Source organism: Nannobrachium achirus (assembly GCF_963921795.1).
Source record: "Nannobrachium achirus genome assembly, chromosome: 17".
NCBI classification, from domain to species: domain Eukaryota; kingdom Metazoa; phylum Chordata; class Actinopteri; order Myctophiformes; family Myctophidae; genus Nannobrachium; species Nannobrachium achirus.
In genome coordinates this window covers 56,730,876-56,792,726 of record NC_137824.1, presented here as the reverse complement: position 1 = coordinate 56,792,726, position 61,851 = coordinate 56,730,876, and the positions used below count along the sequence as shown (strand labels likewise).

At 41.2% G+C, this 61,851-nt stretch overlaps 3 protein-coding genes across 3 annotated transcripts; 1 reads left to right on the top strand and 2 right to left on the bottom strand.

Annotated features, from left to right (window-relative positions):
• Positions 1–22,575: 22,575 nt before the first annotated feature.
• eef1g (eukaryotic translation elongation factor 1 gamma) lies at positions 22,576–38,750 on the bottom strand. The gene is made up of 10 exons (XM_080745863.1): positions 38,728–38,750; positions 37,068–37,226; positions 34,980–35,043; positions 34,565–34,707; positions 32,461–32,604; positions 31,005–31,134; positions 29,930–30,140; positions 28,003–28,175; positions 25,652–25,776; positions 22,576–22,943 (listed from the first exon to the last, which is right to left on the bottom strand). The coding sequence occupies exons 1-10, from the start codon at positions 38,737–38,739 to the stop codon at positions 22,785–22,787; spliced, it is 1,320 nt and encodes a 439-aa protein (XP_080601989.1). The 5' UTR covers positions 38,740–38,750; the 3' UTR covers positions 22,576–22,784.
• Positions 38,751–40,278: 1,528 nt separating this feature from the next.
• On the bottom strand, positions 40,279–46,192 carry polr2g (RNA polymerase II subunit G). Its single transcript, XM_080745591.1, has 8 exons — positions 46,054–46,192; positions 44,542–44,651; positions 43,279–43,438; positions 43,105–43,155; positions 42,930–42,995; positions 41,377–41,448; positions 41,214–41,247; positions 40,279–40,546 (listed from the first exon to the last, which is right to left on the bottom strand). The coding sequence occupies exons 1-8, from the start codon at positions 46,063–46,065 to the stop codon at positions 40,533–40,535; spliced, it is 519 nt and encodes a 172-aa protein (XP_080601717.1). The 5' UTR covers positions 46,066–46,192; the 3' UTR covers positions 40,279–40,532.
• Positions 46,193–46,937: 745 nt separating this feature from the next.
• LOC308302226 (uncharacterized protein) lies at positions 46,938–52,633 on the top strand. Its single transcript, XM_080746485.1, has 5 exons — positions 46,938–47,009; positions 47,925–48,095; positions 49,045–49,144; positions 50,159–50,289; positions 51,183–52,633. The coding sequence occupies exons 1-5, from the start codon at positions 46,956–46,958 to the stop codon at positions 51,471–51,473; spliced, it is 747 nt and encodes a 248-aa protein (XP_080602611.1). The 5' UTR covers positions 46,938–46,955; the 3' UTR covers positions 51,474–52,633.
• The last annotated feature ends 9,218 nt before the right edge of the window (positions 52,634–61,851 follow it).

The window sequence follows — 61,851 nt, the reverse complement described above, 5'->3', positions numbered from 1 at the left end:
GTATGGACATTGGTGAATGTACATAAATATGGCGGGTATGGATGTCTGAACGACCCAACACATGACTCCGGCCACTGATGCCGGCCAGCGAAAGCATAAAAAGCAATCCCAACCATCGGAGAGATAAGTGGGAATCCTAAATGCACAAGTGGTTACTGTGCTTTAACCTCTCGTTTACAAAAAGTTAAAGCACAGTAGCTACTACGGGAAAATAATGTCATGGGTGTATACAATATACCAAACTTTATGCACATGTACAGCTGAGGATGCTTTTTACGTTCTCTTTGCTCTTTTGCCTTTTGCAATCTCTTTCTTTCCCAAGTCATTATTACTTATTGCGACCGAAGGTCGCATATACTCTGAAGAACCGTGTCGCTTGAGTGTCCTTCCGTACCCCTGTGATGTCAGTGTGATGTCAGCGAGTTGTGACATCACTTCCTGTACAGGGCGGCTACACGAAATGTGGATAACACTATATATGGAGATAGTCCAGTCCATCATGTCATATGGGACTACCGTCATAGACAGTAGCCAAAAGAGAAGGATACACAAGACTAAGAAAGACAAAAAAAGGAGGAGGAGGATAAAGATACCAAAAGGAGAGAGAAGAAAGGGTGGATGAGGTACAATGTGTCTCAGAAAAGAAAAGGAGGTGGCAACGGGGGCGGCTAGATAAAGTTATTAGGCCTGGATCCGACTTTAAGTCGACGCACAGGATTCCAGAAGTGTAGCGCTTATTCGCTCTTGTATCAAACTGGTACTCGAAACGTTCTTAGAATTTAATATATATTTTCTAAAGTAAATATGGGGGCGGCTGTGAAAAAAAGAGAAGAATAAAAAAGAAAAAAAGGAGGAGGAGGATAAAGATACCAAAAGGAGAGAGAAGAAATGGTTGATGAGGTACAATATGCGGTATCCTCCTTGTCAAGCTCGACGTTGGTCATTTGGACCTATACATGGAGAAATGGAGCGAACCTGTTTGGCCTAAACATGGAGATGTGGTACAGAATGACTCATATATGGGCATAAAAAGTATGTCATGTGACATCACTTCCTGTACAGACAGTCAGACAGACAGCCATTGACTCCGGCCTAACAATGGCTACTGTCTATGACGGTAGTCCCATATGACATGATGGACTGGACTATCTCCATATATAGTGTTCTCCACATCTCCATGTTTAGGCCCACACCCTAGGTGGGGTTGGCGATAGGGCCTTTCTGTGTGGAGCTTGCATGTTCTCCCCGCGTCTCCTAGGGTTGATACCCTCACAAAAACATGAACAAACTCCCCCCAGAATGATAACAACTAGAATCGTCAGAGAAACGCTGTGGTTGGCCAGATGGCGCATGTCACCCTGAGGTCGCATTCCACCCTCAGGTGTCTTACTAGTTATTTTATCTTTAGATGTGTTGTTTTTTGTTGTTCTGCTGTTATTTTATATATACCACTGCATTGTCTGAAAGGAAGCCGACAAAAATAGGTTTTGCTCTTATGTACCTGTACAAAAGACGTAACAATAAAGTACAACCTTGAACCTTGAAATGCATTACACCATAGAAACACATCTACAACGTCAACGATGATAAAGAATAACAGAATGGTTCTCAAACTGACACATTTCCATTTCAATTCCTAAGTAACCTTCAGTTCACACGATGCCTAGTATCTGATCAGTCCTGATCTGTGTTCACCCCTCTGCCTCACACAGGTGTTTTGCTACCATACCTGTTTACTGCCTTGCAGGCGTATTTGACATTTTGCCAGTTAGGTGTGGCTGTTTTTACCTTTAACCCATTCAGAACGGGTACACCTTATTATGTATCATTAGTTTATGCTTTAACTATTGAAAAATAGCAGATATACAAGCTCACAGCGCGGCACCGAGTGCCGCGCTGCGAGCTTGTAGATCTACTATTTTTGAAAAATCGTGAAAATTAGAATTTTGACCATATTCTATAAGTGTCTTTTGAATCCTTCTAAGACTTTTTGAAAAACCTATGTTTCTATGTTAGCAATCTGGCCAGCCATCGTCAAAGAAAAGGTCATTTTCACTTTAACTGGAGCTCAGTTAGCCTGTTCTTGAGAGACTACTATGTCAGTGGTTCTCAAACCTTTTCATGTGAAGGACCCCCAAAATGATATGTATTTGGCCACGGACCCCCATCTCAAAATATCTAGTTCCGGGGACCACCCAGAAGCAAAATTTGAGTTACAAACGTTCGCTTTGAAAATACATATATTCAAAGATTTGCACACATTTTCACAATCTACAAGCTTGCAGCGCAGCACTCGGTGCTGCGCTGTGAGCTTGTATATCTGCTATTTTTTAATATTTAAAGCATAAAATATTGCGTAATAATGTGTTCAGGCCTAAATGGGTTAAAGATAAGTGCCTTTTTCATTCCCTTATAGATAACCTGAGCATACACTATGATGCTACTGTAAATGCAGCTGTTATCACATGATGTGGACTGGTGTATACACTATGCATACACAACAAAGCTACTACTATACATGCAAATCTTAAGAGATGTGTGGCCCATAGTGTGCATAGCGTCCATACACTGTGAGGTGCTACTATACATGCAACTGTTATGACACCTGGGAATACTCTAGGTACGCCAGGTGCTGGCATGGACCTGGCATGGTTTTAGTCATGTGAAATATGTGTTGTTTATGCAGGAACCGGTCTTTGAAAGAGCACCTTAACACTCTACCTGCTGCGACCTTTTTGTTGTTGTTGTTTTGCACACACTACTACAGTATATGTATGATATTAGCATCATATGTAGGTGTGTTCGAAACACATCATGTACCTACTGTACCTGCTATCATGTACGTTATCTGTATACACGACACGTATACATCTTTATTTGTTTTATTTAGCGGTTTAGTTTAATTTAATCTCTTTAATCCCTTCTGCTCTCACTCTACCTCTACCTTTTCTCACAGAATAATAGGGTGCACGGGGGGGGGGGGGGGGGGGGGGGGGGGGGGGGCTTTCATTTCACTCACTTGCACCTTTAAACCTGTGATGTGACAAATAAAATGTATTCTGATGAAGTTACTAGCCATGCAACTGTTATGCATGTCATATTGGACCATATTGTGCATATACTGTACATTGTGAATCAATTATACATTCAACTGACATGTGGACCTGTGCACAGGGGCGTCACAAGGGGTAGGAAAGTGGGACTGAGTTACTAGGGCCCAAGGTGGTGGAGGGGCCTTAATTATTTTATACTTTAGCTATTGAAAAATAGCAGATATACAAGCTCACAGTGCCGCGCTGCGAGCTTGTAGATCTGCTATTTTTGAAAAGTCGTGAAAATGTGTGCAAATCTTTGAATATATGTATTTTTTAAGCGAACATTTGTAACTCAAATTTTGCTTCTGGGGGATCCCTGGAACTCAATATTTTGAGATGGGGGTCCGTGGCCAAATGCATATCATTTTGGGGGTCCCTCACATGAAAAGGTTTTGAGCTCCACTGACATAGAAACATAGGTTTTTCAAAAAACCCCAAAGGATTTGAAATATTCAAAGATTTTCATGATTTTTCAAAAAATAGCAGATCTACAAGCTCGCAGCGCGGCACTCGGTGCCGCGATGTGAGCTTGTATATCTGCTATTTTTCAATAGTTAAAGCACAGGGGCCCCACAGTGAATCCTTGTACCCAGGGCCCAGAATTTGGTGTGACGCCCATGCCTGTGCATACAGTATGAAGCCACCTAAAACAGTTATGACTGGACCTGTGCATACTCTGATGCTACTATACATACAACTGTTTACAGTAAGATGTGGACACTACGATGCTACCGTACATGCAACTGTTATGACATGTGGACCTGTGCATTGACTATGGTGCCATTCCATTCAATATGTTGTTACATGTCATCACTGTCTGGCCAAAACCTCCATTTTAGAGGTTTTAGATTTGGCATAAATCAGGGCTATTGAACACCCTTTACATCTGAGTGTTGATTAAAATAATATTGAACCAATGGAAAGTAGTAAAAAGTGCTTGGGACCAAAACCTCCTAACTCCACACTTTCTGCCAAACCAGCTAACTCCACCTGATTGGCCCTCTCTTTTTTTTCATACATATGTGCTATTGAACACCCTTTATGTCTGTGTGTTGGTTAAAATAATATTGAACCAATGCAAAGTAGTAAAAAGCCCTCGGTCAAAAAAAACCTCCTAACTCCACTTGAGCTAATTTTCCCGAAAATGAACATTTTGGAGTTGGGAGGTTTCGGCCCGACAGCAGAGATATATAATGTAACAATGCAGAATGTAATTTGCCTCAGTTGAATCATCCCACCTACAGTAGCTCATGAACAAGTAACACAGCACAACTCTGCCTATTGCCTTCACAAATTGTACGTATATATCTCATATTATGCCTTTTGCAACTACAGTATGTGGAAAGTCACTGTTGTTGAAAAACGAGGATATGTGGGAATGGGCGTGTTTCCTGCTCTGTGTTCTAGGTGTGTCGTTACAGTGCGAACCAGAGCAAATAGCTTGGCTTTAATTTCACAGTGAGTCACAGTCCATGACTACAATACAAACAGTGCGTCTCGGACTGCAGAAGAGAGGAAAATTGGAGGATTAGAAGAAGGGCCTGGACCGTTGTATATGCCTGGTGGGTGTGTGCTTGTGTTTGTGTGTGTGTGTGTGTGTGTGTGTGTGTGTGTGTGTGTGTGTGTGTGTGTGTGTGTGTGTGTGATTAATCACTCCCACATGATAAGGGAAGTTGCACAGCACTGGTCAGAATGATACCGCACTGTAGATTGTGGTCATATTATAAGAATACTGACACCACACACACACCTGGATTCATTCGGTCATTTAAATATTATCATCTACATGGAACATTGCTTTGGCTCTGCCCAAAGGCACGAGTGCCAGATGGGAGGGAGTCACATTTTTTTTAGGAGCCTTCTATTGTGCAACACAAGTTTAATAAAACACAGAATAAGAGCTGGACAGATTTCTATGGCATTTCTAACCTAGGCCATAATTCACAAGATTATATAAAGCTGATGGTCAGAATTTGATTATTGCAGAAACGTTTCTCTATTTAACTTGAAAAATGCTACGTTTTGCAACATTCTTTCCGCCATTCTAACAATGCCAGCAGTGTTGTTGGCAAATGTCCGGATTGTGTGAGTCATCGACATCATTTACTAACTAGATCATGAGATGTAACGAAACTTAAGGGTTTCAAAAGTCCCTTCATCCGTTCATGCTTGGTTTAAAAAAAACAAAAAAACAAAACAAAGAACATTAACATTAACTAAAATATACATTTCTAAGTACTAGTAAGACGCCAAAGGGCAAAAAGCGAGGTCGCTTTTCTAACCTATAGACTATACATGTCAGTCTTACCAGTGTGGCTGGTTCTACAGACAGGGATCTCCATATTTGGGCATAAAAGGGATTGTATGTGGCCGATGTGGCCTCCATATATGGGCATTCCCATATGAGGTCCTGTTAGGGGAACCACACTAACAGAATCCCTTTTATGCCCATATATGGAGATCCCTTTCTGTAGAACCAGCCACACTGGTAGTCTATAATATAGGTTAGTACTAGTAGACTGACATGTATTTATATTAGTATTCACAAATATGGGCTTAATATTGATACATCAGGGATCTCCATATATGGGCATAAAAGGGATTCTGTTTGTGTGGTTCCCCTGACATTACAGTGATGACATCAGGGATCTCCATATTTGGGCGGGTCAGCCATAGGCATGGAGGTCAGCTATAGACATTGAGGTGTTACAGAATCACGGACGTACTGACAGGATGTTCCGGTTCGCCGCAATTCACCCTTTGTTAGCCTTCTGGTTGGTCCCTGAATGACCAACCAGCATGCTCTATCTGCCTTGTCCCGCCCTGGTTCCGCCTTTTTTATGTTGAATTTGCTAAAACATAATTTTTGGAGAAATAAAAACATTTAAAAACATGCTGAGTCACTATGCTGCCACTGAGCAGCTCCATTTTACTGAAACCAAGTTTGAAATTAGAATTGAACACACAATAACAATATGAAGCAACTGAATTAAAATGGTAGTGGATGGAGTGTCCCACCGAGTGTCCCACAAAGACACAGCAACCAATGGGTGTGAAGAGGGGCGGGAAAACAGGCGGGACTTGACAAAGGGTGAATTACATTTAAGAGTGGTAGTACGGTATGTTCAACCATATTAAATGTTGTGTTTTGCTTCAATACAAGCAATTATTCTGTCACATTTTGGCCCTCGGCAAATACCTGCTCCTTTAGGAATGAACCTCACATCGGTGATTTAGTTTTCCCCTCTAAAAAAAGCAATACTACTTTCAGCATTCAGCCTCAGAAGAATTTCACAGGGTACTAAGAAAAAGCACAATTCTGAAATACTCGTACGCAGGGGCGTCACAAGGGGGGGTGGGGGGAGTGGGACTGAGATACTAGGGCCCAAGGTGGAGGGGCCTGGAATTATTTTATACTTTAGCTATTGAAAACTAGCAGATATACAAGCTTGTAGTCAGATCTGCTATTTTTGAAAAGTCGTGAAAATGTGTGCAAATATTTGAATTTGTATTTTTTTTTAAGCGAACATCAACAACATCAAAAACTCAAATTTTGCTTATGGGGGTCCCTGGAACTAAATATATGGGGGTCCGAGGCCAAATATATATCATTTTGGGGGTCCTTCACATGAAAAAGTTTGAGCCCCACTGACATAGAAACATAGGTTTTTCAACAACAAAAAAAACGTTAGAAGGATTTGAAATATTCAAAGGCTATTTTCATACAAGCTCACAGCGCGGCACTCGGTGCCGCGCTGTGAGCTTGTATATCTGCTATTTTACCAGTACCCAGGGCCCAGAACTTGGTGTGACACCCCTGCTCGTACGGCCACAGGGCTTTTCACAAACATCTTGCCTTCAATGCAACTGATCTGACTTGCTGGTTTTGTGGTTGTCTGCAAAGAAATGTTTTTCTTTGAGTCCGGCCCCTTGTCTGGAGTAAGCCATTTTAGATATTGTTACTTTACTACAGGCTTTAGCGCAAATCATAGCTTGCATATCAATTTAGTTGATAGATCGTTTAACAGGTAACAATAGCAAATCCTGCCAGGATTGTATCCAGGTTTTCATCACCCTATGCGTAAGACGTTTCAGATATTCCATTACGGCTTACTACGCCCACTGCCTCGCCATATAATTATGGCCACCTTTGTTGAGGATGAGTCAAGAGTGCCATGAACAGTTAAGCTATTCGATGTTCAAAATGTAATCGTACTGGTTTATTTCTGGTTACGTTGTGCATAAACATGCTCTCACAATAATTATGGAGATGCCGCTTCAAAGCTTTACTTCCAAACAAATCTCCAAATAACATCCTTCAGAATTCTTCTGATTGTGCTATTCTTTATCTGGGTGTGAGACTGATCAACCCAATGACTCTCCATAGCTAATCTCCCTATTTAAACCTATAGCCTATGCTGTGTTTTCAAAGCTGATATAATTTAAAATCAGCATCAGTGTGGTAGTTTAAAACACAAGTCAGTCTTGTTTGTGTATAAAAAAAATAGCCTACATTTAGCAATAGTTAAACTACTGTGAATCACATACCCACTAGAATTAACTTAAGTGTCAAATTAACCTAATAAGCTTTAGATCAAAAGGTCGGTCGATCAATTTTATAAAGTAGGATGGGTTGGAATTATCCGTATCATTTCATAATAAAAATGATAATATTTAGGCACCATCATTGCAGCCCAAACATAGAAATGTTATGGTCAATGAATGTTCTGGACAAGCAATGTACAGTATGTCCGTACTGTTCTGGAGAAGCAATGACAAATAGAGGGAGTTAGGGAGTTTACATAAAAGCTCTGTCATTTATATAATTCAAACAACTGTTGCGTGTCATGGGACATGTCTGGTCCCCTTTGACAATGCTAGCGGTAATCAAAAGCAGTGGTTCCCAACCTTTTCTGGATCAGGGGCAGGGCCCCTTTGAAAATCTCAAAAGCATTCGCAGCCCAACCCATCTAAGAAGGGAATATTGTCAGAAATAGTGTCATATCCTGGAATAAATTCCTTACCAAATGTATTTGGTAATATTCTTCACCAATGTGTTTGTAAAGGTGTCTAGTAACACATCCCACAAAGACTGAAATTCAGTTTCCCTAGGAGAATCAGTTACAGCTGATGGAAGTTGGAGTCCCATTAAACTAACTATACAGGATAAAACACACCAAAATAAATATGCTTTAAGTAGCATGTGAGGGGTCAAAATAGTTTTTTTTTTTCTGAATCCATTGCAAGCATTTGTTTTGCACGGAAAACATTCCTTGGGGTCAAGGCGTCTCCCACAAAACTTTGAAAAGTGATGACTCATCACTAAACAATAATTGTATGGGGGCTGTTTCTAAGGTATTGTAATTATATTATCCACTTTTATTCTCCCCATCTTGAAAAAAAATGGTATATTCCCAGGTTCTGCAGGTCAGCTGCACAGGTGCAATGCATTATTGTTAATTGTGGCACGTTTACTGACATGCCAATTTTAGCTGCACTCCAGCCCAAGAAACCATAGAAACCTGTGTAAGAAACTGACAAAACTCGTTTTTTTTTTCAGACATTATGAAAATAGACGATCTACATGATCTACACGACGCCTCGCAGCTCGAGGCGTCGTGAGCATGTAGATCGGCTATTTTCCCAATAGAACCTTGTTATACAAAATCTAATGCCTCTTTTCCATGAGGACTCCCATCTTTGCCATACCCTAGCTTTTGCTGAACTGACGCCACTGCCCACAGGTAGAGAATCACTGATCTAAATGTGAGCTGTGTCAGTGTGCCAGTAGCCTGGGCTGGCTTCCAATTTCGGGCTTTTGATCCGGTCGGGAGCGGAAGAGCTCCTACGTTTTTCTGTAGTCCAAAACGGACTACACTTTGGTCGGAAACAACGACCGGAAACAGTTTTAACCCGGTTTTAACCCGTACTTGCGCATGCGCTAACTACTTGCGCATGCGCTAACTGGGTTGAAACTGTTTCCGGTCGTTGTTTCCGGCCAAAGTGTAGTCCGTTTTGGACTACAGAAAAACGTAGGAGCTCTTCCGCTCCCGACCGGATCAAACGGCCCATTTAGTAAACGAAGACCAGGCTTTCCCCCAGCGGAAAGCCTGGTGATGCGAGGTTAGTGTGCCAGTAGTAACAGGCCTTTCACAGCAACACGGGCATACAGAAACAACAATGAATCCTTGGTATGAGACAGTATAAACTAAGTCATCACAGTCATGGACAACACACAGTGTTCAGGATAATAGTATCTTAAGACACAAAAGTTATCGGGCCGAAATATGCTATCACTATGGCAACGCATCATTTGTTAATCTTGTCGGAATTCCCCCACAACACGTGCGCGCGCACACACACACACACACACACACACACACACACACACACACACACACACACACACACTTACACAAGCTATGTGTAAGTGAATCATATCGTGATTCAGAAGGGCAGGCAGTGCCTCTGGTAGAGCAAAGAAAGAATTCAAGGGAAAAAAGGGGAATGAGAGACAGATTGAATTGTGGTTTCCAGTGCGAGTTGTGAGTCACGAAACACGAGGGAGGGACAGAGCTGAGAGAGAGAGAAAAAAAACTATTCTGGGATGGCCGCCATAGCAACATAATAAGCAAGGGGGGCAGGTTATTGCAAAGGGATGTTTCCATAGCGATGCCCTGTATGTGTATGGATAAATATCACGTGTCACAAAGCAAGTTTGTAAAGTAGCAACAAAGCAAATAAAATAGCTTTCATGGATGTCTTAACACTTCGTTTAAAAGCCTGTAAAAAGTTTATTTTCTTCTTTTTTAGATGATGAACAAAGGCGTTCAAAATCCAAAGTCATTTGGATACACGTAACACATTTGACATGTTTGGTCTTGTCGATCATCACGCCCGCCACTTCTACGCAGTCGACACTGGAATTTAACTGAGTGAACTCATATTGCAATAGAGATGCCCCACCTAGAATTTCAATATCCCAACGTTGTTTGTTTAACATTTCCTTTGTGGGCCGCTTGGACAAGCATCTGTGTGCTGCTGCTCACGTTTGGATATGTGGTAACTATAGCCGTCTATCGCAGTGGTCCTCAACCTTTTCAGGCCGCGCGAACCCCAAAATAATCATATTTGAACAGGGGACCCCCACCCTGCACAAGCACTTGGAATTGTAGGAGTTGGCCTTACATTAGTTTGACTCAATCTATTCCATTGTGAAAATAGCCGATCTACATGCTTGCGAGGCGTTGTGAGCATGTAGATCTGCTATTATCACAATTTCTGCCTCTAGTATTTGACAATTTTACCAATGTTTGGCCAGGTACTAAAAAGGTCTTTAAAGTCCTTAAATTGTCACTTTAGAAATGTGCAGATACCCTGTATACACTTAGACTTTATGTAGGTTTGTTTACTGTTGAGTGAGAAAACAATGTTGCACATTAAGTTAATCAACTGGGGACCCCCCAAAAATAATTTGGGGACCACCTTGGGGGTCCCAACCCACAGGTTGAGAACCACCGGTCTATCGCACACTCATCCCTGACTGATCAATGTCATCAATACCTTAACGATGAATTGGCAGTGGGGCGCAGCACATCCCCCGAGCGAGCACAGATCACCGAAGAGAGATAAGGAATTTTGCAACAATGCCTCCTCCCTCTTCTTCCCCACCTCTCATCTGTTCTGTTTCAACGCCGAGCGGCTACCTTCCTGAACTTCACATTCCAATCATACTGTTAATGTTCCAACAGTCAAACCCTTTCTCCTAGCTGGCGGAATGGAAACCACTAGCAAGTCAATACATGAAACAGCAGCCAGCAATCAATTATTTTTTCAAATTTGTGGCTGCGGTCGGTCATTTCCTGTCGAGAAAGCTCAACCAGGTTAAACTGCCTTGGGGTTACGATGAGTGAGCACATTTTCTGTGTTGGACTGATGCCACCCAGAGTTTAAACAACCTGGTTAAACTCGTAATTGTGGACCTCGGCTAAAGTCACTGCACCAGAGACTCTGCGGGAAGTAATTGGTAACAACCTGGGGCCAGCTGGCAAACAGTGATGCTCATTATACCCATCCAGAAAATAAAATAATAATTGCAACATAATTGTGGGTGTGTAATGTGTATATATATATATATATATATATATATATATATATATATATATATATATATATATATATATATATATATATATATATCGTCACTGTCGGGCAGAAATCTTGTATCTCCAAGTTTCAAATTTGTAAATCCAATACACATTGGTGTATTGGTAGTCATAGTATTGTGTGTAAATCTTTTCGCAAAGCAAAGCCCTGCTTCATCATACAAGGCCGTCGCACAAGAGTAGTGAAAACAGCAGATCTACAAGCAAACAACGCCTCTCACCCGCGAGGCGTTGTGTGCTTGTAGATTGGCTGTTTTCACTAGTTTCAATCATTTTTAAAATGATAAATGCAAAACGAACGGTGTTGGACATAGAAGGTTTCCACCGGACAACGACGATATGCATAAGACACACACACACACACACACACACACACACACACACACACACACACACACACACACACACACATACAGTATACATATATGTGTGTGTGTTTGTATTATTTGGGATTTCCCTTCACAGTGATCAAAGTTTTCCTGACCTTGGTAGTCATAGTATTGTGCGTATTGGTAGTCATAGTATTGTGCGTATTGGTAGTCATAGTATTGTGTGTATTGGTAGTCATAGTATTGTGTGTATTGGTAGTCATAGTATTGTGCGTATTGGTAGTCATAGTATTGTGCGTATTGGTAGTCATAGTATTGTGCGTATTGGTAGTCATAGTATTGTGTGTATTGGTAGTCATAGTATTGTGCGTATTGGTAGTCATAGTATTGTGTGTATTGGTAGTCATAGTATTGTGCGTATTGGTAGTCATAGTATTGTGCGTATTGGTAGTCATAGTATTGTGCGTATTGGTAGTCATAGTATTGTGTGTATTGGTAGTCATAGTATTGTGCGTATTGGTAGTCATAGTATTGTGTGTATTGGTAGTCATAGTATTGTGCGTATTGGTAGTCATAGTATTGTGTGTATTGGTAGTCATAGTATTGTGCGTATTGGTAGTCATAGTATTGTGCGTATTGGTAGTCATAGTATTGTGCGTATTGGTAGTCATAGTATTGTGTGTATTGGTAGTCATAGTATTGTGCGTATTGGTAGTCATAGTATTGTGCGTATTGGTAGTCATAGTATTGTGTGTATTGGTAGTCATAGTATTGTGCGTATTGGTAGTCATAGTATTGTGTGTATTGGTAGTCATAGTATTGTGTGTATTGGTAGTCATAGTATTGTGTGTATTGGTAGTCATAGTATTGTGCGTATTGGTAGTCATAGTATTGTGCGTATTGGTAGTCATAGTATTGTGTGTATTGGTAGTCATAGTATTGTGCGTATTGGTAGTCATAGTATTGTGTGTATTGGTAGTCATAGTATTGTGCGTATTGGTAGTCATAGTATTGTGTGTATTGGTAGTCATAGTATTGTGTGTATTGGTAGTCATAGTATTGTGTGTATTGGTAGTCATAGTATTGTGTGTATTGGTAGTCATAGTATTGTGTGTATTGGTAGTCATAGTATTGTGCGTATTGTCATAGTATTGTGTGTATTGGTAGTCATAGTATTGTGTGTATTGGTAGTCATAGTATTGTGTGTATTGGTAGTCATAGTATTGTGCGTATTGGTAGTCATAGTATTGTGCATATTGGTAGTCATAGTATTGTGTGTATTGGTAGTCATAGTATTGTGTGTATTGGTAGTCATAGTATTGTGTGTATTGGTAGTCATAGTATTGTGTGTATTGGTAGTCATAGTATTGTGCATATTGGTAGTCATAGTATTGTGCATATTGGTAGTCATAGTATTGTGTGTATTGGTAGTCATAGTATTGTGTGTATTGGTAGTCATAGTATTGTGTGTATTGGCAGTCATAGTATTGTGTGTATTGGTAGTCATAGTATTGTGCGTATTGGTAGTCATAGTATTGTGCGTATTGTACTTTTGCTATTTGACAACACCAGCTCCAAGGCCCCACCTCCAAACTCTGGTAACATGAGACAAGAGCAACTATGGGGTCTCATGTCCAAAAGTGCAGGGGCTGTCTGTTTTCCCTCTCACGTACCTCTCCTCTCCTCTCCCTACAACACACTTCTCTCTTCTCTCTCCCTTTGCAATGTCCGTTGCAAGGCAACACAAACTAAGCAAGCAATAACTAATAAATAAGCACGGAACTAAACAACAAGGACCCTCTCCGCTAAAAGGAAGGTTATTTGCGGCCATTGTTACGTGGTGGCTGTCTGCCTGGTGACTGGTCCATATCATCTTGTCTTCTTCCCCTGCCCTCTTCAGCTATTTCCCTTCAGCAAGCTCACCTCTGACCTCCCTCATTCCATTCTAGTGCTGAATTACTACGCTTCGTTTTTAGTGCGATGGCAAAATGCACAGTACACACCCTTTTAAGAGCACGGAGAGGGGGTGAAACGCCACACACCCAGGAAAAGATAGCAAGAGTTACGACCCAAAGGTTGCATTCCTGACTAATGGACTCAGATGTACTTGGACTCGAGATATATATATATTATGCATTCCCTACGGTTGTAAAGAACAGATCCTTTTGTAAGGGTTCGCACTTGATGCTTTTAATAGCATTACTTTCTTTACCCCCAGTTCTTAGTTGTTTTTGCTGCTCTCTTGAGTGAGAATGAGTCGGGGGATAAAACGCCCCCATGAAACTATGGTTTAGTGATGAGTCATCACTTTTCACAGTTTTGTGGGAGCCGCCTTTACCCCCAGGGAATGTTTTTCGTGCAAAACAAATGCTCGCAATGGATTCAGAATCATGAAAAAAACCCTAGTTTGACCCCTCACATGCTAGTTAAAGCATATTTATTTTGGTGTGTTTTATCCTGTATAGTTAATTTAATGGGAACCCAACTTTCAGCAGCTGTCACGAAATTCTCCTAGGGAAACTGAATTTCAGTCTTTGTGAGATACTAGACACCTTTACAAACACATTGGTGAAGACATTTTTTGGTAAGGAATTTATTCCAGGATAATATGACACTATTTCTGAAGATATCCCCCGATTATCAACTATCACAGGCTATTGTTATAAGACAAATGGGGACGTTTTTGAGGTTGAGCTTGAAGTTGCCTTCAAGTGCTGACTAAGGATCAGCATCTCCGCCTCCATTCCTAACCCTCAAAATGAGTGTGTGTACAGTATCTGTGTGTGTGTGTTTATAGTGGAATTATCCCCAGGCCAGCATCTAAGGGGGATTCCACATAGCTCCAAGAGGTCCGTGTCTGTGTCTTTGTGGTGACACCAGTGACGTTGTCTGTCAGAAACATCCCTCTAAGTAATTAACAACATTGACACAGTCTTGTGCTGGCCATTAAATTTGAGGCCTCCTGAGTCATAAACATGTCAAGCAAAAGGAAAATTGGCTATTTAAGGACTTAGCAGCCACACCGCCGTCCTAAAGCAACCTACTGTGTAACTAATTTGTTGTATTGATATATGTCTTAGGGCATTCACCAAATATTCGAATATCAAAGTCACTATTCAATGTTGTTCACCGAAGTCGAATATTCACTTTTTAATGTTTTCTCTTTAAGAAATATATAGTTTATAAAGCTTGGCTAGATAGGAAGTCATAAGAATGAGTTGTCAATGCCCCTGGTGGATGAATTTGTTAATGCTCTATGCCAGGGCCTCTCAAACCTTTTTAGGCCGTGACCCCCAAAATAAACATACGGTATTTGAACTGGGGACCCCCACCCTGACAAGCACTTGGAATTGTAGGTATTACATTTAATGTGACTCGGTTCCGCAGATAAATATTGTGAAAATAGCAGATCTAACTGTGAGCATAGATCGTCTATTTTCACAATGTTCACCTCTTGCTTACTTAATATTTGACAGTTTGGCCAGTCCTGTCGAATATTCGACTATTCGAATACTTTGCGGTCGAATAATTCGAATACTAGAAATCACTATTCGTGAATGCCCTACTGTGTAACTAATTTGTTGTATTGATATTATGTCCAAAAACAAAATGGAGGAACACATTTTTCGATGGATCGATATGATCGGGGGCTTGAAAGGCCCCTGTACTCCCGAGTGTTAGATCATCTCCCCATTCCAAACACTCCACCGTCTCACTCTTTTCCAGATGTGTGGCTTGCTTGTAGGCTCCCAGATGCTCTACACATGCGTACCATGCTTAAAAAGCTTCCACGGGGGGTTGACAGTCAGTCACACAGGGACATTATAGTTTAGTCAAACAATACAGCCTGTCTCTGTGTGGCTCCCCTCGCCTCGCCAGCATTGAGCACTGCTGCTTTTGAGTAAAATTCCCCCATTGCACATGAACAACAAAAAAGAAAAGAAAAAAGGGAGCGACAGAGAGAGAGCAAGAGGAAGGAAAGGGAAGTGTGTTTGTGTGTGGGTGTGTGTTGTGTGTGTGTGTGTGTGTGTGTGTGTGTGTGTGTGTTTGCAGGGGCGTCACAAGGGGGGGGGAGTGGGACTGAGTTACTAGGGCCCAAGGTGGAGGGGCCCTAGTAACTTTAGCTATTGAAAAATAGCAGATATACAAGCTCACAGCGCGGCACCGAGTGCCGCGCTGCGAGCTTGTAGATCTGCTATTTTATGAAAAGTCGTGAAAATGTGTGCAAATCTTTGAATATATGTATTTTTTTAAGCTGACATTTGTAACTCCAATTTGGGGGGGGGGGGGGTCCCTGGAACGAAATATTTTGAGATGGGCATCCGTGGCCAAATACATATCATTTTGGGGGTCCTTGACATGAAAAAGTTTGAGCACCACTGACATGGAAACATAGGTTTCTTGCACACATTTTCACATTTAAAAAAAAAATAGCAGATCTACAAGGTCAAGCTCGCAGCGCGGCACTCGGTGCCGCGCTGTGAGCTTGCATATCTGCTATTTTTCAAAAGTTAACATTCATGGGGGGCCCGCAGTGAATCCTTGTACCCAGGGCCCAGAGAATTTGGTGTGACGCCCCTATGTGTGTGTGTGTGTGTGTGTGTGTGTGTGTGTGTGTGTGTGTGTGTGTGTGTGTGTGTTTGGCCAAGAACGAAATAAAGAGCAGGGGAGGACTGGGAGAGAGAGTGTTGCTGTTGGCATGGGGCTGTGTATTGTTCTTGTGGCTAGCATTGGTTTGAGCTTTTTAACTCTCAAGTTACTTAAACTTCAGAACATAGTTATGCATTTGCTATGGATGTTTGAAAAATATGTGGTAAGGGTCTCCAGCCAAATAAGTGCATGTGTATGCGAGTCTGCGTGCGTGCGAATGTGCGTGTGTTCTAGGACATTAACGACTTGTGATCTTTGCAAGTCGACTCGACTCAGTAAAAAGTTGAGTTGAGGTCGACTTTATCGTTTGATGACGTCATCACATCACTCACAGTCACAACCCCCCAATTATTTTGGGGGGTCTCCAGATGATTAACTTAATGTGCAACATTGTTTTCTCACTCAACTGTAAACAAACCAACATAAAGTTTAAGTATATAGAGGGTATCTTCACATTTCTAAAGTGCCAATTTAAGGACTTTTTAATACCTCTAAAATGACAAATTAAACATTGTCCAAATTGTCAAATATATAGAGGCAGAAATTGTGAAAATAGCCAATCTACATGCTCAAGGCGTTGTGAGCATGAAGATCTGCTATTTTCACAATAGAACCATGTTATACCAAATGTAATGTAGCACTCTAATATTGGATCATTCCGTCCTTGACAATAAGCCATCCTACTGTTTGAATACTGTACAGACGCACACATGGAGCAAAAATGATAGAAAAAAATACAAAGGATTTTTTTTTTTCAACTTCGACTTTCTCTGGTGGAGTCGACTTGTCGACTTTTTCGTTAATGCCCTAGTGTGTTCTATAGTGGCTATTATCCTCACAGTAATTTCACCTAACCCGGCTGACAGCAACGTGAAGATAATGTATATAACACCACCCCTGCAATTGAAGGGTTTAGTCATCGGCACTGTTAGAACTGCTGCGATGATGTGGGCCAGGGACGTGCTGGCCATTGGGAAAAGCGGGACAACTCCCGAACGGCCGGTTCATTCCCGGCCGGTCCAGGACGGCCATTAGGAAAAAAATAAAAATAAAATGTCGGCCATCGTTCCATTTTGGGGGCTGGGCGGCCAACAAAGTAAATTGTCAATGTCGGACAGAAACCTCGTATCTCCAAGTTTCACATTTTTAAATTTTTTCGCAAAGCAAAGCCCTGCTTCATCATACAAGGCCGTCGCACAAAAGTAGTGAAAACAGCAGATCTACAAGCACACAACGCCTCGCGGTGCGAGGCGTTGTGTGCTTGTAGATCGGCTGTTTTCACTAGTTTAAATCATTTTTAAAATGATAATTACAAAACAAACGGTTTTGGACATACAAAGTTTCCACCCGACAACGACGAAATATAACTCACTTGTCATGATCTGAAATGGCAAATCTTTGAGTAGCAGCAGCGCTATAGAGAGATCTCTCTCTATAGCGTGCAATGAGGGCCTCTCCAACTCTATTTCCCGGGCTGAATCAGGGGCCCAGCACGTCCCTGATGTGGGCAAAGTCACTTTGGTCCAGTTTACAGAGCTCTCTTCCACCATGGTCCACACACACAGGATGGGTGAGTCATGTATTCAAGGACTTGGGCACTGCACTGACTGTTGTGGGAACATTTCCATTTTCTGATTTCCATGAGACCACAGAACAAACTAAAATGGCCGCTTTGTTTCAACAAGACTATATGTCCGAATCATGAATCACGTGCAGTCAGTCTACTGTCGCTGGAAACATCTGATGATGAGCTCTCGGATCGAATTCCTCGCGTACTTTGTGCAATTTCTCTCCCTTTTTCTCAGCATGTGTCCAAGCTCTTAAAGACCCCCCCCCCCCCCCCCCCCGCGCGCGCGCGCGCGAACGACCTTTGAACTTTAATCCCTGACTACACTCAGAGTTCAAATAAACATGAACAATCATCATCCCATCTTCAATCATCTGATCTTTTCATTAACTGCTTAGTATTAAAAAAAAATATTGAATTAATCTGCAATAATAGCGTGGTCAATGTGCAATGTTTGCAAAGCAGTCACACACGCACGCACGCACGCACGCACGCACACACACACACACACACACACACACACACACACACACACACACACACACGTTTGCAATTACTACTTTGTGGGGACATTACACATACTATATTTGTGGGGACATTCCATTCATTTTTAACCCTAACCCTAACCCTTAACCTAACCCCTAAACACCTTGTGGGACACTAAAATTTGTCCCCACAAGGTTTTTTTCTCCGATTGTACTATCTTTGTGGGGACATGAGGTCCCCACAAAGTAGTAATTCCCTGTCCCCACACACACACACACACACACACACACACACACACACACACACACACACACACACACACACACACACACACACACGAGAGACAAAGAAACTCTGGGTATATGGCAGAGCAGGACATCCCTGGCTGGCATAACTGGCCTTGAGGTGTGTGAGAAAGTTGACAGTGAACCGTGATACCATCTTTGATTAATGGGTGTGTTCATTTTGAAATCTTGTCGTCTGACTTTAAATGTTTTCATATAGACTATAGTCATAATGGCGTTTCGGGCAGTATTTTGATGGAATCGTGCACTTTATGAAAGAAGCATGAAATTTGGCACACAGTTAGAACATGCCATATGGAACATTTTTGGCTATAGGGGCATCGCAGATTTGTCTTGGGAGACTTGTGGGAGCCATTCAAAGTTGGGCTCTCATAGACTTTAATAATACAAAAAATAAATATGCTTTAAGTAGCATGCAAGGGGTCAAACTAGGTGTTCTTTGGGATTCTGAATCCAATGCATGCATTCGTTTTGCACGAAAAACATTCCTTGGGGTAAAAATGGCACCCATAAAGCCATGGTTTAGTGATGAGTCATCACTTTTCACAGTTTGTTGGGGGGCCGTTTCTCGGAAAGGAATGTTTTTCGTGCAAAACAAATGCTTGCATTGGATTCAGAATCCCGAAAAACACCTAGTTTGACCCCTCACATGCTACTTAAAGCATATTTATTTTTTGTATTATTTTCCTGTATAGTAAAGTCTATGAGAGCCCAACTTTGAATGGCTCCCACAAGTTTCCCAAGACAAATCTGCGATGCCCCTATAGCCAAAAATGTTCCATATGGCATGTTCTAACTGTGTGCCAAATGTCATGCTTCTTTCATAAAGTGCACGATGTTTGCCTGAAACGCTCTGACTATAAAGCCTCAGTATAATCTCTCCCCCACTTGGCCCTTCCAAACTAAACACGGAAATCATCAAGACTGCGGGGCTTCTCCCATGACATCCACGTTTAAAGGGACATTTCACTCCCCATGCACACCCATAGTAACTTCAAACTCCATTTTAACAATGATAGATTAGTTAAAAACACACATTATTTTTTCAGGTGACTCATACAACTACCCTCCTAATACGTGAGCATGCCATGTTTTTTCAATAACCCATTTCATTTATTTTTTATATTTTCTTATTGTATTTTATTTTTTATCCATTTTCTCAAAGAATTATTACAAATAAATGAAAAAGTTATCAAAAAAGCACAGCCTGCTCACGTATTAGGAGGGAGTGACCAGAAAAAAATAACGTGTTTTTTTGATTAATCTATCATGGTTAAAATGAAGTTTGAAGTGTGTATGGGGAGGCGTCCTGCAGGAGGAGGGCCTACATCAGTCAATCAAATTAAAAACTGTTCAGGGTGTTCATAAAAGCCTGATTAGATGATAAAATGACCTAATTTATACTTAATACGACGTGCTGCTGAATTAGGCAATGGATTAGACACAGTAGACCCCACTATCCAAACTATAAACGGTCTATGTAGTTGAGATCTAACCTTAGTTGCCTTATAGACCATGAAAACGCAGATAAACTACTGGGTTTGTGAGTTTGTACTGGGCGTGCTCCAACCACATAAAAGATTTGATCTGTCCAAGGGCCTGTTGGATCACGATGCAAACATTTATCCTCTAATCTTTTGTCGGCTGAAAGGCATTCACGTCCCTTTGTTCACTTTAAAACATTCAGTTGCACGCAAAACTTTTGAATGTGAAAGCAAAAGCATGTCTGTTTGTCTACGTCAGATAAAATGCATCTGATATCATCAGATATGTATTAGCATCGTCGCAAATGTAACATTTGAGAAATATAAACTATAAAATGCAGGGACGTGCTGGCTATTGGGAAAAGCGGGACAACTCCCGAACGGCCGGCCATTAGGAAAAAATAAAATGTCGGCCTTCGTTCCATTTTGGGGGCTAGGCGGCCAATAAAGTAAATCATCACTGTCGGGCAGAAACCTTGTATCTCCATTCTCCAAGTTTCAAATCTGTAAATCTTTTCGCAAAGCAAAGCCCTGCTTCATCATACAAGGCCGTAGCACAAAAGTAGTGAAAACAGCCGATCTACAAGCACACAACGCCTCGCGTTGCGAGGCGTTGTGTACTTGTAGATGGGCTGTTTTCACTAGTTTAAATCATTTTTTAAATGATAAATACAAAACAAACGGTTTGGGACATACAAGGTTTCCAACCGACAACGACGAAATATAACTCATGTAATTGGCCCACTGGCTTGTCACTTGTCATGATCTGAAAATGGCAAATCTTTGAGTAGCAGCAGCGCTATAGAGAGCCTCTCCAACTCTTTTTCCTGGGCTGAATCATGTCCCTGATAAAATGTATTCCAATTCCAGTGGGTACATAAGTCAAAACCAGATTGGCCTGTTCCAACTTTCACTGCAAGTCACATGGAACACAGATCCGGGATTAAAGATTTAAGCAAAACTAAAGCAAGCCCTTGCAGCAGTTTGGGCAAATGTACCACCCTTTAAGAGCATATGCCTACCTTTTAAATCATTTAAAAGTATTAGTAAAGCTACACACTTAAGCTGAACCAACATGTGGAACGCCCTTCCGCAAGCCTTAAAGGAGAGCAAATCCCTAGCCTCCTTCAAAATTGGTATGAAGTCACCTTCAGGCGGCTGCTATTCGTGACTTGTAAATAGACAGCTTCCATGCTCCCACCCCTTCTTCCTGTCTTTGTATTTGATGTTATGCTTTTTCTGCTTTTGAAATCGATGTTATCCTAGATAAAGTACTATGTTCTATCCGTCTGTCTTTCAATGTTATATGAAATACATAGGGCTCTATTATGATCCAGGTCTTATGCCTTAACTTCTTTGCCTTTTTTTACTATATAGACATATTTTTTTAAAATATTTCAAATAGCTGATCTGCAAGCTCACAACGTGCAGACGTAGATCAGCATTTGAAGTATTTAAAAATGTTTTTCAAAATAGTAAAAAAAAAGGCAAAGAAGTTAAGGCATAAGACCTGGATCATAATAGAGCCCTTAGTCATGTGGTAATAAGCCGTAGTGCTTTCTAGGATCTCCTTTTAGTTGACCTTGTACCAGTGATATGTACCGTCATGAAACTGTACTTTTTTCTATTGCAAACTTCCAACAACATTTTCAATGGATTCTTCAACAGTGGTTTTACTGCTCTGTACCCTGAGCTCAAACTGTATGATTTCACTAGTGTTAGTGCGCCCTCTAGTGGTTCCAATGTTTGAACCCACCCATCTTCTATAATATAAACACTGTAGCTGCCATCTTGTTGACTGAATAAGCAAACGATTTCCAGACAGAACACAATCCTTTATTTCAACGGTGGGGCCACGATGTCCCAATTTAATAAGTAGGACGTGTTGCATTATACAAAAGAAAATATTGTCGTTGTCGGGTGGAAACTTTGTATGTCCAAAACAGTTTGTTTTGTACTGTATTTATCATTTTAAAAATGATTTAAACTAGTGAAAACAGACGATCTACAAGCACAACGCCTTGTGCTTGTAGATCTGCTGTTTTCACTACTTTTGTTCAACGGCCTTGTATGGCGAAGAAGGGCTTTACTTTGCGAGAAAAAAAGAAACGTACAAAAGTGAAACTTGGGAGATACGAGTTTCTGCCCGACAGTGACCATATGGTAAAAGGCCCCGAGTTCCAACGGTTTCTTCCAAAATAAAGGTTGAGTCACAAGCTTTGAGTTTATCATTTATTGTTCACTGCATTAGGCCATTATATACTCAACCATTTATGAAATGTCAGTTGTGTCCCCCTTTTTTTGGGTTGAAATCCATGGTTGTGTAAGAATCATGGACTTTTTATATTTTGGGTATGGAGATTAAGGTATAACTCAAGGCAAAAACTCAAGGCACAAAAGCCAAATCTAGATACGTAGAACACATATGGAACTTAGGAATACTGCATTCATAGACCCTTATATTCCTACACCAAACAAAACCAATCCCCCAAAATGACATTGTGGAAAATGCTTTATTATTGAACTGAAAAACAAAGAGGCGACGGAGATAAATCCACTGCTGACATAGTGCTGTTGTTTGTTCCAAGTCATTCTTTCAGTTTAATAGTACTGAGGGCAGGAAGTTTTTTATTTTTATTTGTCAGAGTTGACGAATAGCAGAAGCGCAGAGTGCTGTTGTTGAACTCACTGTCCACTTGTCCATCACTTGAAAACCTTGCCCTGGCTCATGGGCTTGCCCACGTGCTTGAACTCTCCCTCCCAGGAAAAGTACTCCTTCACCATGGTCTTGCACTCCTCGCTGTCTGGGTCCAATTTGCGCCAGTCGTACGACTCGTAATCGATTTGCCAGTCGTCGGACAGCTGCGGAGAAAGAACAAAGAAATGTGTTAGGGTTCGATTGTGAACGGAGACCGGATTACATAAATTAAGGTCCCCTCGTCGCTGTGGAAAAGCCTTTCGTCCATCGAGTGGGGATGTGCAACTTAACCCATTTAGGCCTGAACACATTATTACGCAATATTTTATGCTTTAAATATTAAAAAAATAGCAGATATACAAGCTCACAGCGCGAGTGCCGCGCTGCGAGCTTGTAGATCTGCTATTTTTGAAAAATCCTGAACATTTCAATTTTGACCCGATTCTATAAGTGTCTTTTGAATCCTTCTAAGGTTCTTTTGAAAAAAACTATGTTTCTATGTCAGCAATCTGGCCAGCCATCGTCAAAGAAAAGGTCCTTTTCACTTAAATGGAGCTCAGTCAGTCTGTTCTTGAGAGACTACTGAGTCAGTGGTTCTCAAACTTTTTCATGTGAAGGACCCCCAAAATGATATGTATTTGGCCACGGACCCCCATCTCAAAATATTCAGTTCCAGGGACCCCCCAGAAGCAAAATTTGAGTTACAAATGTTCGCTTTGAAAATACATATATTCAAAGATTTGCACACATTTTCATTATTTAAAAAAAATAGCAGATCTACAAGCTTGCTGTGAGCTTGTATATCTGCTATTTTTCACTGGTTAAAGCATTCAATAATTTTAGGCTTAATGGGTTAAGGGTCTCTCGTCGCTGTGGAAAAGGCCTTTCATCCATCGAGTGGGGATGTGCAACTTCAGATCAATAACCAAACTACTTAAAAACACTTACACACACACTGAAGCTCAATTTAAATTCAGTGGTATGAATTAGGGATGGACATCGGAATCGGCAAATATAAAAAATCGGCAGGTATGATATCAAACTGGCCGAATCGGTGACCGGTTTGATGCCAATTGTGTCTATGGCACTGCACATCATGATGCTCTGGTCCTGTGACTAAAGTAAACGTTAGCAAGTAGCAGCCAGTCTACTTAGTGGCAGCCTACAGAATACAGATGGTGCTGATTACCTTTGCAATGTAAGGATAATATTCCATAATCCTGTCAATGTCGTCTCCAAAGAGAAGGAGAAAAAAAAAACATGCGTCACCTGCTTTCCTCCTGCCAAGTCCAGACAGTCATATTTGACTGGATATTGTCTGTGATTTTGGATATTGTACTATTGTGATTGAATTGGCGTTGGTGTTCTTCTAGCTTATTGGTACTCAAATTGAAGTATGTCTTGTAAACGTTATGCAGATCGCTTGCAAAAAATAATTTCAGGTAAATCTATTCAGCTAGTGACGTCAGAGCACTACTCCATTTATGAGGATATATCAATATAAGTAGGGCTGTCACGATTATGACATTTTACATGACGATTAATTGTCGCTCAAATAATTGCGATTAGCGATTTAATTGCGATTTAATTGTGTTTCGGTCGTCAACAATTACATTTCCGTTTGGCTTGTAGGCTTTTAAGTTGCACATGGCAGATATGATACATAACCTAAAAATATAAAGAAATTACTGACATATTTGACAACTTTATACTTAAAAAAGAACGTTGATAGTGGAAATAGACGATCTACAAGCTCACAACGCATTGCGACCCGTTGTGAGCTTGTAGATCTGCCATTTCCACTATTTTTGAAGATGTTTGAAAATATTAAAAATTTTCAACATGTAAATGAGTATGACGATTGACAAAAATAATTGCGATTAGACGATTATGTAATAATTGTGACAACCCTAAATATACGCTGACCGGACCAACTTCATACTCAGCGACATGCAAGCCACGATGGGTCAGGCAGTTCTCGAGGTAGGCTGGTGACATGCTCACACGTACAGAGATTTTGTGAAATTATAGAAGCAGGGTTCCCACACATCTTTACCTGCGTCGACATATCTGCTTTGGTTTCCTCCGACATTGCAAATAGGACGATTGTCCTCCATGCCGTGATAGGTCTTCATATATTGCCTTGCCTGCTTGTTCCTGTACATTTCTCATGTGGGCCTACTACTAGGCATCCCCCTAAAGTACTACTGTCCACTGAATGCTGCTCGCCATTTCTTCTGTAGTGTAAAGCTTAAGCTGAACTATTGTTTCATTTTCATTACACCGCATTTACGTTCTCATAAATCAAAATACAATTCTTGCACTCTGTAATGATGTCAGTGACGCTTGGGTCACGCTGCAAGTGACGTTTTGGAGCGTTTCGGACAGTTTCATATGAGACTTGGCTTGTTAAATCAGGTTACTGCGTTCAGACTGAGACGGATCTTTAGAAATCAGATTTGAATCAGATCCGAAACCACCTCTGGATGTGGCTCAAGTCGTATTTGTAAAAGTCAGATTCCATGTGACCTGTCTGCATTTAGGTGAACTTTAAGTGAAAATAGAACATTTTGTGAAAATGGCAGATATGCAATCTCACAATACAATGTATTGTGTGTTTGTAGATTTTTTTATACAAAGTATATTGGGAGTTTATGTGTCCAGTCACTCACACTTGCTCAGCGATTAAATCACATATTTGCTAGTAGAAAAGAGAAACCTAGGTTAAGAGAGCAATCATGGCTAGCTTTTGGTTGGATGCGTATACAGATGTTAAAACCCAGCTTAAATTTGGGTGAAATAATTTGCAGGGACATTTGGTATAACATGTTCTTCCCTTCCAGATACTTACAGTGAAAGCCCAGATACTTACAGTGAAAGCCAGGTCCTGTCCTCTGAAGATCCAGATTCCAGATATGGAGCTGTCGTTGTTCGCACCAAACAGAAGCATGCTGGCGAAGCCGTTCTTTCTGAGCTTGTCCAGACGCTGGAACATACCTGGGAAGAGAAGGGTTAGGTGGTAAATAAGTAGCGAGCCATATGGGACACAGGGCAGGAGCCTATATCTCCCCTTTCTGTAGCGGGAGGAACTTCCTCCAAATCAAAACCTTGGATGCCAAGGGTCAAGCAGGAGGGCATTGGGTTACATTTTTCTTTACTAGTCTTTGCTGCGACCTGGTAAATAATTCAGCACTTGAACAGGAAAGTCTTAAAATCCTGGGTAGAAGAGGAAAGTTGCATTGTGCTGCTTCATCTTCTAACATCTGTCCATTATATCCTCACCAAGCAAAGAATGTTAACTTGTCTTCTTAAAGAAATCTGAAAATGTCATGATAGTCAATATTATTATGTTAAACCTATGTTTGGTGGGTGTTCCAATTTCCCTGGTGAGCATTCATATCGTTACTGTCGGGCAGAAACCTCATATCTCCACGTTTCAAATGTAAGTTTTTTCGTAAGTAAAGCCCAGCTTCATCATTCAAGGCCGTCGCACCAAAGTAGTGAAAACAGACACACAACGCCTCGCACTTGTTCTTGTAGATCGTCTGTTTTCACTAGTCTAAATCATTTTCAAAATGATAAATACAAAACGAACGGTATTTGGACATACAAGGTTTCCACCCGACAACGACGATATACAGACACTGTGATTGCACAGTGTTGCAGCGTGTTCAGTGTTCAATACACACTACACAGCCTTTCAATTTGAATCCAACTTTGGTAAACGGACATCTTGTTCAATGTGTCCACAGCATGAACCAGCCTTCTTCCTCACCAAGCAGAGACGACTGGGATTAATATGGACTCAGGTCTCTCTACCACCGTCAGATATAAGACTCAGTGCCATGAAAAGACACCGCCTTGCCCAGTGACGGGGGATGCCGTTTGCTTTGCCGTTCCCACAGAAATGACATCATGATGAACACACAGAATATATACATTTTTCCTTTTTTTCTCAACATCCCAGAATACCTCAGAAGAACATCGTTCTGTGAGAAAGTAGTTTAATTAACATTTAGCAAGCATCTTATCATGTCGTGTTTAGGATTGGGGTACTTATGCTGACTACAAATGCCCTCTCCCAAACAAACAAACAAATACTGAGATCCATTACCAATAGTTATCAATTTTCTACTTCAAACTTCAGTGTGTTGCAGATTTCCTATTATTATTTACAATTTCAGAGACCGCCATACCAATCACCTTCCATTAACCCACTGAAAAAGTATAAAGGGGGAAAAAAGCCATTTTTACAGCTCATCATTAAAGATTTAAATATATATACAGCCAACATCAAATGTAGGCTACAGAGTAGCTGATAAATTAACTAGGAAAGAAAGCAGTTCTTCTTTCCTCTGCTCTCCTCCGCTCCATTCACTACCAGAGGGGACGGTTTTGTAGCCTAGACTTGATGGAAATCAGTGCCTCATAATCACTAAGAATGGCCCAAATTGATTAACATTTCGTTGAGCTTTACATTTAATGTGGCTAAATTTGAAGAGTTGAATACCATTAGACAAAATAAAATCTAATCTAGCAAAATAAAATGACTAATATCATTATGGCCCCAAAAACCGTCCAATAAAAACCACCAACGATTGGACTCATCCAATCGCCAATATAATTGCCATATGCCCAACCTCAATTGATCATTTATATTTGGTTCAGTCTAGTTTTGCCTGCATGTTGATTAACATGGGGCAGGCGAGGCGTGTCAATCCGGTCTCCAGCCACTACTAAAATATGCCAATTGTGATGGCCATTGTAAGCCATTTACCTGTGGAACAATCATGTTTGTAGATCAATATAGACTAGACAGCAGCCTGCATTTTGACAACTACGGTCAGCCATCTAATCCACGTCAGTGTTTTCTGAACACGTCACCCCCACCTTTTGTTTTGGGCAGATCTACACTAATTTCATATATCGATGGCCAAAACGCAAAACCTCCTATCTTTCACTTGAAATGAGGACAACAGGCTATGCTGCACATGGTCTGCAAGATCCTTCTGCAGACAGATAGATGTTGAACACACATTTTCTTTTTCATTTTCCCAGACAGGAGGTTTTGCGTTTTGGCCATCGATATGGCCTTTATGAAATCCAAACTGAGAAATGTAAGCCAACAGTGGAAAGAAAATTAAAACACACTGACCACATTGAATCACCTTTGTGATCTGCTCAAAACACTATACAGACTAGAGCCAGCCGTTTGTGTCTCACCTGAGATGAGGTTGCAGCTCATGAAGGTCTGGGTGAGCTCATTTGGGAACTTATATTGTCCGTACCAGATGGAGAAGCCCTCGCGGTCAAAGTGCTCCCAGAAGTAGGGGACGGCTACAGTCAGGGTGTCCTCGTTAGAGTACTTCCTCTTGAACTCATCCATGATGAATGCGCTGGAATAACGACAGGACAAGAGTAATGTTTTAGCTCAGGGGTCTTCAATGTTTTCAGGCCAAGGACCCCTTATTTGAGAGAGAGAGAGATGAAGCAGGGACCCCCACAACCTTTTCGTAGATTCCATATAGTTTCATTGTTTGACAGCACAATCATCAGTGTAGTTTGGATTCATGTCAATTTGGGTTTTCAGATATTTAACCACTTGAACCATCAATACTTTTAAAACTTGACCTTTCACTATGTACTTAAGTCTGCTCTTTTCCCCCCTCTGCACCAAAGCTTGTTGCCGAAAATAGATGATCTACAAGCTCACAACGCCTCGCAGCGCGAGGCATTGTAAACAAATGCAATATACAGATGAATAAAACAAAATAAACAGCCATACAATTTGAATGCAACAGACATCTTGTTCATTGTGTCCACAGCATGAACCAGCCTTCTTCCTCACCAAGCAGAGACGACTGGGATTAATATGGACTCAGGTCTCTCTACCACCGTCAGATATAAGACTCAGTGCCATGAAAGGACACCGCCTTGCCCAGTGACGGAGGATGCCGTTTCCTTCTACAGTACAACTTCTACAGTACATTGAAGTGGATATGTGTTGGGGTAGCTCCAAGACATGGCTTTCGAATGCCATAATAACACAATATAATTCAGGCATTCAGCAGTCACCCATATCATAGACTTGGAAACCCAGGCTTAAAAATAAGCCTGGGCAAGCCCCCCTATAACTGTGCTGGTTCATGACATTTTAATTTTATAAATAAATGTAGCCGTTCAGATATCTTATTTTACATCAGTATTGTTCACGTGAACTGGTTTGTTTAGGCTTATCCATTATAATACCGCTATGATTTATCACTCGTTTTCCACCGCGGATCACTTCCTCATTTACTCAAAGCGGACAGCAGCAGGAGTCATGTCTCCCTCCATGTCATTTAGAGACGCTGGAGGACCCGGCCAGATCCGCCGGGCAGCATAGAATGTGCCGCGTTAGGTTAGACTACCCTTATCGTTCATGACCAACACACGTCACAGAGCAAGGTCAAACTAACCATGACGAACCTTAGTGAACTAATAGTACCAGTAAGACTCCCTAATCGGGAGATAAGCGACCGTCAGGTCACAGCGTGATTTTAGGGCAAAATGTGTAGGAGCAGTGTCCAAAAAATGTGTTTGAGAAAAATCGGCCTGATTGTGGCGCTATACCACGTTGCGTGATTTTAGGGCAAAAATTGTAGGAGCTGTGTCCATAAATGTGTTTTGCAAGAATCGGCCTCATGGTGGCGCTAGAAGAGGGTCATGTGAGAATTGATGGGTGGAGGTTGTGGTTTGGCAGGCAAGGAGTGTGTGTGCAAAATTTGGCATGGATCGGGGCAATGGTTGCGGAGATATGAGCAGGGCAAAAGTGTGACTTGTGACAGACAGACTGACGGACAGCTGGTCGAGGTTTTGATAGTAACTGCGACCTGACGGTCGCAACTAGGTAAGTATTCATGAAACTAGTTCCAAGACAGGAAGCATGAAATAAAGTATGAATAAGGAAAGCTATGGAATTAAGTCTGAAGATGGGAGTTTTGTGGTGACTGCTGCAAAATACAGGGAGCGACTGCAGTACCGACATACGGGACGTCACAGCTTCGGGTGTCAGGAGGGAAAAAGAGTCTCTTCACATTATGCAAAAATATGGATAGGGAATGCTTGTGATATGTAATGCAAGCTATGCCAAGTGTATTTTCTTTTTTACCTCTTTGGCAGATGTGCGAAAGGGTCCTTTGTTTTGGGCTCAGAGGCCAGAGCTGCTTCACATTCATCCATCTCCTCGTCGTCAGCGGGGGCAGGCTTCTTCTCTTCTTTTTTCTTCTCTTTCTTCTCCTGGGGCTTGGCAGCGTCCTTTCCAGCCTTCTCTTTCTTAGGAGGAGTCTCTTTCTTGGGCTGCATCTCGCCAAACTTCTTGGCTGGAGGGAGCGGAACAACGTACGTTTTAGATTAACCAAGTACAGAGTATCTGGTGGTCAGGGACTTGTTGTTGGATGTTGGGATTGTGAAATACACAAAAGTTCGAGTCAGCACAAATGCAGCCTGAAAACATATTTGCAAACACTTCCAGATAGATTCTAACACTTAAAAAAGAATGCCTTTTATGTAGACCATGCGTTTCCCCAAATAACCATATAGTCGTTTTCATCCCAGCCATATTAAGGAATTTTCTCAGTCAAAGAAATATCATTAATCTGCTAAACAGTTTCAAAACATCAGAATATATAATATATTAATTATAATTGACAAGGTTGAATAGTAAAACATTACGCTTTGCAAATAATGGTAAGAGTTATCAGTCTTCATGTATGAGAGCTAAAATCCTCTCAACTTTGTTTCACAGAAATATATAGTGATTGGCTTCAGTACATATCAAGAACAGGCAGTGTACTGAAGTTAATATCACAAGTGATTCCAAATGGAATTTAAGTAAAAATATAGCCAAAATCGGGTAAACTAATAATGCAATATACATTACAATAGTTACACAATATAAAAAAACACAGCCATACAATTTGAATGCAACTCTGGTAAACTGACATCTTGTTCAATGTGTCCACAGCATGAACCAGCCTTCTTCCTCACCAAGCAGAGACGACTGGGATTAATATGGACTCAGGTCTCTCTACCACCGTCAGATATAAGACTCAGTGCCATGAAAGGACACCGCCTTGCCCAGTGACGGAGGATGCCGTTTGCCTTCTACACCTTTTACAGTCCATGGAAATGGATATTTGTCACAACATTCCGCTTGTTGCGACTACATTTTCAAAAAAACTCACAGTCAAACTGAGCCATCTTGTCACACAGCTTGACCTCCCCAAGGACCGCCTTGAACTGTGGCTGGTTGACGCAAGTGACAAACCAACGTGTCACATTTGGGTATGGCTGACGGAAAGAAGGTTCCAGGACCTGTTATGAGGAAGACACGGACTGGATCAAGGCAATGAAAGCTGAGAGTTGAACAAGATAAGGCATTTCATGGATTCACAGCAACAACAAAAAGCCAATGCCATACAATTTGAATGCAACTTTGGTAAACGGTTATCTTGTTCAATGTGTCCACAGCATGAACCAGCCTTCTTCCTCACCAAGCAGAGACGACTGGGATTAATATGGACTCAGGTCTCTCTACCACCGTCAGATATAAGACTCAGTGCCATGAAAGGACACCGCCTTGCCCAGTGACGGAGGATGCCGTTTCCTTCTACAACCTCTACGGTACATTGAAGTTGATATTTGTTGGGTAGCTCCAAGACTTGGCTTTCAAATGCCATAATGCTGTCACCCTTATGACCAACACACGTCACAGTGCAAGGTCAAACTAACTATGACGGACCTTGGTAAGATATACAAGCTCACAGCTCGGCACCGAGTGCCGCGCTGCGAGCTTGTAGATCTGCTATTTTTGAAAAAGTCGTGAAAATGTGTGCAAATCTTTGAATATATGTATTTATATGTACATATATGTATATTATATGTATGAATGAATGAACCATTGTAAAGCGCTTTGAGCACTTGGAAAAGTGCTATAAAAATGCAATTCATTATTATTATTTTCAAAGCAAACGTTTGTAATTTTGCTTCTGGGTGGTCCCTGGAACTAGATATTTTGAGATGGGGGTCCGTGGCCAAATACATATCATTTTGGGGGTCCTTCACATGAAAAGGTTTGAGAACCACTGACATAGCAGTCTCTCAAAAACAGACTAACTGAGCTCCAGTTAAGTGAAAAGGACCCTTTCTTTGACGATGGCTGGCCAGATTGCTGACATATAGAAACATAGGTTTTTTCCAAAAATCTTAGAAGGATTCAAAAGACACTTATAGAATTGGGTCAAAATTCTAATTTTCACGATAAAAAAAAAAAATAGCAGATCTACAAGCTCGCAGCGGTGCCGCGCTGTGAGCTTGTATATCTGCTATTTTTTTATATTTAAAGCATAAAATATTGCGTCATAATGTGTTCAGGCCTAAATGGGTTAAGGTATAACTGTTTGTTTCTGTCTAATGAAAACATTATTTCTAATTACAAACACATTTCTTATAATGATATAAAGCGACTATATCTGCAGTAAATAAAATTTACTGCAGATATAGTAATCTGCAGTAAAATTACTGCAATAAAATAATCTGCAGGACCAAAATTCCTGCAGATTATTACACACGGGAGGATAAACATTATTGCAACCGATGCATCTCTACGCGTTACTTTTTTATTAGTGGGCATGTGCCTACCTGTTTGTAGAGCCAGAGCATGGAGCAGGCTACTGTGATATCAGCCAGGGTGACCCTCTCACCAACCAGGAAGGTACGAGTGTTCAGGTGATTGTTGAGCACTGTGAAGACCTTTTTCACCTCCTCCTTGGCCTGCTCTGTGGCCTGAAGAGACAAGAGATAGGATACTGAGGAATTAGATTAAAGTGCAATAGGACATGTACAGTAGACCCATTACATTGGCAAACGTGTTCACAAACTCAATATCTTGGAATCTTATGCACCCCAAGGTGTGCAGACACATTTTGACAAACTAGGTGTTTGTGTCTGCCCTGAGCCTGGGGTTCAATACCTGGTCAAGTCATACCAAAGACTATAAAAACAGCATCCAACAACATCCTGCTTGGCACTCGGCATCAAGGGGGTCCCTGACATACTAGTAACTAGCATAATGTCTATGGGGGTTTACCTATAGATCAAGCTGCTTCATGCTACAGAAACAGGACACTGACACTCGTCTTATAATAATACAATTTATATAGCACTTTTCTAAATACTCATTCGCATTATAGAAACAAAATAATGGGCCCTGTGGTGAATATTATTACTCTTATAATTATAATTGACAAGGTTGAATAGTAAAACATTACGCTTTGCAAATAATGGTAAGAGTTATCAGTCTTCATGTATGAGAGCTAGAATCCTCTCAACTTTATTTCACAGACATATATAGTGATTGGCTTCATCAGTACATATCAAGAACAGGCAGTGTACTGAAGTTAATATCACAAGTGTTTCCAAATGGAATTAAAGTAAAAATATAGCCAAAATCAATAGCATATTAGGTTAACTAATAATGCAATATACATTACAATAGTTACACAATATAAAAAAACAGCCATACAATTTGAATGCAACTTTGGTAAACAGACTTCTTGTTCAATGTGTCCACAGCATGAACCAGCCTTCTTTCTCACCAAGCAGAGACGACTGGGATTAATATGGACTCAGGTCTCTCTACCACCGTCAGATATAAGACTCAGTGCCATGAAAGGACACCGCCTTGCCCAGTGACGGAGGATGGCTCTGGGACCAACGGTTCCCAAGGCTACTTATGTCTGTTAAGTTAAATCAAAAGATTTTACTCATTCTGAGCTTGACCTGCCTTTTTGGGTGACACAGCACCTGCTTCCCCCTGCAGCATTTAAAGAGCATCTTCAGGCAGATTAAGGGTAGTACCGACAGGACAAAGTCCGCAACTAAAGTACTGGGCCTGGGTTCATGGCAAAACATATGCTGCCCTATGCAGTCATGGAGGACGCACCAAGCTCAAGCTCACATTGCATTTGTAGTGAGCTTGTAGATCGGCAATTTTCACTTGAAACGTTAAGACTTTAGTAGCCCCATTCCCAGCCTTTTCTCATCTCTGAGGAGGAAAGCCTGGTAATGAGCTAATGCAGAGCGTTAGGGAAGCACATACAACATTCGTTGTATGTGCTTCCCCCGGAAGCTGTCTTTTATGACCAATCACAACGCCGTTTTCATGCACAGAGAATGTTAACGATATTCAAAGCATCCACATAACTTCCTTGGGTGGTACTTTCGGTTAGACCCTCAATGGCAGATCTCGCACAGCGTTGCGTGGCGCTTTGAAACAAATTCTGGACATGATTGCGGTAGTTAATTTTAATGGCACTGTAAAGTCCATCAACTCGTCGACAAATGCCTCAGACACGTCAACTAGCAAAATACTGAGTTGTTCATCCCTACTCAAAAGAACAATCGCAACAGCAATCTCTGACACTTCAGTTGGGGTGTATTTTCCTCTTTTTTTTTTTAAATGGGTAAAAATAGCGATTATTTTTTTAACACATTTCCTTAACGGTTATCGGTTACTTAATCGATAAGGCTTAACAGTGACTGGTTAAGATCATTAGCTAAAATACTTTAACCCTAGCATCCTTATTCTGGGGGCAACGTTCACCGTTGTGAACTTGTAGATTGACCATTTTTTGTCAGACTACTGGAGTGATTTAAGTGCACCAAGTACATTTGAAACTCCGTTTGACTAAGCACAGAGAGGTTTAAGCGGTTTTAAACCTGATAACGTTGAGATAAGGTGTACCTGCTTGTTGAACTGCATGATTCCCAGGGTGGGGAAGACCCATGCGCTGGCTGGAGGGATGATCTCTGCGTCAGCGAAGCTCACCCACTGCAGCACCTGAGCTGCAGCCTGGGGAGAGGTGCCACGCAGGGTGTCATTGCTCACTGTGGAGTGCATGGCGGAGAAGATAAGAATAGACAAGACATACAATCAATGCAAGGCCTCAAGACCAACCATACCATTCATAATTAAACCCTCCTAAAGAACACAGAAGTCCCTGGAATCCACTTTGAGAACAACTGCTATACACAGTATTATACATCTCAGAATACGCCTAACAATCCTACTCTACAAGAACCCAGGTGACTTACAATCTAGGATCACAAGTAAGGACAATCAAAATGACCTCATAATAACATGGATGGGAGAGACTTACGGTAGTGAGCAATGGCATTACTCTCAAACAGACAGAAGCCGTCATCTCCCTGGTACGCAGGGACCTGTAGAGGAGGACAGTGTCAGGCAGTGAGTAGGACTGTCATGATCATGACAGTTCAAGATGATTAATTCAGAATTTATTTTTTTAGGCTTTGTCAACAAAGATTGCACGGGGCAGCTATGACAATTAGCCTAAATATCCCAAGAAATGACTGACAATGACGCCTGATTTGGAATCGCACATGAGTTCTGAGCGGAGCCGTTTGTTTTCACGCCCGTCGGCAGTTTAGTTACTCACCAGCGTTAGTTTCAGTGAGGTTAGGTTAGGGTTAGGCATAGTTTTACTGAGGTTAGGGTTAGGCATAGTTTTACTGAGGTTAAGGTTAGGGTTAGAGTTAGGGTTAGGTGGTCGCACCGCCGTGCGGTCCAAGCGAACAAAAAGGAGCGCTCCCTAGCTCCAGTTCAGCCAATCACCTCCCGCACCACCCTGCCCCGCCTGGAGGACATCTACCCCAGACGCTGCAGAGCGAAGGCAACAAAAATAATGAAGGACAGCTCTCACCCAGGCCACCACTTGATCAAGTGGCTGCCGTCTGGGAGGAGATTGAGACACTTAGCCGCAAAAACAGAGAGGATGAAGAATAGTTTCTTTCCTCAGGCCATCAGGGCACTTGGAAATGCCAATTAGATGGTGTATGTACAGTACAATTAATTGCTGCTATTTATTATGATCTTAAAACTTTTAACTAGTATTAGGGTATGAATTTTACTGGATCGCACTTTTAACTTTAACTTATGGACTGCTATGCTTCTACTGTCACTGTTATTGTTGTTTTTATGTTGTTGGTTTTATGTTTTTATGTGCAAAGTCTTGGAGTGGCTGCGGCCCTAATTTCACTGCTCATTTCGATGCTGTATGTGACAATAAAAACCCTTGAACCTTGAATCAAAAGCTTCCATGGGTGGGGTTTGCCCAGAACTCATGTGCGATTCCAAATAACGTGACAAGGACCACCATTGGTCTGCCACCAATACTCAAAAGATATACTAAGGACAGGGTAGCAATTTTAAATAATTGTATACACTTTCAACATACTTTTGATTAGAGGAAATGGGTGATCTACAGCTCACAACGCACCACAATGCAACGCGTTGTGAGCTTGAGGGAAAGGATTGACAATTAAGCAAAAATAATTGTGATCATGTCAAAAGATGTTGATCAGGCGACTATGTAATTGACAGACCTTGCAGAGAGCCGCACTAAAGAAACTGCATTAAGTTACACAACGTGGGTGTAGTCTAGACTCTAGAGGTTTCTCATACCGGTTATGAGGACCACCTAAGTTATCCAACCAGTTGTTCCACCTCCTTATACCAGTAGAAACACGCTTCTGTTCGACACTTTTTTTTTGGTGCAAAAAAATGTAGTTATTCCATGGCAGCCGAGTTTTATATAAAGCAGGAGTCTTTAACAGGGGGTCCGGGACCCCTAGGGGTCCTCAGAGTTACTACTGGGGGTCCTCCAAATCTTCCAATCCTTGTATTAACAACTTGAACCCTAGTGTCCATATTCTGAGAACTGTAGCCAAAAATAGCAGATCTACAAGCTCACAACGCCTCGCAGTGCGAGGCATTGTGAGCTTGTAGATCTATTTTCGGCAAAGAGGTTTGGTGTAGAGGGGAAAAAGAGCAGACTAAGTACATAGTAAAAGGTCAAGTTCAAAAGTTAATGACGGCTCAAGTGGTTAAATGTCTTAAAACACAAATTGACATGAATCCAAAACACGCTGACGATTGTGCCGTCAAACGATTAAACTATATGGAATCTATGAAAAGGTTGTGGGGGGTCCCTGCTTCATCTCTCTCTCAACTAAGGCGTCCTTGGCCTGAAAACGTTGAAGACCCCTGATATATTAAGAAAATGCATAAGACCCAGAAATAGTGGACTATCCTGTACCGAGGATGGCAGTATTGCAGTAATATTAGTCCTTGCAAAGGAGAAACCCCACCCCAATGCCTGCAAAATAGACAACTGGAGTAACCCCCCCAAAAGTACTAGATTGAATATCACAGCTCTTTTACTGACCTTGCCCAGAGGGAAGTTCTTCACGAAGTCTGGGGTACGGTTCGTCTGTCCGAAGGTGAAGGCAGGGGCATTGCTGGCCGTCTTGAGGCGAGCACCGCTATACTGGGCTGCGATCTGAGCCTTGAAGGCACGCCAGTTGTCTGGGTACGTGTACAGGGTCTAGAAAAGAGGAAAAGGAGATAAATGACAAAGCATTCTTAGTAAGAGTTAACAGCTAATGTCAAAGTATATAGCACTGTACCCTGGGAAGAAATTGAACTAATTAGTTGATCATGTCACATAATCATTAGGGGTGGGGGTTGTTTTAGAACCATTGTCATTTGTCACCAATTATTGCACCAAAAGGCCCAACATTTCAATGAGCTCACTATGCAGTCTACTCCAATATAAAAGGGTCAACTACAGACCAAAGCAAAGGAGTTTACATCATGATTCAGCAGTTGGGAATTACAACAAGACCAGTCCATTTAAAGATCTAAACCAGGGGTCTTCAAAAGGGGGTCCGGGACATACCAGGGGGTCCTCAGAGTTCCTACAGGGGGTCCTCCAAATCTTTGTGTGTTTTTCTCTCTTTTTTTATATTAAACACAAGCGTCCATTCTTAGAATATTCTTAGAATTCTTTAGCCAAAAATAGCAGATGATCGGCTATTTTTGGCAAAGAGCTTTGGTGTAGAGGGGAAAAAGAGCAGACTAAGTACAGAGTGAAAGGTCAAGTTTTTTAACTATTGATGGTTCAAGTGGTTAAATAACTGAAAACAAATTGACATGAATCCAAAATACACTGATGATTTGGCTGTCAAACAATGAAACTATAGAATCTATGAAAAATGAGGGGGTCCCTGCTTCATCTCTCTCTCTCTCAACTAAGGAGTCCTTCCTTGGCCTGAAAACATTGAAGACCCCTGATGATCTAAACAATGAATCTGGAGGTTGTCCCACAAAATGACTCAACGTGTCATTGTTTAATGACATGCACAAAGTGAGGCAACATTACTATTCCTTCCTGCACATATTCGGTTCCGGGACAGTACCTATGTTCCCCAGGTTCTATGTTCCCCAGGTTCTATGTTCCCCAGGTTCTTACCACCTAAACCTACCACTATCCCTAACCTCACTAAAACTAATGCTGTGAGGTGGGGAACATAGAACCTGGGGAACATAGGGTGGACCCCTTCGGTTTCTTTCTTGATAGGCTAACTAGTTACTAGCCACCAACACAGGAACAAATAACAGTTTAGCCCTCATTTACACAACTGGAAAAAAGACAATACACCTTGCACAGCCTTTAATCATCAACATTTCAGCCCACTGAGGTTTAAACAAAAAGGGGAAAACGTCCTAATAGTAGTAAGAATAGGAATTCTAACTGAACAGATCTAAGTGAACGTGGCACACATCAGTCCAGGGGCGTCATGCTTACAGCCTGCCTAGTGTAGCCTATGCCTATGCAACGTCAATATATAAACTCGGGGATGGGACGAACGCTGAATGCATGTTATCACTAAAATATCGTCAACATCGGCTGCGCAACATGCAGGAGGGACATAATTTAGTGATGGCGGTTCGCTAGGCGCTCGGATGGGGCCGATGTTGACGGGATAGCGGCTACCGAACAGCGGGGGAAGCTGAATGGGTGTCCGTTGCTCCATCTTACTCACCCCGGCCGCCATCTTCAGGACGAGAGAAAGGAAGAGCGAGAGGCGCGCTCCACTGACGTATTCAAAGCCGGCTACGGCGGGCACGCCCACGTCGCCCTATTTAAACGTTTCGTCTCTCTGGGGTCATGAATGATGAGAGGATGGAACTCCTTGGATTTATGTTATGATTATGATTTATTGCAGGAGTCTTCAACGTTTTCAGGCCAAGGACCCCAGTTGAGAGAGAGAGAGAGATGAAGCAGGGACCCCCACAACCTGTTCATAGATTCCATATAGTTTCATTGTTTGACAGCACGATCATCAGTGTATTTTGGATTCATGTCAATTTGTGTTTTCAGATATTTAACCACTTGAACCGTCAATACATAATAAACTTGACCTTTCACTCTGTACTTAGTCTGATCTTTTTCCCCTCATCATGAATCATGAATGATGAGAGGATGGAACTCCTTGGATTTATGTTATGATTATGATATTATGATTTATTGCATATTTTTCAGAGATAGAAAAAGTACTCAAATGTTTTATTTAAGAACAATTATCAATACTGCAATGCAGAAATACTCTATTACAAGTAGTCCGGAATTACTTGAGGAAAAGTACAAAAGTATTGTCATCGTCATAATGTACTTAAAAGTACAAAAAATAGAAGGGACTCAATATGCAGAATGTCCCAATTTTCAAAATCTAAAACTCTTTTGAAAATAGCAGATCTACCAACTCACAATGTGACGCATTGTGATCTTATAGATCGGCTACTTTCAAAATATAGGCCTGAAGTTGTTAATCTATGTTTTGTAATAATAATCAATCTACACATTAACCATTAACTTAGGTTTTCAAATTATTGTAGTGGAGTGAAAGTACAATGTTTGGATCCAAGATGTCGTGGAGTAGAATATAGCATTATATTTAATTGTAGGGGAAAAGGATAGGCATAAATAAGCTCTGAGCTTCGGCCTATGCCTTTTCGATCAGCTAGAAATTGCTGTAATGTTTTTTGTTTCTGTGATAATTTTGATGAGGATCGAAATAAACTAAACTAAACCAGATTATAATAAATCTGTGTAACCGTACTCCTGTAGAGGTTACATACAGATGTGTACATATTTATACAGGATGTGTACCTGTGTGTGCATTACAATGCATGCCAGACATTTACAGTTTTGCACTAGGCCTATATGACAAACATGCTATTTAACTTTTTAATGATTCAGTAAAATTCATACACAATTACCCAAGAATCTCAAAACTGTAAACATGTGTCATGTATTGTAATGCATATAGCCAGTGCTGAGCATATAGCATGTACTATACCAGAATCAAATATTGTTCATAGTGGAATACTTATAGTAGGCCTATATACTTTATCTACACATCAGAAACACATCATTTCACTGTATAGGCTAGTAGCCTTTTTAACAGAAACACGCACCTTGGTGTTACACCTACACATTCATATGTTAAACACACAATACATTTGATTTGTGTTGAACTCAAAAGAGAGGACATCATAGTAACAAATAGAATGTTTTATTACAGTCCAAGTACAAAATCCAAGCATATGTAGCTGAGTTGGAGAATTATATGTTGTGAATAAAATGGGAGAGTGTTGAAAGATAACATACCGGTAACCTAAATGCACGCTGCAATGCATGCTAAAGCCTATTCTATGCTCAGTCGCAAATAACTGATTTACATCAGGCTTAAGTGGAATTCATTTTTAGACATCAGATGAACAGAAAAATTACAAATGTTTAACAAAATAACCACGCCTTTACACATCCCAAGTGGTGGTAGAAAGATCAGCTGACAAGACCTGGGAAAATAACACAGATAAAATGATTAGGAGTTAAGGATTTACTGACACATTTAGAGAAACAGACTTAAACCCATTCAGGCCAAGAATTATGGAATGCTTTAGCCAGTGAAAAATAGCAGATATACAAGCTCACAGCGCGGCACCGAGTGCTGCGCTGCAAGCTTGTAGATCTGCTATTTTTGAAAAAGTTGTGAAAATGTGTGCAAATATTTGAATATATGCATTTTCAAAGCGAACGTTTGTAACTCAAATTTAGCTTCTGGGGGGTCCCTGGAACTAAATATTTTGAGATGCGGGTCCGTGGCCAAATAAATATCAGTTTGGGGGTCCTTCACATGAAAAGGTTTGAGAACCACTGACATAGTAGTCTCTCAAGAACAGACTAACTGCGCTCCATTTAAGTGAAAAGGACCTTTTCTTTGACGATGGCTAGCCAGATTGCGGACATAGAAACATAGGTTTTTCAAAAAATCTTAGAAGGATTCAAAAGACACTTATAGAATCGGGTGAAAATTCTAATTTTCACGATTTTTCAAAAATAGCAGATCTACAAGCTCACAGCGCGGCACTCAGTGCCGCACTGTGAGCATGTAGATCTGCTATTTTCCATGGACCATGTCTGTTGACCAAAATAAACTGTGATTCTCAGATATGGTATACTTACCAAGATAATCATCCATGAGCGATCCAATGGCAAACTGAAAAAAAAGAAAAAAAGGAATACATTACAACCATGTAAGTAACTAAGTGTAAATAAACATTTATAAATAATATAAAATAGGCCCGTCATCAATTGACAGATAGTGCTTTACTGAAAGTATTCTTACAATGTCATTTTTATCCACTCTTGTTCCCACAATCTTAAGCCGGATCTCATCATCTTGTTGGATTACAATGTCCTTAAAAGAAAAGAAAACATCAATATTTAAGTGAGACAGAGCTGGCCCATCACCCTAAAGAATAGACTGGAGAGAGCAGCTAAGCTTGAAATATGTTTAAATACGGTCTCCATTTCCTAGGTAATTTTATATTGTGCACATCATTATCTCTTAGCCTGAGATCCCTTCACTTTTCGGTTTGATCCAGTCGGGAGCGGCCGGAAACCACTCTACGTCATGTTGTAATCCTAGACGGACTACACTTTGGCCGCAACTATCAAACCGGAAACAGTTTAACCCAAGATAATTCCCCTGCGCTCGAGGACATACATTTAGGGCCTACCTAATAAACACCTTGATGCGGCATAGTTTTGCTTTTGGAAAATTCCTTTGGTATTATGCATCTTTTAGTCCAACTCGTAGCGACTGGCAAGACTACACTAGGCTACTGGAGCATTTTAATAGGGATTGGGGAAACAAAAGGGGGGAACAAAACAAAGCGACGCCGCTTCATCTGCTTGTGGTTTCCGCCTAGACCGAATCAAACGGCCCGTTGTAAACGAATACCAGGCTTTCCCCTGAGAAAGTCTGGTGACGCGAGGTTAATTATCTCTAACAAACAATCAGGGTACATTTTTATATTCTATCTCCGCTATAAGTATTCTATTGACTACGGTATACTTAAAATAATTACGAAATTCTGCCAAATGAATCACACAAACTTTATATTCTTCTCAATCCAAAACTACATTATATTTGATTGTAGCAGAATGTGTTCACCGTCACTCTTATGGAAGTGAAAGAAATGCATAGAGTCTGATACCATTCAAACTTCTCAGAGCTTCCTGCTTTTGATGGAACTGGTCTGGTATGTTGAATTTGAAGTGCCTTGTACAGATAGTTGGCTTGCTATGAAAACAATAATGTCATCCAACCAGTTTCTGGTGCAGTGAACAACTTAAAAAATAATACATAAATAAAAATTGGCAGCTGGCAAAACACAAATGTAACCATGTAAAGCAGGGGTCTTCAACGTTTTCAGGCCAAGGACCCCTTAGCTGAGAGAGAGAGATGAAGCAGGGACCCCCTCAACCTTTTCATAGATTCCATATAGTTTCATCGTTTGACAGCACAATCATCAGTGTATTTTGGATTCATGTCAATTTGTGTTTTCAGATATTTAACCACTTGAACCGTCAATACTTAATACAGTTGACCTTTCACTCTGTACTTAGACTGCTCTTTTTCCCCTATACACCAAACTTCTTAGCTGAAAATAGCCGATCTACAAGCTCACAACGACTTGCAGCGCAAGGCGTTGTGAGCTTGTAGATCTGCTATTTTTGGCTAAAGTTCTCAGAATATGGACGCTAGGGTTCAAGTGGTTAATATAAAAAGGAAGGAGAAAAAATCACAAAGATTTGGAGGACCCCTGTAGTAACTCTGAGGATCTCCTAGGGGTCCCGGACCCCCTGTTGAAGACCCCTGAAGTAAAGTCTTACCTCATCAACAGTCTTATAGCAAGGGGGATTGGAGTTGGGGTCAAACTCCATTTCTGAGGGAATGGACTGCAAAAGAGAGAAAATCATGATTATGACACTTCCTTGGACCCTGTGGCCAGCATCAAACAACCAAGAAACTCATGTAGACATCTTCAAGTTAAGTGACGTGACTCACATGACGAGAGATGAAACAAGACATGGGACCGATTTCGGTGAACAGCCCAACCTGCAAAAAACCCGGGAACTAGTTCAGATAAGCTACAACCAAAAAGGATGTGATTCTTTTTTTATGATCATAACATTATGTTATTTTTGTGACAGGATCTGAACAATATCTGTAGTCACTGACCTTGTTAACCTGAGTGACCACAGCATCCACCACTTCCCCCTTAAATGGACGGAAGACGATGGCCTTGTATTTGACAGGGTAAAGGACGAACCCTCTCCCTGGCTGGATCACACCCGCACCAATGTTGTCAATCGTGGTAACAGCAATGACAAAACCATACCTGAAACAAAGGGATAAAGGTGTAAATAAAATGTTAAAAAAAAAACATATAAAATCCAACAAAGTTCTTTTTAAATACGTTTTCCTGAAGACTAGCCCTAGAATGACTGTGATCTTACATATAATACTTTGTGTATATTACAAATACACAGCCATAGATCGGTCCTATTGCACGGCATTGAGCAGATAATCTGCACGGCAATAAAGTGCTGCACGCTACTTTTGTACTCACCCAATAATGAATTCCTCAGACTTAGAGCCAGATAGTGTCCTCTAGTTTCACATCCCTTTGAAAGTTCTGGCAGAAAATGTTTGTGACAAATAACTCCACTTTTCCACGAGATTGACACAGACGACGTTCAGGCCGGGGAATGAGTGCTGGACTGAATATATCAAAACTTCCTTTGGGAAGCACAAACGTATGGGGCACACAATTGGCAGGCGGTGTGATTAATTACCCCATGCCAATCGCAAAGCACCTGTCAATTGTGTGCTCAATTTTACATTTGTGCTTCCCAAACACACGTGTGTTCTCAAAGGAAGTTGTTCAGTCCAGCAGTCATTTCACGTCCGGCCCGTCACTGACAGAGAATGTCGTCTCATGGAAAAGTGGAGATATTTCACAAAACACACTTTTCTACCAGAACTTACAGTGGGATATGAAACTACAGTTTACAGTTTAGGCATTTAGCGGACGCTTTTAATCCAAAGCGACTTACAATAAGCAGATACAACATCACTAGAGGACAATGTCTGTCTCTGGAATTAATATTGCGTGAGTACACAAGTAGCGCGCGCCACTTTATTGACGCACAGATTATCTGCTCAACACCGCACAATAGGACCGATCTGTGTATTTGTAATATACACAAAGTGTTATGTAAGATCACAGGCATTCTAGGGCTACCTGAAGACAAGTAATTAAATAAGGTAAAGGACTGTTAACCTTCCAGCCAAACTTTTAATTTTGACATTTTACGCTCTTAGTCCTGCGTACATACCGGTATTGTACCTTGTGTAAATATTGCACACCCCTGTTGGGGCAACAATTATTAGATTTCCCCTTCTTTCCCCCCACATCACATATGTCTCAATGCCACTTACTTGCCAGTACACGTGCCCTCCACTTCTGTGAACAGTTTCTGCTTCACTGTGTTAAGAAGATTGGGGCCAAAATACCGTGGATGTAACAAGATCTCGTGCTCCAACGAAATCTATCAACAGAAAAACACAAGAACGCCTCATTCAACCTTTGATGAATGTTCATTGGCAGTGGACGGATAAGATCATCTGCACAGAACAACGCTCAACACTGATGTACCAATGTATTTGTATTTAGGTTCATAAAGTTAACATGAGTATATAACTAAATAGGGTTGAAATTAAATCAAAATTTCAGGATTCCAATTCAAAAATAAAAAAAATAATTCAGGATTACAATTCAAAAGAAGCAAAAAATAGGCGATCTACAAGCTCAAAACGCATCGCAGCGCGATGCGTTTTGAGCTTGTAGATCTGCTATTTTTGATTCTTTTGTATAAGATACTAGAATGACAAAGTAGGACGTAGCAATATGCAATGTGGCCCTCTGGAGTGAAGGTGGAAATATAGTGGCCCTCGACATCATGAAAGATGCCCACCCCTGTTGTAGACTAATGCATTGGTTCTCAAATAGGGTCCGGGGACCCCCAGGGGTCCTTGAGGGAGTTACAGGGGGTCCCCAGCTAAATGAATGATAGATTTGTATTGTATACGCTCAGAGTTAATGTAACATTGATTTACAATATAAATTAGGTTCCCAGAGATAGAAATGCCATTAAATGGGGGTCCGTAGCCTATAATGCTTCACGTCAAACTGGGGGTCCTTTGCTTGGGGGAAATTAAATGGTTACTTGGGAATCACTGCTAGACTGGGCCATAAAAATCTTCTCTTACGGGGGTCCCTGGCGTATCTTTTCAAATCGGGGGGCTAATAAGTGCAGGGGTTAAAGCAAATATATATATATATATATATATATATATATATATATATATATATATATGTATATATATATACATATATATATGTATATATATATATATATATATATATCTATCCCAAGACTAAAATGTTTTTTCTGACCATGTCCAAATATGTGATTTTGCTCTGAACTGCCTTCACTGAATGTGTGTGTGCCAATCCATGCTTCATTTTTAGCTCCTTTCGGAACCCCTCACTCCAGGAGCTACTTCATTTTAGTATATTCTGAAGTTCTGCTGTATTCTTGCTAGTCTGGCCAATTTAATTCAAATACTCATATCTTGAAATGATAACTGCTTTTTAGTTAGGAGATCACTTGATTAGCGTTTTGACGACTTTGTTATTCATCGCTACGTCTCCCCCTTATTTATTAATTTATTTGCAGATCTGCACTGATCTGCTAGCCCCTATTGAATCCTCAAGACTGAAATCAGTCCCCAGGACAGGACTGAAACTTTAACCCCTGTTAAGTGTACATTTTGGGGGTCCGGGACATGAAAAAGTACAGTTCGCTGGCTAACACAATGTTAGTGATGATGATAATAACCAAGTAACGACAGTTAGCTCGTGAAAAGTACTGCAATCGACATACTTACATGGTAAAACATTGCTTCTGATTCCACCCGCCAATGCTTACTTGATAGACGGTAAGTATCTCTCTCTTTTACAATGAAATGTTAACTTGATCTTTGATAAACGGTAAATAATGAATGGACTTGACTTCTCCGTCGTCCGTTCCCATAGAGCTATAATAAGTCCGTTCCTCACAACACAGACACTTCCGGTGGGTAACAAACAAGGCATGGTTGTAGCGGTGGCTGTGGGAATGCTGGCGCGCCCTCTTGTGGTTGGGATGACATGCCCAGTACCACATGTGGGACAGAAAATTAATATTCCTGATTATATTCCCCATTTATAGATTTCAACATTGTATTACCGTGCGTTTTTCATGTATGTTTTTTTAAATTGTTTGATATTTCTTTATTACGGATTTTATGTTAATCGCATTACTAAACCAATCATTTTATAATTTGATGACCAGCAGTGGTTCCCTATGGAGACACAAAAGACTGAGACACAAGGACACTCAGAGTCTCCTCAAATTATTGGCTTGGGACTTAGTAATGCGACAAAAACAAAAAAATATCCATGAATTCAAGTCTCCATAGGCCATGGGGTGAGTAATCGATAGAAAAATAATAATAGGTCTACAAGTTGTACCCTCGTCTCTTTTTTTCAGCTTTCTAATTAATTGTTGCATGCAAAAAAAATAGTGTTTATTGTCATGATTTCTCACCAGCCGGGGTGGCTTTGTCAGAGGCTTAAAATACGTTTAAATAAATACTTTGTGAAATGTCTATGGATGAAATGCATGGGGGAAAACGCTTCCGACACCAGAGTGAGGGCAGGGTGGGCGGGGCTTAAACTGCGACGCTAATGTACACAAGGAAGTAAATAGTTCAAGTTGTTCAATATTTGACAGCTGCTGACCGAAACAATGGCGAGCAGTGGCGTCTTGAGGTTGCTACGTCCTTCCACAGTTACATTGCTTGTGAGTTTATAGCTGAGCTGAGTCACCACGAGATTGCATTGTTCATGTCAGAGTGTTCCATGTTCACGTCAGAGTGTTCCATGAACATTCGGCTATTTGTACTTTGTACTTTGATTGATTGATTGATTGATTGATTGATTGATTGAAGACTTTATTAGAAGTTTGCATAGGAAAAGGTACAGTTTCATGACGGTACAGTTCACTGGTACAAGGTCTACTAAAAGGAGATCCATGAAAAGACTAAGCTTATTTCCACAGGAAACCATTTAAGTATCTCATATCATTGAATGACAGACGAACTTTAGCCTACTTCTTTCCAATTTCCACTACATCTCGGATTCTAGTAGGCTATACTTTTACTCCACTGCATTTATTTGAAAACTTTAGTAACTTACTCGTTTGTAGATTTATTTGTAGGCTATTATTATTATTGCAAAACATACATTAACCACTTCAGCCATATTAATTTTGGCCATTTGAAAATAGTCGATCTACAAGCTCAATCGTGTGTACATTAACTACATTTGAACATTTGAAATGGGGAAATTCTGCATAATGAGTACTTTCTACTTCAGGTACTCTAAAGTACATTTTGATACTCAATAGGCCTACTTTTGTACTTTTACTCAGTATACATTTTGAATTCCAGACTATTACTTGTAACAGAGTATTTCTACATTGCATTGCATTTGTATGAATTGAGAAAAAAGGGACCCCAATTTAGCACAGAAGCTTTCTTGTGGTCTTTATCCTTTTAGTTGACCTTGTATCAGTGAACTCAACTGTACTGTCCTGTAACCTTTCCTATGCAAAACAAAAAGAAAAAAAAAAGATTCAATCGATAAATTAATCAAGAAGTATTGATACTTTTACTGAAGTAAAACATTGGAGTACTTTTTCCACCACTGTTTCTAGGCGTCTCTCCGCCGGTGGGATTGCGTGGTTGGCCAGACGGTCCTGTCTGCAGCCAGACACTGCTCCTCCAGCAGTGATGCTCCCCCAGAGAAGATCAGCCGGTACCTAGTACCCTACAGGAAGGACCTGCCTTACGATATAGTTGACCTGATGACAGACGTGGAGAATAAGGTATCAAACTGTTTGTTTTTGCTGTGGTGGACAAAGTATACTCGACCCCCGGCGGTAGTTCAGTCAAAGTATAAAATACTCCTGGTCAAATATATAAAAGTGGAAGTTGCTCTATCAAATTTTTACTTGAGTTTAAGGGTGCGTTCGGAAACGTGCACCGGGTGTGTGCTCAGTGTAGTGAGTGCAGTGGGCGGTGACGTAGAGTGCACTCAGTGTGGCTTATTTACGAACGACCAGTTAAGGGGCAGCTTTTTATTTTGTCAGTCTGAACTCTGAAGGAAAACCTCCTGAGAAGCAGCAGTTGCGAACGTAACGTTGCTATTCAAAGGTAATTTAATTCATATTCATAACATTGGCCTACCTGCTGTTAGTTTACACGTTGATGCGTGTGTAACAATAAAGCTCAAAAGGACCTATCAAGCTGCAAATGGTGCATTTTGCAATAATCTCCTCCATTGTTCAAAGCTGAGAAGCGCTCGAGACATGGCAATGAAAACCAACCAATCAAAACACTGCACTGACGCACCACACCGCCAAACCCCATCTTCTGAGTAGAGTCGTTCAGTGCGTGCACTGAGCACACCGGGTGCGCAGCGCACTGAATTTCCGAACGACACCGCACTGAGTGCACCGAATAAACAAGCGACTTCATGGCACACCAGTGCCTAGAGTGCGCATTTCCAAACGCACCCTAAGTACTGGAGTACATTTCGTCTACTCAATAGGGGCAACGTGCTTTACAAGTTGATGATGTCATATGTTCTTGTGTGGTGAGGTCTAGCCCTATGGAATTTATGGAATGCATGTGCAAAGAAAACGTATTTAAGATATTGATTTGATGCTCACATTAACCTTAGGAAGTATTACGTTGTTTTTATTTAATTTTCACATGCATGTTTTTATGTTTACATGTTGATGTTGCAGTCAGAGCACGTGCTTTCTTTTATAGGGAGGCTTTTTGCCCAATGTCTTCAAAGTCTTGTCGCATAGACCAGCCGAGTTTCGAGCTTTCTTTGCTTACTACAATGAGCTGATGAACAAGGAGACAGGTGGGTGTAAGCATAGCTACTGTACATGACAATTTATGTTTTTTTCGTAAATGGATGCCCTACTTCATCAAACACAGTACTGATTTTTATCAGACAAAAGTATAAAAATAAAAAAAATCAACACGTACTTTCACTACGTGTTGTAATGTGATGCGCTTTTAAAGTGGTTACGTGTGTCTGTAGGTTTTTGTTGAACCTTTGAAAAGTATTAAACAATAACAGGTGCAATTCGGGGAAATTGCAAGTGTGGTTGCAATGACGCGAGTCGCGAAGAATCCGCTGGGATCCCTCCTACCATTTATATTACAGAAAAAAGTTAAATGAAAACGGGTTTACTTTTTATGGGACATATTATGAAGTTTACACCGGATAGCGACGCAATTCTGTCTTCATTTAGTTGTGAGCGTGTCTGTCTGCTTTGACTTTGCATCTTTACCCAGGCGTGTTTGTCTATGTATTTATGGTCCAGGGGGACTAACCAAGTGTTATGTATTTATGGTCCAGGGGGACTAACCAAGTGTTATGTATTTATGGTCCAGGGGGACTAACCAAGTGTTATGTATTTATGGTCCAGGGGGACTAACCAAGTGTTTGTCTATGTATTTATGGTCCAGGGGGACTAACCAAGTGTTTGTCTATGTATTTATGGTCCAGGGGGACTAACCAAGTGTTTGTCTATGTATTTATGGTCCAGGGGGACTAACCAAGTGTTTGTCTATGTATTTATGGTCCAGGGGGACTAACCAAGTGTTTGTCTATGTATTTATGGTCCAGGGGGACTAACCAAGTGTTTGTCTATGTATTTATGGTCCAGGGGGACTAACCAAGTGTTTGTCTATGTATTTATGGTCCAGGGGGACTAACCAAGTGTTTGTCTATGTATTTCTGGTCCAGGGGGACTAACCAAGTGTTTGTCTATGTATTTATGGTCCAGGGGGACTAACCAAGTGTTTGTCTATGTATTTCTGGTCCAGGGGGACTAACCAAGTGTTTGTCTATGTATTTATGGTCCAGGGGGACTAACCAAGGCAGACCGTGAGCTGATTGTAGTGGCCACCAGCAGCTACAACCAGTGTCTTTACTGTGTGGTGTCCCACAGTGCATTGCATCGCATCTATTCTAAGAATCCCACTCTTGCTGATCAGGTACTTTATAATTGCCTTTTTCATAGTTGTTCAGTGTCTTGCTCGAGGACACTTCAATAGTAACCTAGCGGGAGCCGGCGATCGAACAGAACCTTCTGTTTCCCGGGTAAATCTCGATATTTCTACGTGTCATTAGTTCGACTAAGGGTAAGGGTTAGGCAGCTGCTCTTTCTCCTGAGCCACTACCACCCCTTACATCATGTCAATGTAGAAATGCCACGAAACATAAATCATGCATCAGGTTGCTGATTGAAAAATCACTTTTAACGCATTCAGAACGGGTACACATTATTGTGTATAATTATTTTATGCTTTAACTATTGAAAAATAGCAGATACACAAGCTCCGAGTGCCGCGCTGCGAGCTTGTAGATCTGCTATTTTTTTTTTTTTATCGTGAAAATTTGAATTTTTGCCCCGATTCTATAAGTGTCTTTTGAATTCTTCTAAGATTTTTTGAAAAACCTATGCTTCTATGTCAGCAATCTGGCCAGCCATCGTCAAAGAAAAGGTCCTTTTCACTTAACTGGAGCTCAGTTAGTCTGTTCTCGAGAGACTACTATGTCAGTGGTTCTCAAACCTTTTCATGTGAAGGACCCCCAAAATTATATTTATTTGGCCACGGACCCCCATTACAAAATATTTAGTTCCAGGGACCACCCAGAAGCAAAATTTGAGTTACAAACGTTCGCTTTGAAAATACATATATTCAAAGATTTGCACACATCTTCATGACCTTTTCAAAAATAGCAGATCTACAAGCTCGCAGCGCGGCACTCGGTGCCGCGCTGTGAGCTTGTATATCTGCTATTTTTCACTGGTTAAAGCATTCAATAATTCTAGGCCTAAATGGGTTCATTTAATCACGTTCCACATCTGACAATTTTTACCCAGGTCGCAGTCAATTATGAGAACGCAGAGATCTCGCCTCGGGAGCATGCCATGCTGGACTTCGCCATGGCTGTGTGTCGTAGCGACACCATCACCGAGCAGCATTTCCTGCCTTTGGAGGAAGCGGGCTTTGACCGGGAGGATGCCTGGGATATTGCTGCCATTGCTGCTTTCTTCGCCATGTCCAACCGCCTGGCTCACCTCACAGATATGAGGCCTAATGTTGAGTTTTATAACATGGGCCGTGTGCCACGGAACAAGGCAGAGAAATCTCTTCCACAGCAGCCAAATTGACAAAAAATACTAACAGAGCCTGACCAGAGAGGAGCTCCCCCGTATCCTTGACAACTTGCTACAGTATCGCTCTGCCACGAAGGCAGTGGTTCTCGACCTTTTCAGGCTGCGACCCCAAAAAAAATCATATTTGAACTGGGGACCCCCCTACCCTGACGAGCACTAAGAATTGAGGCATCACATTTTGTATAACACCGTTCTATTGTGAAAATAGCCGATCTAAAAAATAGCTGAGCGTTGTGAGCATGTAGCTCGGCTATTTTCACATTTTCTGCCTCTAATATTTGACAATTTGGCAAATGTTTAATTTGTTTTTAGAGGTATTAAAAAGTCCATAAATTGTCACTTTAGAAATGAACCCGCTATACACTTAAACTTTATGTTGTTACTTGTTTTGTTTACTGTTGAGTGAGAATTTTTAAGTTAATTATCTGGGGACCCCCCAAAATAATTTCGGGACCCCCATAGGGGTCCCGGCCCACAGGTTGAGAACCAATGCACTAAGGCATTGCAAAACTGTTTGTTTCTGTAGAATGTGAGTCCTCTGCTTTCCGTTTGGTTTTGCATTTCAGATACATTTATATATCATTGTTTGTAATTTTATGCAAAAAAGTTTTCTCCCCACAGTAGTAGCACCCTGTGTTTGACCTGAATGAAAAGCAACCTTAATTAGTATCATTTGTATCAGCTGTATTTACTTTTACTGTTTCATGTTAAAATGGTTGCTGAAAACGTCTATAGTGGAATAATACCTGGGATTCTCAGGATCGATATCCTGAAGGCTGATTAATACTTTGTCGTGGAGTTGCTTGTGGAAAATAGTTGATCTACAAGCTCACAGCACTTTGTAAGTCAAGGAATAAAGTAAGGCATGAGATGCTAGTGCCAATGTGGAGCCTGGATTATTATTCCTGTTAAAGACTTTTGGCTGAAGTACTATGTTGCGCAACCCCTTTGAAGTGTTTCGACAAATGACATATTGTAACCTCAAATGATTGCTCAACTAAAATCATATAGGTTAGGTAAATGTTCACTGTTTGGAAAATGCACTTTAAAAGTGCACCTTTGTTTTGATATCTTCTATCACAATGGCCTCAGTATAGGCAAGGCAGAGGCAGTCAGTAACACAGATTATTTTTATCTAGTGTGATCTAATTGTTGTTTTCAAAATAAACTATTTCAATGTTAAAGGTTTTTCGTTCTCATTTCCTCCATTGTCACCTTGCATTGACAAATTTAGACAATATTAAATTAATACGCTTAAAGATAGCACTGCAGGATGTTGTAGAAGCTGTTTTGGGAAAAATGCATTTATGCACCACTAGATGGCAACACATTCCAGTATTTGCCATGGCAAGTTAGATTCTAGAGTTGGACTCCTCCAGCTCTTGTTCTGGCTGAGGAGATGTCTTACAGTGCAGCCATTAGTGCAGGCCAGGCTCCAGACATATGTGTTAACATTCATTTATAGGCCTTCTGCTACCCCTGTTTGTACTTAAATTATTTTTATATTTCCTAAGTCTAAATTGTGGTTGGAGAGGGTTGGATAGAAAAAGAAGTGGAAATCGACAAAATACATCAAATATGAAACGCAAAGAAAATGAAAGAAAATAAATATAAAAGAAGTCAAACTAAATAAACCAAATCTATTGTTTTGGACACTTATTTGTACATTTATTGACATGGATCCACCCATCATTAGTTAGGTTAATAAAGGCAGGCTTTTCCCAGTCCTCTTTCTTATTGTGGTATGGTGAGTGTCGAGTGGTGACACATTGATGGTTCTAGGATCAATAGGACTTGATTCCAGGGTGGAGTTGAAAAGAAGACGTTGCCATGTCCTCCAGAGGGAAATAAAATGTCATGACATGTGTGGAGGGAGGGAGGAGGAGACAGACAGAGATGGGGGGGAGACATATGAAGGAAACCTGGTTTGGTTGGGTTTCATTGGACGTACAGTAATGTGGAACACGCGGCGCCAGCAAGCAGCGAATTGTCGAACCGACAATTAATTATGAAAATGCGTCACAACGTTCCTATCCCACGATCTGACCGCGTCCACGGGTGTCTCCATTAACGACGAGTAGGTGAAGTAGCATACTTTGTGTTGGGTTTTATTGTCAATCTTTACAAAATCAACCAGTAGACCGCATTCATACATGCATGGACTAAACAGACATGCAGACTGACACACTGACAGACAAACACACCGTTCCTCTCCCATGCATTTGGGTGGAGGCGGGGGGAGGGAGAGGGGGTTCTATGACAGACGTCATCGTATTCTCCCGTATTGGTTGTTTTCTTTATTTACACAGCTGCGAAAACGTTACGCAAACGCACTAATCCACTTCCAGATCCCGAATTCAAAGAAGTGTCGGATTGGGTCATTAACACGCATCTCTGTGTGTCAATATGGCCGTATCAATAGTAAAAAATCACACCCGTGTGAACTGAGCGGTGGTTCCCCCCCCCCTTCCCCCCTGTGTGTGTGTGTGTGTGTGTGTGTGTGTGTGTGTGTGTGTGTGTGCGTGTGTGTGTGTGTGTGTGCCTGGTCTGGCCTGGCCTGAACAACAGCGCCCCTCCCTTAACATGTGTGGTCAGAAAAGGTTACTGCAGGCTACAGACAGACAGACAGACACGCAGACAGACAGACCCACACACACGGCCACGTATAGGAGCGTTGTGACCACCGCTCAAAAACTAGCGGCCTCAGGGGAATTCGTCCTCGTGTAAAAGTACCCTTAAGAGTGGAATATTTGTCAAATGGAATCCATCTGAAAGGTTATAGAGCGGTGGTTCTCAAAGCTTGTATTTAAAAGACTTCCATTACTCTGAGAGCGCACAAATGTTTGTTCTGTTGACCAGTTTTTATAGTATAGTTTGTTGATTACTTTTGATGCATAAATGTCCTTTTCTTCTTCTTTTCTTTCTGGTTTGAGGTATTAAAAAGGCCTTAAAGTCTCCGAAAATCATCCATTTGTCCAACCTGGGTCCACTCCAGGACCCCTAGGACCAATGCCAAAGATCACAGGGAGACATGAGACCCTTGTCTGTTTGGATTTTGGAAAATCCTGGGTTGTTATATTGTAAAAAATATATATCGTCTAAATTTTCAAGATTTTCTGACAACAAGTAGGTCGGGAGTGGCTTATTGTCGGTATCAGCCGGTAACACGCGGGAGTCTGTCCCCGTTACAATGCGCTAGACCCCTGGGAGATGGACTTCTGAGGTGGAGCGCCACACCTACCATCAGCTCCCAGTACTTGCCGCACGACTTGCCAAGCCATGCTACTCATACGCTGAGTTGGCGGTGCCCAGAATCGAACCCATGACCTTGCGGTTCACAGGCGAGAGCTCTACCGACTGAGCTACCCGGGCATTTTCTGACAGTTCATTTAATTTATTTAGATCTACCGGCTCGCAACTTGCCACATCACGATACATCGTGAGTTGGTAGCTTATGTCACATATAGGAGGTTGGGATCCAAGGAAAGAAGTTTGGGAGGGAACTGTTAGATAATTTTGGTAGTTAATATCCTATCGTTTGAATTCAATAAATATACAGTATTGTGCCATGCCACCTCCACCCGGAAGTGCCATGTTTCCATGCTTACAGTATGTGAAAAGTTACTAGTGAAGAAACTATTGTCTTCTTGTTATGATATGGGAACCAATCAATGAGTCCCACACCTAACTGTCATATACTGTATTCTTTATATACGAATGTCTGACCACCATTTTGTCAGAGAGCTCCGGCCGTGAAAAGGATTGGATGTGTTTTTTGTACAGTTCAACTTTCTCTCTCAAAATATAGCAAATTCCAATTACACACTCTGATTTCTCTCATGTCTTATTTCTTTGAATTAAGGGAATAAGAGTCTTTGAATTTGTCTATTAGGAACCACTGTCAGAGCACGTACAGTCATGGCAACAAGTTTAAAATATTTCGTCCCAGCAGCTATGAGATTATTATATTTAATGAAGGCAGAGCATGAGTCACTATTTATGTTAACTGCAGCTCTGCAGCTGATCTGAGTAAAAGCTGGAAATTGTTATTGATGATTTCAAATGCAGAGACAGGCTCTGATGAGTGATGAAGGATGTCAAACATAATTTATTATCATTGATCATGAGATTCTGGATGTTCTTACACTGTGCTGTAACATAATTAACGTCTTATGTATATTTCATTGATTCTGATTTGCACAGAGCTACATGTTGTTGGCTGCACGGCGAGTCTGCTGACTGCACAAATGACCCCTCAGGGGAAATAATGGCTTTAAAAAGTTTCACTATGAGATAAAAGTATTTTTGTAATTCAAACATGTATATCTCTGCTGGGCCGAAACCAACTCCAAAATGTTCATTTTCGGGGAAAATGAGCTCAAGTGGAGTTAGGAGGTTTTGACCGAAGAGCTTTTTACTACTTTTCATTGGTTCAATATTATTTTAACCAACACACAGACATAAAGGGTGTTCAATAGCACATATTTATGAAAAAAAAGAGAGGGCCAATCGCCGGGACCCCCTCAGAGTTACAACAGGAGAGCAACCAAACCAAAATTACTCTCTTCTCCCTCTCTAACGTTTTAGTCTAGTTTTTATTTAGTTGACGAAATTGTCAATATATTTAGTCTTAGTTTTAGTCACCACAGCTTAGTTTTCATTTCGTTTTCATTTCGTTTTTGTCAGTGAAAAAAACACAGTCGACAAACATTTTTCGTCATAGTTTTAGTCGACAAAATCAACACTGGTTTCCTCCACATTCACAAAGATCAGTGGCAGATTCTCCAATCATCTGTAGTCTATATACCGGTAGATTAGGCTCAGTTGAAGTTGAGCCAGCCAGGCATTCCAAGCAAGTCACATCCTGGAGAATAGCTGATGGGAGAGTCAATGATTTTAAGTCAACAGGCGGGGGAATCAGGCTTATTGACTCATCTATGTATTTGCAGGCCAGCCGCCAGCTTCAAGGTCGTGTAGTGTTGGTGGAGCTCTACAGGTCTGCGATACAGCATGGCCAGGATAGCACTCTACTGATTAGACTCATGGCAGTGTTGATCCCAACATCAACTGCTGTAGATAGATAGATAGATAGATAGATAGATAGATAGATAGATACCTTTATTATCTCACAGGGGAAATTCAGTTGCCCAGAGGCAGCACAGCAGTTTAAAGTTGCAAGTTACAAAGAAGTAGGAAAAAGAAAAAGAGTACTGTAGTCCAAAGAGCAAGCACAAAAAAAGAAGAATATAAACATAAAGTGTCGAAAAGCTATTGCAAAAAAGAAGAATATATACATGAAGTGACCACGAAACATTCAACGCTCATAAGTGACACATCACACACACAAAAGCTATACTCAAAGCACAAGTTAACAGACAGTGCCAAACGAAAAAGTGCACATAACAGTCAATGCTAGTCAATGCAACACAAGTATCACCCACAGCAATAGTAGGCCTACTCAGTTCAACCAACACAGCCCAATAGTGCAGGGACAGAAAATAAGTCCCTGTGTCAGTGCAAATAAATCAAGAATATATATATTTTTCCCCTCTTTTATTAAGCAATAATAGACAGGATACAGTTTCTGAAAATCAGAAACCCGAAGGTCTCTGCACTTGAACCGGAAGTGCTTTTGATCGCTTTCCGGGGCAGATTAGCCATTTCCCATAGACTTACTGTATAGACGCTAGCGTTAGCTTAGTCGCTGGTTGTTTACTCACCAGCGAATTGGTGCAGAGCTGCGCCAATTCGCTGGTGAGTAAACAACGGCAGATGATGATGCGGTGAAAAGAATGACATGATCGTTGGATCTCTCTGATGGTCTTGTAAAATGAATGCTGTCTCGGATCATAAATGACATTTAGAAATTTCCGGCAAATCCACCGACAGCCATTCTGGGAGGCTGCGAAAGTGTTTCTGTAATAAAGCAGAATGTTAAATGGTGCGTGTATGTCCCCTGAGAACACAGTGACTCAAATGTGCCAAGGTTGCCAACATTAGACGGAAGGCAATATTAAATCTAATCCCTGCAGTGTCTTTGGTTTAACCATAGCCCATAACGAAGGAATCAAACCAACCAATAGCTGTAATTAGCTCTACCTCTGTTTATACAGTGTTTGCATTTGAACAGTTCTGCTGCCGTTGACAATCCTCACCGTCATTGAAAGGGTTAAAATCATGGTGCCGTTGACGGTGAGGACTGTGAATCTTACTGTATTTACAGTAAAGGTAGAATTACTTACTGTACGTCGCTCCGGTCCCGCCCGCATCGGTAATGTCCGCGATTTGTTTACAACGCACACCGGGCGTGCACGCGAAGTGAACGTCCTCCATAGTAAATCCATTGAGAGGCCCATAAAGAGACTTCATTTACTCAAAAGAGACATTTTTATACAAAGGGTGGTCTCCATACTGTACACTATAGACTCGGGCTGGGCACAGCCATGTTTCTCTTCTTGGCTCACGGAGAAAACGGCGCGGCACCAAGGCACCAAGCATCCCTTCAGATTAAAAGGCAGTAGATGTGTTAAGGGTTGGTTTTAGTTGATAATCAATATAGATTCTTAGGTTGTTATGCCCTGACAATTGACAATTTAATACGTTTGCGTGTGTGTGTGTGTGTGTGTGTGTGTGTGTGTGTGTGCGTGCGTGCGTGCGTGCGTGGTGCGTATTCACAGGTTTGCTAAAAATGCATAGAATTATTATTTTTTATGCAGCACACACATTATCATACCTGTGAGTGGACTCAATAAAGTCACATACAAATGCATTGCAACAATCTTCACATGCATGCACTGCATTGCTATTATATTTACACCCTTTCTTTCACATCTTGAGAATGAGACAACACAAGGAACAAGCAGATAATCCTTTCTATTGAGAAACAGAATTATGTGCTCAGTATAATTTCAAAACACTCAGAAACCTCAATGTATGAATTTCACATGACTATTGTATACTGGTGGGCTATAAATAATACATTTTAGGAAGGAAGCCGTGGCCCTTGTGCCACGATTGGACCCCGGGCTGGACTTTGGACCTGTCTGACTCTGATCTAGACCGATGACTGATTTATACTTGGTTGTGTTTCATGTCACCCACCAAAAATAACCAATCTACAAGCATACAATGCACCTCGCTGCCACTGTAGAACACCATACACCGGCACACAAATCAACCGTTAGTCATAAATCAACAGTGAGGCCGCTTGGACACCCAGAAGAAAGCAAGAGGTCTGGGTCTCTCATTTAGCATCAGGCTGTCAGCTCTTCCCGACCACTGAAGTCAATCATAATGTTATATTATACTAATGAAATAAAGCCTCATCATTCATGGTTCAATTCAGTGGATACTGTTTTAACTATAAGAATTGCATGAACGAAACAGGACAGAAGTATAACTTGTAAGACGCCTCAGGGCGACATGCGACGAGGTCGCGCCATGTCTTGGCCGTCTGTCCAGTGATGTATATCGGACCAGTTACCCATATATGGAGATCCATGTACTGTATATGGAGATAATGCTGTGAGACCCCAATCATGCTTACTCAGTTATTCGTTATGTGAAAATCCTATGACGTCTATCACATCTGACATCATACATACAGTCCCTTTCATGCCCATACATGGAGATCCCTGTCTGAACCAGCCACACAGTCTTCCTCCATATATGGGCATTCCCATGTGAAGTCCTGTTAGATATGGGCTTAATATGGGCTAATATTGATAACATCAGGGATCTCCATATATGTGCATAAAAGGGATTCTGTTAGAGTGGTTCCCATGACATCACAACATACAATACATTTTATGTCCATACATTGAGATCCCTGTCTGAACCAGCCACACCACTGTGATGTCACCTGTTTATGCCCATATATGGAGATCCCTGCTCTGAGTATCTGACTGTGATATCACCTGTGATGTCACAGTGATGTGTCAGGGGAACCACAGTGTCAGGCGTGACATACAGACAGAGATACGTGGACAAGATGTGCCGGTTTCCATAGTTAACTGCGACCTACGGTCGCAATAACATACGGTAGCTCAGGAGGAAATAGATTGTAACAGTTTTCCATGTAATTCAAAATGGTGGGAGATCTAAAGGTCAGAGGTCAAAGGTCTGGCCCGCGAGTGTTGTTTGGCATGAGGAGAGTGTATCGAAGTTTCATGGCAGGTCAAACAGGGCATGAGTTATACCTGTTCAATGTGTGTGTGTGTGTGTGTGTGTGTGTGTGTGTGTGTGTGTGTGTGTGTGTGTGTGTGTGTGTGTGTGTGTGTGTGTGTGTGTGTGTGTGTGTGTGTGTGTGTGTGTGTGAGAGAGAGAGAGAGAGAGAGAGCTGGCGGGGTCGTAACAATATCTGTGCTTTGACTAACGTGTTGAGGTCGGCGTGTGCATGCAGAGGCCACTTCCATTTCACATAACAGTGCTGGGCTGGGATGTCAGAAGGCAAAAGTTCTGCCCCGCAGTAACATTGACCTTTTATTGATTTCATTACTTTCTTGCCCTTTTCCGTGTCCTTTAGGCCAGTGTTTCTCAAACTTTTACATTTCAAGTTCTCCCCTTAACTCTGACAGTGTACAAATGGAACTAACGGGTCCATTTGGTTCCATTTGTATACTGTCAGAGTTACAGACTTGTATGGTTCAATTTCCCCATAAGGTACCCACAAATCCCTGGAATCCACTTTGAGAAGCACTGCTTTAGGCTACAGGTATACAGCTCTGTCTTGTTCTGCCAGTGTTGCTCAAAATGGTGGCTTGACTGTATCACCCTCATGAACCATCAAGAAGTACTTTCAAAGCCACAGCGAAGGAAGTGCGTCTCCGTGTCTGTACAGAAATGTATGATACCCTGTGAAGTATGCATCAGCATCATGCTGAGCACAACAGACCGCTCTCCTTCCATCTGCCATTGCTCACACAGCTTGCATGAATGTGTACGGGTTCATTTATGTATGATGTCTACAGTTTACGTGTGTGTGTGTGTGTGTGTGTGTGTGTGTGTGTGTGTGTGTGTGTGTGTGTGTGTGTGTGTGTGTGTGTGTGTGTGTGTGTGTGTGTGTGTGTGTGTGTGTGTGTGTGTGTGTGTGTGGTTCCACCCAACAGCACTCCCTGTTGTTAACCTTACTAACACATCAACAACCACAACAATAACAGATGCACATTGCACAGGCAGGCAAGTATAGCACTTGCTGCTCATGACTGCAGTAGATCTGAATGCCTCACATCAGTGGAAATGTGTTGTTTAATATATACATTAATATTCATGTAAGACCTTTTCAGTACAGACAAGTTTCAGCCTCATACTGTTGCAGCAGCACTGAGGCCCCCATTTAAAATGTGGGTGGGATCAGAACAATAGATTATTTAATTCATACTCAAGGCTATAGGGTTGTCACAATTATGACATTTTACATGACGATTAATTGTCACTCAAATAATTGCGATTAACGATTTAATTGTGTTTTTGTCGTTGACAATTACATTTCTCTTTGGCTTGTAGGCTTTGAAGTTGCACATGGCAGATATGACACATAACCTAAATATACAAAGAAATGACTGACATATTTGACAACTTTATACTTAAAAAAGAACATTGATAATGGAATGCGACACGTTGTGAGCTTGTAGATATGCTATTTCCACTCTTTTTGAAAATGTTTGTAAATACATGAACATGTTTCAACATGGAAACGATTATGACGATTATGCAAAAATAATTGCGATTACCTCAAATAATTGCGATTAGACGATTATGTAATAATTGTGACAGAACTACTCAAGGCTCACACAGTGTCCCTCCCAACCTATTATGGGCCATAGGGACCATGATACACTTATGAACTTATCTGGGGCAAAGATGGTGACTCCAGACAGCAACAGTGAGAAATGTGACATCCTGGCAGGGGTAACGTTGTAGCAAGGGGGTGTCGCTCTCCATTCCGACATGTCGCCACTCCGAAATTGACTTCTTATTGTCGGAGTGGCGACACTCCCATAGGGGTTAAGTTTAGGGTTAGGGTTAGAGATAGGGTTAGTGTCAGAATGGAGACATGTCGGAAAGGAGACATGTCGGAGTGGCGGGGTGTAACCGTAACAAGGGGACACCGTTTCCCCCTATCTCTTCATCATACTCCTTGACTATGCGTGTAGGCAGGCCATCAGTTATGGATGGGAGCAGGAACTCACTAGTAAACTTTGTTCTTAGTTGAATATTTTTCCTTTACTGCTTTCATATAGTTTTTTGTCATGATTCTTTCTTTAGTGGCACCAGTAAACCATGCCCACTGCGATGCTCTATAGACCCTTTTGTGCCTACATCATGATTATGTCACCGTTATCTGGAGGCAAAACAAAGGCAAATAGAAAAA

Excerpts from the sequence above, each read along its gene's own strand:
- eef1g (XM_080745863.1), bottom strand. Across the intron at positions 34,708-34,979 it reads TAATGCCATTGCTCACTACC|TGAGCAATGACACCCTGCGT; the intron begins GTAAGTCTCTCC and ends TGCACTCCACAG. Across the intron at positions 31,135-32,460 it reads TGCTCTGGCTCTACAAACAG|GTCCTGGAACCTTCTTTCCG; the intron begins GTAGGCACATGC and ends TCCTCATAACAG.
- polr2g (XM_080745591.1), bottom strand. Across the intron at positions 43,156-43,278 it reads TGGTCACTCAGGTTAACAAG|GTTGGGCTGTTCACCGAAAT; the intron begins GTCAGTGACTAC and ends GGTTTTTTGCAG. Across the intron at positions 41,248-41,376 it reads GAGTGGATAAAAATGACATT|TTTGCCATTGGATCGCTCAT; the intron begins GTAAGAATACTT and ends CTTTTTTTTCAG.
- LOC308302226 (XM_080746485.1), top strand. The coding sequence starts at position 46,956 with ATGGCGAGCAGTGGCGTCTTGAGGTTGCTACGTCCTTCCACAGTTACA. Across the intron at positions 48,096-49,044 it reads TGACAGACGTGGAGAATAAG|GGAGGCTTTTTGCCCAATGT; the intron begins GTATCAAACTGT and ends TTTCTTTTATAG. Across the intron at positions 50,290-51,182 it reads ATCCCACTCTTGCTGATCAG|GTCGCAGTCAATTATGAGAA; the intron begins GTACTTTATAAT and ends ATTTTTACCCAG.